This window comes from Arachis ipaensis, chromosome B08, assembly GCF_000816755.2.
Source record: "Arachis ipaensis cultivar K30076 chromosome B08, Araip1.1, whole genome shotgun sequence".
NCBI classification, from domain to species: Eukaryota; Viridiplantae; Streptophyta; class Magnoliopsida; order Fabales; family Fabaceae; genus Arachis; species Arachis ipaensis.
This window is the reverse complement of record NC_029792.2, coordinates 113,493,574-113,565,662: the sequence shown is the minus strand read 5'-3', so window position 1 is coordinate 113,565,662 and position 72,089 is coordinate 113,493,574. Positions and strand designations below refer to the sequence as shown.

Genomic DNA, 72,089 nt, shown 5'->3' with positions numbered 1-72,089 from the left:
TAAGCATGTTATTCAATTAGGCAAGCCATTACAAGTAAATAAAGCATACAAGCAGATAGAAAATGCATATGATGAATGCCTGCCCTACTGGCTGTGATATCACATTGTCGGTTCAACTACCAACCCGACACATCTCCATGGAGACGTCGCCCTTTGGATTTCTCATATGGGAACCCCCGAGATATAGTACCCGGATTACTGTCCAGGTACCGGCGCCTGCTTGCCTATGGTCCGAAAGGATGCGAGCGGGATACTCTTGCCACAGACCTCACATCTCAACGCAAGCGAGACGAACCACCGCCCTTACGCCGCTGCCGCTACCTCGACAAGCGGGATCCAACCCCGTCCCTGTCGGGCGCATAGCGTCTCATATTCTCAGTAAAAACAATATTTCAGTGGTTTTTAAAAAACATTTTCAGTATACATGGATCCATCGTCTTAATCCGAGTCCTCGACTCATCTCAACCACTGTCCATTCAGAACTCAGTTTCCAATGTCCAAAGTTCATCATTCCTTATCTCATATATCAATCATCCTCTCCCAATCGTCAAATCATTCTCAACACGCCAGATACCTAGGCCTCCATTTTCTAAGTTATCATAAAACCATGTATTAGGACTCTTAAGTTTCATCCCATGTTCTAATACTCAAAACTAGGCCTAAAAGTCTTAAAATGGTGTTTTAGAAGCTTACAACCATGTTGGGAAGGTAGAATAGTTTAAAACAAATTAAAATTTTGAGAAACAGGACATGTGCGGCCGCACAAGGGTCTGTGCGTGCGCACACTCCTAAGAGTTTTAAAACGCGTGCGTACGCACAAGGGTGTGCGTACCCACAGATGTCAATTTTTTACAAAGATCTGTGCGCTCGCATGACCTGTGCCAGCGCCCCCAACAGACCAGTCCCCCAACTTGTGCGTCTGCACAAGCCTGTGCGTCCGCACAGGTTGAAATTTTTCCTTGGATATGTGTGCGCACAAGCTGTGCTAGCACTGCGAACAGAACGCACTTTCCTACCTGTGCATGCGCACAGGTGTGTGCGTCCACATAGGTCAAAATATTTGCAAGGTGATGAGCGGATATTTTATACGCTTTTTGGGGTTAATTTCATATAGTTTTGAGTATGTTCTAGTTAGTTTTTAGTCTATTTTCATTAGTTTTTAGGAAAAATTCATATTTCTGGACTTTACTATGAGTTGTGTGTTTTTCTGTAATTTCAGGTAGTTTTCTGGCTGAAATTGAGGGAGCTGAGCAAAACTCTGATTCAGGCTGAAAAAGGACTGCTGATGCTGTTGGATTCTGACCTCCCTGCACTCAAAGTGGATTTTCTGGAGCTACAGAACTCGAAATGGCATGCTTCCAATTGCGTTGGAAAGTAGACATCCAGAGCTTTCCAGCAATATATAATAGTCCATACTTTTCGCAAGGATAGACGACGTAAACTGGCGTTCAACTCCACAAATGGCCTCTGCACGTGACTCACTTAAATCTCAGCCCCAGCACACACCAAGTGGGCCCCAGAAGTGGATCTCTGCATCATCCATCATAGTCCACTCATATTTTGTAACCCTAGGCTACTAGTTTAGTATTTAAACAACTTTTAGAGACTTATTTTGTATCTCATGACATTTCAGATCTAAACTTTGTATTCTCTGACGGCATGAGTCTCTAAACCCCATTGTTGGGGGTGAGGAGCTCTGCTGTGTCTCGATGAATTAATGCAAGTATTTCTGTTTTCCATTCAAACACGCTTGTTCCTATCTAAGATGTTCATTCGCGCTTAACTGTGATGAAGGTGATGATCTGTGACGTTCATTACCTTCCTCAAACCACGAACGTGTGCCTGACAACCACCTCCGTTCTATATCCGATTGAATGAGTATCTCTTAGATTCTTTAATCAGAATCTCCGTGGTATAAGCTAGAACGGATGGCGGCATTGATGAGAATCCGGAGAGTCTAAACCTTGTCTGTGGTATTCCGAGTAGGATTCAAGGATTGAATGACTGTGACGAGCTTCAAACTCCTGAAGGCTGAGCGTTAGTGACAGACGCAAAAGGATAGTAAATCCTATTCCAACCGAATCGAGAACCAACCGGTGATTAGCCGTGCTGTGACAGAGCGCGTGAGCGTAGTTTTCACTGGAAGGATGGAAGGTAGCCAGGGGCAACGGTGATCCACCAACACACAGCTAGCCATAGGAGGACGTGCGTGCGTGAATCAGAAGACAGAGGAAAACAGAGATTCAGAAGACAAAGCATCTCCAAAACTCCAACATACTCTCCATCACTGCATAACAAGTAACCTTTAATCCATGCTCTATTGTTTAATTGCAATTCAACTGATAAACATAATTGACTTCCTGACTAAGATTTACAAGATAACCATAGATTGCTTCAAACCAACAATCTCTGTAGGATTCGACCCTTACTCACGTAAGGTATTACTTGGACGACCCAGTGCACTTGCTGGTTAGTGGTACGCGTTGTGAAAAGTGTGATTCACAATTCGTGCACCAAGTTTTTGGCGCCGTTGCCGGGGATTGTTCGTGTTTGAACAACTGACGGATTATTTTGTTGCTTAGATTAGGAAAAAAATTCTCTTTTTTGGTTTAGAGTCTTTTAGTATTTATCCCTTGTTAAAACACTTTAAATTTATAGCTCAGTTATTTAGAACGTGGTGTTTATGTTCATGGTAATTGGCTATCATATTTTTTTTTAAAAACCTTTTTCAAAAATAATTTTCCTATTAAATCCTGTGCCAAACTTTAAGTTTGGTGTTTTCAAAAATAATCTTTCTTAAAATTTTCGAAAATTCCATAACTCATTTGGCTAGAGCGTTAATCTGTGTTCTTGGTAATTGGGTTAGAATCTTTTATACTCTTTTCAAAACCTTCTTTTTCATAAATAATATTTTCTCTATTAAATTGTGTGCCAAACTTTAAGTTTGGTGTTTTCTTGTTGAATTCCCTTTGGTTTTCGAAAATTTTGGTGGTTTTCTAAAAAATTTTTAAGTTTGGTGTTCTTTCTTCATGTTCTTGTGTTCTTGTGAGTCTTCAAAGTGTTCTTGAGTTTTTCTTGTGTCTTGATCTTATAACAAGTAACCTTTAATCCATGCTCTATTGTTTAATTGCAATTCAACTGATAAACATAATTGAATTCCTGACTAAGATTTACAAGATAACCATAGATTGCTTCAAACCAACAATCTCTGTGGGATTCGACCCTTACTCACGTAAGGTATTACTTGGACGACCCAGTGCACTTGCTGGTTAGTGGTACGCGTTGTGAAAAGTGTGATTCACAATTCGTGCACCACAAGGTGTGCATCCGCACGAGGGTGTGTGCCCGCACATATCGGTAATCATGAAATTCTGCAACTTTGCATAATTTCAGATTTTTAACACCAACTTTGAAGGATCATAACTTCCTCTACAAAATTCCAATTTTTACAAACTTTATATCGATTTAAAGGGTTTTCAAAGATCTTTAATTATAAATAAATTTCAATCAATTTTAAAAATCGAGGCAAAAGTTATGATTGTACAAAGTTCATCAAAAATCTAATTTTACCTAACTTCACAATTTACACCATTTATTACCATACACATTCCAAACCATACCATACCATTCTAAACCCCCTTCTCTCATCAGAATTTACCTTTTGTATCATATCACACCAATCATACCATAATTTCTTTCTCCTTTCATTCTTCTCAACTTCATTTATCACATATATATAAAATATCCACCAATCATCATCATCTCATTACCAATTCTCATCACCCACTCAACTAAGATTCATATTCATAATCAACAATACTCATGCATCTAATCCATCATATTTCAACTTCATCATGTAATCACAACAACACATCAATACATTATACCTCATCAACACAAACAATTATCAACAACATACAATTTCCACACCTACCATATAGGTCACTAGCCTAAGTGTCCATGAATATTATATACTACATAGAGAAAACCGAAACCATACATTGGCCGATTTCCTTTTAAGCACCAAAACTTCAATTTAGCCCAAACAAGCTCCCAACAACAAACCAAGCTTTCACTTCCACTCCAATAAGCACAAATAAGTTCCAAGAGCTCCCAAAGCCACAATAATCAAACTATATACATATAAATCACCTCAAATCAACCTAGGGTTCCAATTAAACATAAGTTCACAAGGGTTAAATGATTCTTACCTTCTCCAACAGATTTACTAGCAAGAATCCAAGGCTAAGCAAGGATTAGAGCAAGCCTAAACACCAAGAATCACAAAAACTCATTTAATCAAGAACCCTATATACCCGAAATTTTCAAGAGAGAAACTGGGAAGATTTCGTGATTATCTTGAGGGTTTCTTGGGTGGGTTTTGTAAAGCTCTTCACAAGGAATGCGTAGCCGCAAACGGTGCGGTGATCGGAGCTCTCTAGCTCAAGATATGAGCTTGGCAAGTTTGAAGTGAATAGTAACAATGGTGGAAAGCTCTCACCTCTCTCCTCACTTCAGCTGCTGTTGTGTTTAAGTTATGAGGGTGAATGTGGCTGAAATGGGTTCACTTAAGTGTATTTATATGTTGGGCTTGGGCCCAACTTAGACCCAGTCCAATCCGTTAGTATTTTTAGCCCGTTTGGCCCAACTTCGGGCCAAACTTTTAAAATTAACACCCGGTTTTCCATTTCTAACATTTTTCTAAGGTTTTTGCCGGTTTTCACTTTTTCTCATGCGGTACCGGGCAGACTTGAACTGGTTCAACTGCCGATTCGCAGTTTTTCACGATTTTTCGTAGAAGGCACATTTTCTGACTCAGAAAAATTCACTGAGTCCAAAAATCACCTTTAAATCCCCCTAATTCTCACTCTAATTATTTGGAACCTAATTTGGGCAAGTAAATTATCTAATTAGGCAGTTAATTAAGCACGATTCTCACACTCTCCCCACCAAATAAGAAATTTTGCCCTCAAAATTTGGATCATCCTATCATCATCCTTAAACGTTCCCTCGACTTAAACCTACCGCTCACCATTCATCGTGTTGTTCCTCCATGTCAGCCCAATTTCCTATTTACATCTTTTATTCTTATGTATAACTCCATATTCTAATTGAATTCAAGCCTGTATCTTACTTGTCCTGCTCACTCTTAGTTCCCTTCGATCAATTTCAATAAACATTAGAACTTCAATTCGATGCTCTCCAAATCTATCCTTCGAATAAATCAGCTTTTATTTCCATCTAAGCCCAAAGTTATCATGAACAATTCCGCAATGCTTGTCTTTCAAACTCGACACTTGCACTCACTTGTCATCTACCTTCATGTTCACAACCTATCCTAATTCCTTCTACCCTTACTACTACAATCAAACTTAGTTCTTAGAAACTTTTACTTACATTAACCGACTAAAATCTTCAAGTGTTCAAGCCTAAGATATGTTTAGTCATCTTCCTACGACCCCTACTCACGACTATCAAGTGCTATTGCATTCCATAAGCTTCCGCTGAACTACTCTGATTTTTAGCCACTAATTAACTAACTGATCCAATTATTCAATCAAATCATACATCATCCATCGGATTACAGAACCTAGGCTTACGTCTAAACTTCCTCAACTTGACCCAAATAGGGTTCATGCTCGTCCTAAGACTAATTTCTAACTTAGGGCCCCCTGGCATCTCTATGCCTAATTCAAAATCTCGTAAATTCTCAATCGTAAGTAATTTTCCATAGCTCCAATTACAATACCCATCAATTTCCAACCATTCAACACCTTCAAAGCCTAGCAACAGTTCTTATACTAATTACAATTTCAATACCATCTGCTCCATCATACTCCTAACTCACTCCATCATCTCAAACACCTAAAATAATCTATTCTTCCTTTCCTCTATTCGTTTGACAAAATTTCAAGATCCATAATACCACCATACCATTTGTCTCGTATCTAATTATTCAATTCATTTACAATTTTGTCCATATGTACAATTCAACCTCCCTTAGTCATACTAAACAATTTGTAAATCTCTATTTATTTTAACCAGCATCAATTGTTAAACTCAGCAAAAATTCAAGCCTAAATCCCTCCTCACTTATTTTTCTCCTTCTCTACTTACCTCTGCACTCAATGGTTCACCATGTGCCAACATCATATTAACTATCTTATGATCTACACGTGAGAACCAAAATCAAACGTGATTATCCCTAAGTAGTAGCTTAACTCCCAATTGTAGTCCTTGAGTAATTTTCCCCATCTTCATGGAGGTAGTTTCCCTTGCTCTACATCTTTAACACAAATATAAATGCAACAGGCTCCAGATCGTGAGTCAGAGATTCCACTTCGTATGGCCTCAACTACCGCGACGCACCAACCATTACCTCCTAATGCTACGTCGATGTGCACTCCAAGACTTTCAACGAGGCGTTATCGTAGATCCTATCTGGTCCCTGAGGTTCACATAACACAAGTACCGGTGATGTAGCTAATCGCTCCTTCAAGTTCTGGAGGAATTACAATTCGGTGTTGGAGCCAATGGAGCATCCTTGTGTATCAATTTATTCATAGGTAACGCCATTCGTAAAAGTAAGGCTTCACAACTCCTCGTAAGATCGCACGCTCACCGGTTTCATCCTTCGTGTTCAAAAGTTGCGTCCTACGGAACTAACTTATCGATGGTTGCGTCTAAGGATGGCATGTGATGCCGAATTAAGCCCAAGTTATTTGAAGGGATACTGATGAGCGAATTCTTTGATGGTATAGAATTTCCTCAAATGAATGAATTCTCATTGCAAGTATAGTTCTACACCAACAAACAATCCTCCCAATCAAAAATTTGGTTGTCACAAGTAACAAACCCCAAATAAGAATTAACCGAAGTATTTGAACTCCGGGTCGTTTCACAAGGAATTGCAATAAAGTGTTCAATTGTTGGCTATGAAAGAACAAAGGGGGTTTGAATTTATATTTTTGCAAGAAAGTAAATGGCAAGAAAAGTAAATGAGCAATTAACTAATAAAATAAAGGAAAGAACTCTTGGCTAGACATAGGTAATTGAGATCACCATCCTTGTCTACAAACTATACATTGATAATTATGAGATGCCAACCTATTAAGTCTACTTCCAAAAGCCTTAAGTACGTAATATCTACTCCTAAGCTTGAAGTACGTCAAATAGGTTTGATCACATCAACCCATAAGTCCCAACCTATCTACTAATTAGATTAGTAGTGGGTTAGTGTCAATGGATATCAAATTGATCACCAAGGATTCTCAAATCACCAATTCAATGAGACCCAATGACTCAAGGTCACCCAATTCCCTTAGCTTAGACCAAGAGTAAAGGAAACTACTCAAAAACTAGAGGAAACATTTTATCAAACACTTAGTATGCAAGAAAAGTAAACATCACAAAATACAAGAATTAAAAAACCCCATAACTAACATAAGCAAGAAATCAATAATAACAATCAAGATCAACATAAAAGAGACATGGAAACATAAAATTGCATTAAAAGGAATCAAGATCCAACAGTTGTTCATCAACATAAGAGAGCAAAATAAGAGATTAACAGGAGAAACTAAGAACATTAAGACAATAGAACACTAAGATATAAAGAGAATTGAAATCAAAACAAGAATTGAAAGAGAAATTTTGAGAGTAATTAACCTAACTCTACCCTAATTTCTATCCTAAATCTAGAGAGAGGAGAGAGCCTCTCTCTCTAGAATTCTACCCCTAAAACATGATGAAAACTAAACTATGGCTACTTGGTTCATCCCCCCCCCTCTCAATCCTTGGGTTTAATAGCATCAGAAATGAGTTGGATTGGGCCCAAAATGCTTCAGAAATCACCCCCAACGAGTTGCCCAAAATGGACCCACGCTGATCTATCAGCGCGTGCACGTCATGTGCGCGTACGCGCCCCTATACGTCAATAAAATATGGCAAAATTTATATCATTTTGAAGCCCCGAATGTTAGATTTCCAACGCAACTGAAACCGCCTCATTTGAACCTTTGTAGCTCAAGTTATGGTCGATTGAGTGCGAAGAGGTCAGGCTTGACAGCTTTGCGGTTCCTTCATTTCTTCATGAGTTCTCCCACTTCACATGCTTTTCTCCTCATTTCTTCCATCCAATACTTGCCTTATGAACCTGAAATCACTCAATAAACATATCAAGGCATCAAATGGAATTAAAGTGAATTAAATTTAGCTATTTTAAAGCCTAAAAAGCATGTTTTCACACTTAAGCACAAATTCAAGGAGAATTGCAAAACCATGCTATTTCATTAGATAAATGTGAGAAAAGGTGATAAAATCCCCAAATTAAGCACAAGATAAATCACAAAATTGGGGTTTATCAGATACCGAGCTCAAAAGAAAGCAAACAACTTTGAATGGTATCCGTAAGAAATTGAAAAGGTACATTATGTTGTGTTTAGACAAGGTTGTAGAGAATAAGAAAATGCACCAGAAAGAGAATTAGAGTGCGCCTTAAGAAAAGAATTCCAAATTATGAATCCTTGGAAGAACCAATAAGGCACAGTGAATCAAAGTATATCTCTACTGAGGGTTTATTTTAATAGAAATCTTCCTCAGACTCGATTGGGTCAAAACAGATTTAGGCTTAGATCAAAGAGTACGAGTTACGTGAAAGGACACATGCAAACAGGGATTTGATTTAGGAAACGTTCAATTTGACTATCAAGAAGGATCGACGAATAAAGTATTTCAATGCGAATTACGAAAGGAAGATAGATCGAGTTACAAGCATTTGTTGGTAATCTTTCTCGTATTAAGTCTCCCATTACTATCCTCCTTCACTCCGGCTCCTCGCAACTGATCCATTAAGTTATCTATCCTCGGCAACAGATACTGGTCCTTCACAGTCACTTTGTTAAATCATCGGTAATCCCCGCAAAGTCACCTTCACCACCAAGCGCGTATATAACCCTTAGCTACAACTGTCCCTCCTTCCACAAAGTGTTCGGCTACTTAATATCGCCAACTTAACTTAAGTCGTGAAGGTACTTCATCTTTCATAATCCTACCATGTCAATGCTTCCTCACGCCTTTCGCAGTATCACTCTAATTGGTTATCACTAATAACCCAAATCGCTTGGTTGTGTCCACCAGACTTATCTTCTCCCCTTCGTTCCTTTCGATGCTAAGTTTGTTCAGCCTTAACGACAACATCCCCTAAAATGAAACTAAGCTAAACTCTGGTCCTAAGCTTGACGTTTAATTTAATCTTCCTACTTCCAAATCTTTGTCTCTATCATAAGCTAATAAGAAGAGTCAAGTTACAGTCCCCCACAACGTGATTAAAACTAGGTTATCAATTTCATTGTTACCTCGAGTTGGGGATCCTTAACCCCGTTACTGGGACCGATCTGCACCTTGGTCCTTTTTGTAAGGACAGCGTCTAGAGATATGCCCTGACAATCCGCAGCTGTAACATCCACTGAACCCAGCCATGCATGACTTTTTCGGATGGTATCTTCCACATCTATGGCACCTTAACTCTTCTTGTTGAGCCCACGCCTGCTTACCTGCTCCTCTTGCCCGGTGATACTGGTCATGGTCAATGCCTCTAATATGTCTTTAAACTTGGGATTGCTGAGGGACATGCCTACCCTTCTTGGAGTTCTGACCTCTTGATGGAACATACTTCCCACGACCTCTGCTACTAGTACCGCCACGAACATCTCTCTCCAAATTCACCTCCTTAGCATAATCTTCTACAATTGTTGCCTTGTCCACCAATTCGGAGAATCTCTTAATCTCCAATGGAGCCACAACACGCATGATATCTTCCCTCAGCCCTACTTCGTATTTGACACATTTTCATCCCTCATAGGACTCAGGAGTACCCTGACTTATTCTCGAGGACCTACAGAGTTCTTCGAACTTGCTAGTGTATTCAGCTATAGTCATGGACCCTTACTTCAACTGTAAGAGCTCCAACTCTCTGGCCTCATTTAATGATTCATGCCAGTACTTTTTGTAGAAAGCTTCTTGGAATAATGTCCATGTAATTTCCACCTTTTGTAGGTGTAGCAGTCGGCGCTCTCCTTGCCACCATTGCTGAGCTTCTCCCACTAGTTGATAAGCCGCATATTCCACGAACTGATTACTCGAGACTTGTTGAGTCTGTAATGCACCCTCCACAGCACGAACTGATTACTCGGGACTTGTTGAGCCTGTAATGCACCCTCCACCGCTTTGAACCAGTTGTCTGCTTCAACAGGATTTATCGTTCCATTGAAAACTGGCAGGTCAGCTTTCAAAAAAGCAGCTAGAGTTCTCGGAACACCAACTAAGTTGTCCTCAACACCCCCTTCATTTTCGCTTCCGGCTAATTGCCTTGTTTGCCGCAAAGAATGAGTAACCATAACAGTGCCCGCTTGAATCGTGTTACCTAAATTAGTCATTGCTGCCATAAGTTCAGCGTGATCATCCGTCGACAGGTTACCCTCATAATCTCTCCGTATACGTGACCGACCTTGTCCGCGAGTAGCCATTAGGGTTCCTGTCTACACCAAACAGTCGATATCAAGGTGATCAGTCTCAATATCAAAACTCTAGTGCTTCAATTATCCCAAAAAGGCACTCACAAACAAGCATGCTATGAAATATCAAGTAGATAACCTAAATAGCATGAAAGAAAAATGACCCAGAGTATGCAATGAAGTACAATTGGTCTATCCCTCAGGCTCACGAGGACAAACCGCTCTGATACCACTAAATGTAACACCCTAATTAGCCTAAGTCTTACCTCGCATCGTAAAGCAAAGGTTAATCAGAGGTTACGACAATTCTAAGCTCATACATAGTATATATATAGAAGGAATATAATAATCTAGAAGTCAGATGAAAGATATAGCTTAAAAACAGGATTTAAAAGCGCAAAACGTACTAACGAAGCGTCTAACTTAAAGCACAAAAAACAGATGTGATATAAACAAAGATAATAGTATATAATAGTGTAATACCATAAGAAACTAGTCTCGACTCGTGGAGTTTGAGCCGGCTAGCCATATACAGACCATATAAGAACCTGAGAGTTTAAAAATAGCTTATACAAGTTTTTCTCTCAAATACAAGTCTCTAGGCTAACCAAAGTACAAAAGTGAGAGACATAAAAACAAAATAAACCAAAAAGACTCCCAAAAGAAACCAAGATCCTCCGCTCCTGTCACCATCCAAACCAACTCACCGAGGGGGGTTGCGACCTGCATCTGAAAAACACAACAAAGATATGGTATGAGAACCGGAGGTTCTCAGTATGGTAACAGTGCCCAGTGATGTAGGATATAAGACCCCGGGACAACAAAGGCAATCCTAAGCTCCATATCCATCACAAGATTCAAGCTTAAAGCATTCTAGAACAAATAAGCATAGTATAAACCTCATTATAAATAAACCGGGTGATCTATCTTAAGGGATGTCTATTCTAACCAAACACCGCTATCCCACAGCATTCACCAACCTATCCTCCATACGATGCCATCGCCACCGCCTTCCGAACCTCCTCAATCCTAGTAGAAAACACAATTAATAAACAATGCAAGTAAAACACAAGTAGAAGCATATGAGACAATTAATTCAGATAGCAAGTAAGCATGTTATTCAATTAGGCAAGCCATTACAAGTAAGCAAAGCATACAAGCAGATAGAAAATGCATATGATGAATGCCTGCCCTACTGGCTGTGATATCACATTGTCGGTTCAACTGCCAACCCGACACATCTCCATGGAGATATCGCCCTTCGGATTTCTCATATGGGAACCCCCGAGATATAGTGCCTGGATCACTGTCTATGGTCCGAAGGGATGCGAGCGGGATACTCTTGCCACAGACCTCACATCTAAATGCAAGCGGGACGAACCACCGCTCTTACGCCGCCGCCACTACCTCGACAAGCGGGATCCAACCCCGTCCCTGCCGGGCGCATAGCGTCTCATATTCTCAGTAAAAATAATATTTCAGTGATTTTCAGAAAACATTTTCAGTATACATGGAGCCATCGTCTTAATCCGAGTCCTCGACTCATCTCAACCACTGTCCATTCATAACTCAGTTTCCAATGTCAAAAGTTCATCATTCCTTATCTCATATATCAATCATCCTCTCCCAATCGTCAAATCATTCTCAACACGCCAGAAACCTAGGCCTCCGTTTTCTAAGTTATCCTAAAACCATGTATTAGGACTCTTAAGTTTCATCCCATGTTCAAATACTCAAAACTAGGCCCAAAAGTCTTAAAATGGTATTTTAGAAGCTTACAACCATGTTGGGAAGGTAGAATAGTTAAAAACAAATTAAAATTTTGAGAAACAGGACGTGTGCGGCCACACAAGGGTCTGTGCGTGCGCACACTCCTAAGAGTTTTAAAACGCGTGCGTACGCACAGATGTCAATTTTTTACGAGGATCTGTGCGCTCGCATGACCTGTGCCAGCGCCCCCAACAGACCAGTCCCCCAACTTGTGCGTCTGCACAAACTTGTGCGTCCGCACAGGTTGAAATTTTTCCTTGGATATGTGTGCGCACAAGCTGTGCTAGCGCTGCGAATAGAACACACTTCCCTACCTGTGCGTGCGCACAGGTGTGTGCATCCGCACAGGTTAAAATATTTGCAAGGTGTGTGTCCACACGAGGGTGTGCGCCCGCACATATCAGTAATCATGAAATTCTGCAACTTTGCAGAATTTCATATTTTTAACACCAACTTTGAAGGATCATAACTTTCTCTACAAAATTCCAATTTTTACAAACTTTATATCGATTTATAGGGTTTTTAAAGATCTTTAATTATAAAGAAATTTCAATCAATTTCGAAAACCGAGGCAAAAGTTATGATCATACAAATTTCATCAAAAATCTAATTTTACCTAACTTCACAATTTACACCATTTATTACCATACACATTCCAAACCATACCATACCATTCCAAACCCCCTTTCTCTCATCAGAATTTACCATTTGTATTATATCACACCAATCATACCATAATTTCTTTCTCCTTTCATTCTTCTCAACTTCATTTATCACATATATATAACATATCCACCAATCATCATCATCTCATTACCAATTCTCATCACCCACTCAACCAAGATTCATATTCATAAACAACAATACATCAATACATTATACCTCATCAACACAAACAATCATCAACAACATATAATTTCCATACCTACCCTATAGGTCACTAGCCTAAGTGTCCATGAATATTATATACTACATAAAGAAAACCGAAATCATACCTTGGCCGATTCTCTTTTATGCACCAAAACTTCAATTTAGCCCAAACAAGCTCCCAACCACAAACCAAGCTTTCACTTCCACTCCAATAAGCACAAATAAGTTCCAAGAGCTCCCAAAGCCACAATAATCAAACTATATACATATAAATCACCTCAAATCAACCTAGGGTTCCAATTAAACATAAGTTCACAAGGGTTAAATGGTTCTTACCTTCTCCAACAGATTTACTAGCAAGAATCCAAGGCTAAGCAAGGATTAGAACAAACCTAAACACCAAGAATCACAAAAACTCATTTAATCAATAACCCTATATACCCGAAATTTTCAAGAGAGAAACTGGGAAGATTTCGTGATTACCTTGAGGGTTTCTTGGATGGGTTTTGTAGAGATCTTCACAAGAAACGCGTAGCCACAAACGGTGCGGCGATCGGAGCTCTCTAGCTCAAGATATGAGCTTGGCAAGTTTGAAGTGAATAGTAACAATGGTGGAAAGCTCTCACCTCTCTCCTCACTTTAGCTGCTGTTGTGTTTAAGTTATTAGGGTGAATGTGGCTGAAATGGGTTCACTTAAGTGTATTTATATGTTGGGCTTGGGCCCAACTTGGACCCGGTCCAACCCGTTAGCATTTTTAGCCCGTTTGGCCCAACTTCGGGCCAAACCTTTAAAATTAACGCCCGGTTTTTCATTTCTAACATTTTTCTAAGGTTTTCGCCGGTTTTCACGTTTTCTCATGCGGTACCGGGTAGACTTGAACCGATTCAACCGTTTCAACTGCCGGTTCGTGGTTTTTCACGGTTTTTCGCAAAAGGCACATTTTCTGACTCAGAAAAACCCACTGAGTCCAAAAATTACCTTTAAATCCCCTAATTCTCACTCTAATTATTCAGAACCTAATTTGGGCAAGTAAATTATCTAATTAGGCGGTTAATTAAGCGCGGTTCTTACATTTTGACCATCAAAGTAAACTACTGATTGGGGATATCAAAGAGACTATACATCAGAGAGAATGTGAGACTTCACGGTATGCTAAACACCTTTGAATTAACTAAAAACCAGAATATCGAACATCTTAGTTCCTGAATTTGATAGCCGAGACAATGGAGGAAGAGTTACGCAAATTTGAGTTAGAATTTTCACTATAAAAGCTGACAAAAGAGTTAGGCGGATCTAAGAAGAAGACTTCTCAGGTTGGAAGGAAGAGGATACCTATTCCTGAATATCACTTCAATGAACTAGAATCGGATGACCAATCAAAAACTAAAAAGCTAAATCCCCGTCACATCGGACCAGTGGCGTATAGGATCGCTTTACCACCACATCGTTCGAACCTACATGACGTGTTTCTCGTATCGCAGCTTCATAAATACAATTTTGATCCTAGTCATGTCCTAGAACCAGAATCAGTCCAAGTGAGAGAAGATCTGACGCTTCCAGTAGCTCCGGTTAGGATCGATGATACAAGCATCAAGCGATTACGGGGAAAAAAGGTTTCTTTAGTGAAAGTAGCTTGGAGTCGGGCTAGTATTTAAGAACATATCTGGGAGCTTGAGTCAGAGATGCGGAAGGACTACCCACACCTCTTTTCATGAAACTCCCTCTGAATTTTGGGGACAAAATTCCTAATTAGGTGGGTAGGATGTAAACCCCGCTAAAATTGGTAAATAATTAGTCAATAATTTGAATTTTAATTAGGAAAGCTAAAAATACAAAACTAATATCAAAATAGGATAGAGCTCATCGAAACGAGAATTTTGATTTCAATTTCAAAATTTTGGCCCAAAATTGGACCAGAAGAGCTGAACCGGTTGAACCGGAGCCCAAACCGGACCCGTGGGTCCAACCGAACCCAAACATTTAAACTAAACAGCAGCTCCTTCTTCCCCATTTGCATGCAATGAAACAAACAGATTTAGGGAAGGGAGGAGAAGCTCTCAAACCCTCACCATCTTTGATCCACCGTATCTTCCTCGTTTGACCTCCGATTGAGGAGCCGTTTACGGCCACGCATTCGTCTCAGAGTCCTCTTCAATTCTATCTGAATAAAGTGGTAAGTTTCTCACCAATTTATTTCCAGTTCTCTGTGCCCCTTTTCTACACGAAAATTGTTGAGGTTTTGAGTGATTTTGATAATTGTGGTGGTTTAGGTGCAAACTAAAATTGGATAATTATTGGGTTGCACTCCAATCATCAATGGGTACGGTAAAAATAACCTAAACCCTAGCCAATTTTTGATTTATTGATGAAAAATCTGAATTTGGATATATATGTGAATTAGGGGTGAATTGAGTTATATATATATATGCATTGGGTTTGAGTTGGGAGTACTTAGAGGCTTATTGGTGATCAAGGCTTGTTTTGGGACTGTTTTAATTGCAATGCAAATGAGTCAAATAATGGAGTTTCTTCAAAGTCTCATATTATATATAATGCCTCTCATGATAATTTTGATTACAGCTTTTTGGAAGGTATTCAGATTCATGTTTTGGGCAATAATGGCATTGCCATTCCACAATTAAATCCTTCTAATGATAATTCACAAAACATCAGTACTCTAAATCATGATGATGCATTATGTGATCTACATAATAATGATGAAATTTTGCCTTATCCTAAAATTCATGATCATTTAGAGTCTCCATCACACATAGTGGGTTCAAGTAGTGATGCAGCTACTATTCCTCCATCTTCTATGTTGCCTGAAAATATTGTGATGATGAGGTCTACGAGACAAACCAGGCTGCCTGCATATTTGCAGGACTATGAATGTCAGGCCATCAACCATGCTCAACCCAAAGCACAGCTTTGCACTCAAAGGTACCCTATCTCTAATGTCTTATCATACACTAGCCTTTCTCCCACGCATCTTGCATTTTCCCTTGCCATTTAAAATTTAAAGTCAAAATGCTATGAGGATGCTGTCACTCAACCCTGTTGGCAAGAAGCTATTAAAGCTGAACTCCTTGCTTTAGAGGAAAACAAAACATGGAGGCTAACCTCTTTACCAGCTGGTAAAAGAGCTATTGGTTGTAAATGGGTGTTTCCCGTAAAGTATCACCCAGATGGAACAGTCGAAAGACATAAAGCACGCCTGGTTGCGAAGGGATTCACACAGATGGCAGGAGTAGATTATAAGGACACTAAGAGTTGTTAAATTGGGTACTCTAAGAGTTGTTCTAGTTGTTGCTGCTGTTAAGGGTTGGCACCTAAACCAAATTGATGTGAATACTACCTTCTTACATGGTGAGCTTGATGAGGAGGTGTACATGAAGGTGTCTCCGGGTTTAGAAGCCGCACCTGGTCAAGTTTGCAAGCTTGAAAAATCCCTATATGGGTTGAAACAGGCGAGCAAACAATGGAATTGCAAGCTCAAATCTGTTCTTCTTGAGCTGAATTTTACTCAATGCAAGTCTGATTACAGTTTGTTTATCAAATCCACAGCACTTGATTTCACGGCTGTCTTGGTGTATGTAGATGACTTAGTGTTGGCAGGAGATAATTTGCATGAGATCGAGTTGGTTAAGAGTGTGCTTCATGACATATTTTGAATCAAGGACATAGGGGATTTAAAGTGTTTTCTTGGATTGGAGGTGGCACAATCTAAGAGTGGTATTGCTCTGTATCAACGAAAGTACATCCTTGACTTGCTTAAAGAAACTGGATTCGAGAATTGCAAACCTGTCACCACACCTATCAACTATGGGGTTAAACTCAGCAAGGATGTTGGGAAATTGCTCACAAACTCTACTCCATACCGAAGGATCATAGGCAAACTTATATATCTTTCCAATACCACTTGATATAAGCTATGCTATTAGGAAGCTGAGTCAATTCTTGGATTGTGCAACTACTGAACACCTAAAAGCTGTGCATAGAGTACTTCGCTATGTCAAAGGTTCTCCTACTGCTGGCTTGTTTTTTTCTGCAAATTCTGATTTGTAACTCACGAGATTCTCTGACTCGGACTGGGCAGGTTGTCCTGATTCCCGTAGATCCGTTTCTGCCTATTGCTTCTACCTTGGTCCTTCTCTGGTTACTTGGAAAAGCAAGAAGCAACTCACAGTTGTGGCTTCCTCTTCTGAAGCTGAGTATCGAGCATTGGCACTAGCTACACAGGAAGCTCAGTGGCTGAGCTATGTTCTTAAGGATCTTGGTGTTCCACTTCAAAAACCCATTAACTTGTATTGTGATAACAATTCTGCTATCTACATCGCTACAAACCCAGTGTTTCATGAACGCACCAAGCACATTGAGGCAGACTACCATATCTGACAAATTACAGGAATACTTGATTCATCTTTTGCCCATCTCTACTGACAACCAAATTGCTGACATTCTTACCAAACCACTTACTCCTGGCCCCTTTGCTATAGCTTACTCTAAGCTTGGACTCTTGAATCTCTTCTCTCCCAACACTCCAACCTTATAGGAGGGTGTTACTTGATTATAATGGTTGCTGATTAATTATTTAATAGAAGTTAGAAGTAGTACTCCCTTAGTATTCTCTTGCTTTAGTTAGGCAGTTTGTTGAGGTCTGTTATCGTTAGCTTTGTTGAGCTATACAAAGTTAGTTAGAATAGTATAGCCATATATATAGTTGTCATTAGTATTATAATTAGTGTGATTCTTCATTAATGCAAGTTTATCACTTATTTTCATTTCAGTTTCTTTGGTTGTGTGTTCTTCTCCACTCACACATCAAATTTTCACAATTAGTATTAATTTTCAATTTTGATGTAACAATATCGCCCTTCCTCCAACTATATTTATATGTTTATTTATTTTGACTCCAAATATTAGTTAACTCTGTTTTCAATTTTATTCACTTTTTTTTCAATCTATATTTAAATATAGATATAATAAAAAGTAAAGTATCGTTTTTATCCCTAATGTTTGGAGTAAGTCCTATTTATGTCCTTAACATTTAAATAATCATATTTGTATTCCTAAGGTTTGTAAAAGTGATTCAATATTATCTTGTCGTCAATTACACATCATGAGCTTTAGTTGGAGTTCTGAAAATCTCTTCTTGAAGTTAGAATACAAATGTCTAGGACAGAATCGATGATCCATTCCGGATAATAGCTCATCAAAAATTAAAACTAATCCCTACAACATTTACATAATTCACTTTTTTAGGGACATAATTGAACCTGAACACAAATAGTGGGTAAAATATTGAAATCGAACACATCCAAATGAGACCTAATTGAGAATGAATACATTCAAGTGAGAATAATTGAAAAATACAATCTGATCTGTTAGTATAGTTGACGATAGGATAACATTAAATCACTTTTATAAATGTTAGGATAGAAATAGGACGATTTAAATGTTAAGGATACAAATAGGACTTACCCCAAATGTTGTGGACAAAAATAATATTTTACTCTATAATAAATTATAAATGTCCCAAAATTATAAAATTATAAAGAATAAAGGGAAGAAAGTATTTATTAATTAAATGAAAAAATTACTAGAAACTTACATAGTTTAGTTTGTGTTTTTATTTTTTATTTTTATTTAATATTTTTCTATTTTTTTAATTTTGTAAAAGAAAATGAAAAGATAGTAAAAACAATAAAATTATATTTTTTATTTTTACCTTTTATTTTTTTCTCTTTTCTTCACAAAAGTATGAAATAAAAAACATTAAAAAAAACGAAAATACAAATCAAATACACCTTTTTACATCGAATCAAACATGAAACGTTGGTATTCTGAAAGCTAGGTTCTTTGCAATGATACTATTATGAATTGGCGGAATTATATGTAAAAATGTAATAAAATAATCTAATAACATTTTAGAAACAATTCAACTCTTGTTAATCTTTTCCTTCCAGCTTCAGTGTAACTACCAAAATAATTGAGTTTGTGAAAGTACATGCCAAAAATATTAACCCCGTAACAAACATATCGTTTTTGACCATAAAAGTTAGTGAAGAAGGGGTAGAGGAAAAGGACAAAATGATAAAGTATAGGTATGGTGTATGGAACTATGGATAATACTTACTGTACTACCAAAGATATATGTGGAGTTTATGAAAATTGGTATGAATTAGTATGCAATCAATGTCATTCATAATTAGACAACATTGGAATATGCTTGAGGTCAACAAAGAAATAACCTAAAACTTTGAATGAATGTATAAATTAAGGTGAATTTTACCATGTAGAAGAAAGATTCCTTCTATATGTATAGAAATGTGTTGTCATGTTTTGAGTAAAACAAGTGTCTAGAGAGAGAGTACAATTATAAGTATAGTGGGAGACAAAAGCTGATATGTGGACCCCACTACAATGAATTAATTTTTTCAATAATTTAATAATGTAAAGTTTGGGTCTTAATTGAATTTTTTTTTTTATGAAAAACCAAAATAATAAACATAATATCTTATGGATTTGGGAGTTATTTGAATTTTTTTTGTTTAGGTCTTAATTAATTTTTTCTGTGTAGATGTAGGTGCTGATTGATTTTTTTTTATGAAAAGTGGACACTTTTTTTTTGTCATAAAAGATGTATTTTTGTGTTCTTGAAAATATTAGTTTAGTATTTTGCACATATTATTTTTATTCTAATACTATTAATAATCTTATTGTTAATAATGTTTTAGACTATAATCATTCATTAGTTGTGATTTTATTATTAGTTATATGGTTAATTTTGTAGTAGGTAAATTAATCATTAGTTATATGGTTAATTTTTGTAGTAAGATACATAATTTACGTTATAAAAAAATTATAATAGTGTACAAGAATAAAATGGTTTAGCATTTAGAATTTTTGGTTCGTTTAGGGTTTATTTTGATGATAATATATTTGGTACGTGATAAAATTTTTGTATTGTAACAATTGTAAATCGATGATAGAATTTAGTGTTTAATTAGAATTCTTTTCGTAAAACCTTCGTAAAAAATTTGAATATATTTAGTTAATATAGTTGTTAGAATTTCAAAATATAATTTATAATTTTTACTAAAAAATGAAATATGTATGTATTTTTCATGAGTATTTTACTAAATGGCATCATGTTATTTAACAAGTTATATTCATGCTTGACAATAAATAATTTATTGATGTAAAAACGATCACAAAAAGAATATGTTAGATGAATGTTAATTTAGAATGATTCATATATATGTGTGTGTGTATGTGTGTGTATGACCCGAAAGATTAAAATGAGGGTAAATCACATAAACAAACTGAATGTGTTCTAAATTTATATGAATGTCCAAAATGCAAAACGGTTATATGAATTTATTACAATTTTTTGTCAAAATCATTAAATCTAAACCCAAGAATTTGATTTACTTTGAGTGTGGTTCGATTATTATAGTTTCGATTCATCTCCATAGAAGCTGCTCCTATTAAATTGAAGCTATTGACTTCGTTTTACCTAAATTAAATCGAATAGATTCGATTTACATGAGATAGTCTTCACTAAAATATTTTTTCATAGTAAATTGATTCCAATGAATTCCATTTACTAATACACCTACTAATTCGAATCACATGTAATTGAACATTCATGTAAATTTGAAACTCGTTCTGTTTATTTATGTAATTTATCCTTAAAATGAATGTTGTCACTTTTATATAGAGATTAAAATTAGATGGTTTAAGTTTTTCATTCTAAAATTGGATTGCTAAGTATTTTAATATTTAATGATAAGGGGTTTAGTGTTTACGATTGACATTTTTGATAAAATTTAAAAAATAGATACAGTGTTGATGATTATATTTTTTATACTTAACAATGTTAATTTAGTTGTTAATTCATTTATGTGTAGGTTAATTTAATGATAACATAAATTATGTGTAGGTTACTAGTTAATGTGAAAAAAATATTTAAGTCATTGTTATTTAAATTTTTATTTGCTAGTAAATTATTTTTAAAATAAAGATACGGTGAATAATTGAATTTGTAAAAAATTATTGTTTTATTGGTTAGAATGGTTATTTGAATTTAGAATTTAATTTCTTATGTGTCACTTAAATTTAAAGCTGTTAATATTTGATAATAAGTATACTTATTGCTGGTCAAAATTTTATTTTTGTGTTGACAGAAGATTGCTCTTGGGACGTGACAAATTATGATAGTAGTAATATGTTGAGTGTTGTTGAGGAAGAGATACTAAAAGTGATTCTCATAAGGTAGGAGGCGCTTAAATTAATAAAAGAAGATATGTTTTAATTATTAATTTATATTAGATACATTCAAGGTTAATTTAATAATATATAAATATTTTGACTTTTACTGTATATAATTATGTAGACATTTGTTGTGGTGTGTAAAATTAACCCAAACTAAGTCATCTAATTCATTAGAGACAATTAATCCAAACCCACAAAATACTGTATTTATTATTTTGGTTTTTCATAAAAAAAATTCAATTAAGACCTAAATCCAGAGAAAAAAAATGGCCTGGCCCAAAAACTTAAATCCATTACAGAAAAAAAAAAAAACAAAAACAGCCCATCATTATCATTCATCATTAATACCTAATCAACTTTACATTATTAAATTATTAAAAAAATTAATTCATTGCAGTGGGGTCCACATATCAGCTTTTGTCTCCCACTATACTTATAATTGTACTCTCTCTCTCTAGACACTTGTTTTACTCAAAACATGACAACACATTTCTACACATATAGAAGAAATCTTTCTTCTACATGGTAGAATTCACCATAAATTAAAGGGCATGATCCTTTATATTACAACCCACAAGTATTAATTGTTTTATCACACGCGCTTACACTATGTTTGGTTTAAGGGAAAATAAGAGGAAAGAAAAGTGGTGGAAGGAAAATGAGTGAAAAATTTTATTTTCTTTTGTTTGGATACCAAAGAAAATAGGAAGGAAAGAAAATTTGGTGGGTCCCACAAAAATTTTTTTCCATCCATTAGAGGCAAGAAAACAAGAAAGAAAATGTTACTTTTGGTGTATTTACAATACTACCCCTAATTCTATTATTATTATTAATTATTAATATAAATTTAGTTTTAATAGTTTTAATACATTATTATAATAAAATTTACATTTAAACATTATATATGTATTAGATAAATAATTTATAAAATTATAATATTTTATAATATTCATAAAATACAATAAAACATAAATAAATAAAAATATTTATACTTTATTTTATTATAAGGGCATTAATGTAATTTTATACCATTATGATTTTCTTTCTTCTCACTTTTCTTCTCATCCAAATAAAAGAAATTTCTCTCTCTATTTTCTTTCCATTCATTTTCTCTTCATCCAAACAACACACATATTAAATTTATAGTTATATTTTTATATTTTTTTAATTAAATTTTTAAATTTTTTTAATTTTTTTAATTAAGTCCCTATTAATAGCAGAAATTAAAAAAAAAACATTTACAAACTCTAAAATTACTATTATACCCAATATTTTCACTTTATGTAACTTAGTACTCACCTAATCTTAATCTCCTTCACTGTTTTTCTCTTTTTTTTTCTACTTCTATAAGAAAGTAAAATACATATTCAATAATATTAATGAGGGGGACATCAATAATATTAGGATAAAATATTATTTTAATTCTTAATATTTAGATTGAATTTTAATTTCATTTTTAATGTTTTAAATATTCTATTTTGGTCTTAAAAACTTTCAAACTTTCTATTTCAATTCCATAAAAAATCCAAACGAATTTAATGTTATCCCACCATTAAATTTGACACAAACAATTCATATCTTCAAGAGTCAATAGTATTCGATTTCACTATATAAGTAAAATTGATCTCCCAACGATTACTAATATAAAGTTTTTTCTTTGATTTTGGAACATTGATAATTGATTGTTAAAATTTGAAGTTTTGTATAAAAAAGAAGTTGAGGAGAAAAAGTATTACAAGAAAGTTTTAGTTATATTTTTTTAAAACATAAAAGAAGATATGACTTAACTAGTAATGTTATCAATGTCCATGGCGCTTATTCCATTAACTATTAATGTCAAATTTAACAGTAAGATAACATTAAACCTGTTTAAAATCTTTTAAAATAAAAACAAGACGTTTGAAATGTTAGGAACTAAATTAAAATTTAACCAAAACTTACCCATAATATTATTACCAAGATACATGAAAATAAGTAAATCAGAAACAGATTTTGGTTTTCAAGGGTGAACTTTAATCTCCAAACTCCAATGTATATGTAGCCACATTGTCAAATTCATTACATTAACTCGTCATTTTGTCCAGTCATTTAGATTGTCTTTGCCATAAATGACTTTACCTTCTCAAGAGTTAGTAGCAGTAGTGGCGCCATCTTGATGCGGACCACCTGGATGAAGAAAGTGGAAAAGCGCCTAAAATCTTCGCTGGATACTCCGATTGCCCTTGGCTCTCAATAAGAAAAGCCAAGTCAACTATCAAGCTCGACAGTATTTCAACATCTATTTTATATTAGTAACTAATTTTAGTGACTAATTTTAATGTATATTATAACACTCTAATTAACCTAAATCTTACCTCATGTCACAAAACAAAGGTTAATTAGAGGGCACGACAATCCTAAGGCTTATACATAAAATATATATATAGAAGGAATAATAATTCTAGAAGTCCGATGAAAAAATAACCTCAAAATAGAGTTACAAAAGCGCGCGAAATATTTTAACGAAGCTACAAACTTAAGGCACAATATAAGGGTATAAAATAACAAAATATAAGTATATAAGAGAATATAATAGTAATAAGGAACTAGTCTCAACCCGCGGAGTTTAGGCCGACTAGTGTTATACAGACATACTGAATTTGTTATAGTTTTAAAGTTAAAACAACATATACGGAATATCTCTCATAAAGTAAGCCTCTAAGGCAAATAAAATACAAAAGTGAGAGAATTAATAAAAATAATCAAAAGACTCCAAAACAAGATAAAGGTCCTCCGCTCTGTCACCATCAAGCAACTCACCAAGGTGGGTTGCGACCTGCATCTGAAAAACAACAACAGAGTATGGAATGAGAACCGGAGGTTCTTAGTATGGTAACAATGCCCAATGATGTAAGATATAAGACTCCTGGACGCCAGAGGCAATCCTAGAGCTTCATACCCATCATGAGATTCAAGCTTAAACCATAAGTAAACTTTAAAACATACTTTAAAACCATAAAGAAAAAGGGGTAATCTAACCTAAGGGATTTCTAGCTATCAGTTCACCGCTGTCCCACAACCTTCACCAACCTAATCGCCATGCGATCCCATCGCCACCGCCTTCCGAACCTCCTCAATCCCAGTAGAAAACACAAGTAATAACAATGCAAGTAAAGCACAAGTATAGCATTTATATCAAGAAATTCAGGAAGCAATTACTCATGTTATACAATTAAGCAAGCAATTCAAGTCGGCAAAGCAAGCAAACAGATAGAAGATGCACATGATGAATGCCTGTCCTATTTGGCTGTGATATCACATCGTCAATTCAACTGCCAACCCAACACATCTCCATGGAGATGTTGCCCTTCGGTCTCATTATTGGAACCCCGAGATATCGTGCCCGGATCACGGTCCAGGATGTCAGTGCCTGCACACAACAGTGATTCCGAAGGGATGCGAGCGAGATACTCTTGCCATGAACTTCACATCTCAACGTAAGCGGGACTAACCACCGCCCTTACGCCGCCGCCGCCGCTGCGACCTCGACAGGCGGGATCCAACCGCCGTCCCTGCTAGGCGCATAGCGTTCAACAAATCTCAGTTTTAAAAAAAAATGTTACAGCAGTGGTTTCAAAAATTATTTTATTCAGTACTCAGTAGTTCACCACTTCCACAATTCATTATCAGTAATCACCAATACAATACTCCGCCTTCTCACTCAACCAAATCCGTCCTCAGTACTCAGAAACCTAAGCCTCCATTTTCTAAACATTTTTGCCATAAAATACCTAATTAATTTCACCTAGAGCCTTCTCTACGTTTTAACGCCTAAAAACAAGCTAAAGAGTCTTATATAATTGTCACGGAAGTTTACAAGTTTGCCGGGAATGTAAAACAGTTAAAAACAATATGTTTATCGAAAAACAGGGCAGTGTGTGTACGCATAGGTTTGTGCGTACGCATGCCCAGAAGGATTTTCAAGAAGTGTGCGTACGCATAGAGGTGTACGTACGCACAGTAAGTAAAAGTTTCCATTCTGCGTACACACACAGATGCGTGCGAACGCCCTCAACAGAATGTACCTTCCAGCGTGTGCGTGCGCACGAGGTTGTGCATACGCACAACTTGCAAAATCTGTAGGGTGTGCGTGCGCACCAGAGTGTGCTAGCACTCCCATCAGTAGGCATCTCCCTGTGTGTGCTTACGCACGGTTTCAAAAATTCACAAGGTGTGCATGCACACAAGGCTGTGCATACGCACAAGTCAAAAATAGCCACTGATCAAAGCACGCGCACAAAGTTCACCAAAAATCAATTTTTACCAAAGTTCACTAAGTTCTCAAAACTTCAAAATTCACAACCAAACCAATTCCAAGCCATAAAACACAACTAAATGCTATACTTTACCTTGCCATCCCAAGTCAACTAACTCAACACCTATATCAATCAATTCCACCACTGAAACCCCACAATTTCATAATTTGCACCTCAACATTCAATATTAAACACTAGCACCAAAATCTCACTACTCATAAGCTTCATCTATCACACCTCATCATAATTTTCATCTCAACACATCAAAACCATCATAAGCATTAACATCACCACACATTATCAATTTTAACAACATCATCAAGCATTATCCAATCCCACAATCAATTCAATCTAACCTATCCTATGGGTCACTAGCCTAAGTGTCCAAAAATATTATATATTACATAGAAAAAACCGAAATCATACCTTGGCCGATTCCCAATATGTGCTATACACCAAGATTTGATTCCAACAAGCTTTCAACCACAACCAAGCCTCCAACTCAAATCCCAAGGCTCCCAATTTCACAATAATCAAGTTATATACACACAATTTATAACTAATCAACATAGGGTTCATCGTAATCACAATTTCACAAAGATAAAGAGTTTTCTTACCTTTTTCGATGGTGTTTGGGGTACAAACCACTAATATTTCAACCTTAGATACCACCTAAACAATCAAAACACAAAAATTCACTCAAAACCAAAATCCGCATTTTCGAATTTCTTAGGACTGTGGGAAGGAAGGAAAATTTCAAAATCTTATCTATGAAAGTTAGATGAAAGTAACGGGCTCGGCAAGAGCTTCGCGTAGCTGCTAATTGCACGCGAATCGGAGCACCGTAGCTTGAGTTATGTCCACCGGAAGTGAGGAGTGAATAGTGTTTTCAAACCCTTGCTCTCTCCTCTCTCAATCAACGTTGCTGCTGCTTGTTGTGTTTGAAGGTGGCTGAAATGTCCACTTAATGCACTTATATATTGTTGGGCTTGCGTCGAATTTGGGTCCGGTCCAATCTGTTAGCACTTTTGGTCCGTTTGGCCCAATTTTGGACCAAATCTTTTAAATTAGTACCCGGTTTTCAACTTTAATTATTTTTCTAAGTTTTCCTATAGTTTTTATTATTCTCGCACAGTACCGGACAGATTTAAGCCGGTACTGCCGGTTAATTTATCGGTATGCGTTTTTACACAATTTTCCGAAGAAAATTACATTTTCCAACTCAGAAAAATCTACTAAGTCCAAATATCATATTTATATTTTCTAATTAATATTCTAAAATTTTTGAACCTATTTTGAGTAATTAAATTATTATTTTACGTTAATTAATCGGTTAATTAATTTGCGATTCTTACATATACAAATACGGTTGAAATTCAAACATAATATATTAAAAAATATTATTCATACATCAAACATTTTTGACATTGGTATAAAAATATGATTGTTACTAATTAATTTTGTATCTAAATTATTTTTATTATAAAAGGTGTATTCAAATTTTGAGTAACGTTGATTCTAGTTCTTGTAGGACACTTTATCAGATGAAAAAAAGAAAGAAAATGACAATTAAAGACACCATATTAGACTAGAGACAAACAGTGCTACGATGATGTCCTTTCATGCTGAAGCAACGTGGAGTACATGGTTATTGGACGTGTGTAAAGTTATTTCCCAAGAAACAATAAGTCTGACGAAGCAAAGACAGTAGGCTTTAACATGTAAAACTGATTAATAAGATAAGTACTACATTATGTTAATTAATGTGGTTAAATGTTTGGGCCATTTTTATTTTAAGCCCAATAAAATTTTTTAAAATTGGGTTATTCATTCAACAAGAATAGATTGTGATGCTGTATCCCTCTCTAGGCTTAGTCCCAATAATAATAATAATAATAATAATATGTGAAAGAAATGTTGGAGCCTTGGAGGAACTAGGGTAACCCAGACACCGTAAAGAAGTGTGTCTTGTGTTGTGTGTTACATTTTGGTTAATCAAATGCATATCCTAAGGGATTTTTTTTATTTATAAAATAAAAAAAAAAGTATTATTTTTTCCAACATGATTTCTAAACTTTAATTCTCCAAATACGATTTTTTTTTTTTGGCATTTAAGCAAGTTCACCGAATCCCTGGAAAACTCTATAAAAATTGGCAAGTTCGCCTAATCCCGCGGTGAATTCCGTTTTAAGTTTTTTCAATTCCACTTTTTAATCCATTATCACCATCTCCAGATAATATATACATCTACAAACAGTATATAAGAATACACAAAAATACACGGACAACAAGCATGACTTCTTCAAGGATTTTTTAATTATAAATTAAAAAAAATAACTCATACTTAACAATGGCAACTATTGTTATCATCTCTAAAAATACGTAGATACTTTTTCATCATTCCTAGTTGGTTTAATAAACATCTACTTACATTTTAATTGAAACAATTCTTTCTTTAAATCAAAGTTATCATTTTCTAATTTTTTAAATTCTTAAATCTTATCAATTTTCAAATTATCAAAATTACACTGACTCTGAACAACATTCTAAATTCTATTTATAATTTCCCTGACTAAGTTTTTTTTGTTACATATTTTTTTTTCTTTTTTTTTTTGGAATTGGGTTATATGTTTTCCTTCCTAAGTTACCAATTACTAGCGACTATCATTGTATTTTTGTTTTCTACTTTTATAATTATCAATCTTTTTCACCAAAATTTTTCTTCTCTATCCAACTTACGAAAATTTTAACTCATAATTTTAACGACCGAAAAACCGAACCAAAAAGCCCATCCCACATCATAACAAAACCCATATGCTGGGCCTACACCAAAAATCCCAACATCATAATCATTATCATTAGGGATGAATAACTCTAACCAAATAAATCCCCTTCTCTAACACGGACTGCATATCCTCTGATTCTACATAGCCTATGTCTCTATTTCAGGAACAACGTTACACGTTTCACAAATATAGCTCCTCCACGTCGTTTCAGCAGCTGAAGAAGAATAACCTCTTCATCATGGTAGCATTGGCCTTCTTTTTTAGCCATAGCAATAGCATGAGGCCAATGCTACCATGATGAAGAGGTTACTCTTCTTCAGCTGCTGAAACGACGTGAGGGAGCTATATTTGCGAAACGTGTAACGTTGTTCCTGAAATGGAGACATAGGCTGTGTAAAGTTAGAGGATATGCAGTCCGTGTTAGAGAAGGGGATTTATTTGGTTAGAGTTATTCATCTCTAATAATGATGATTATGATGTTGGAGTTTTTGGTGTAGGCCCAGCATATGAGTTTTGTTATGATGTGGGATGGGCTTTTTGGTTCGATTTTTCGGTCGTTAAAATTATGAGTTAAAGTTTTTGTGAGTTGAATAGAGAAAAAAACTTTTGGTGAAAAAGATTGATAATTATAAAAGTAGAAAAAAAATACAATGGTAGTCGCTAGTAATTGGTAACTTAGGAAGGAAAATATATAACCCAATTCCAAAAAAATGAAAAAAAATATGTAACAAAAAAACTTGGTCAGAAAAATTATAAATAGAATTTAGAATGTTGTTCAGAGTCAGTGTAATTTTGATAATTTGAAAATTGATAAGATTTAAGAATTTAAAAAATTAGAAAATGATAACTTTGATTTAAAGAAAGAATTGTTTCAATTAAAATGTAAGTAGATGTTTATTAAACCAACTAGGAATGATGAAAAAGTATCTACGTATTTTTAGAGACGATAACAATAGTTGTCATTGTTAAATATGAGTTATTTTTTTAATTTATAATTAAAAAAATCTTTGAAGAAGTCATGCTTGTTGTCCGTGTATTTTTGTGTATTCTTATATACTATTTGTAGATGTATATATTATCTGGAGATGGTGATAATGGATTAAAAAGCGGAATTGAAAAAACTTAAAACAGAATTTGCCGCGGGATTAGGCGAACTATATAAAATTTATAGAGTTTGCCGCAGATTAGGCGAACTTGCCAATTTTTATAGAGTTTGTCGGGGGTTCGGCGAACTTGCTTAAATGCCAAAAAAAAAATCGTATTTGGAAAATTAAAGTATGTTGGAAAAAATAATACTTTTTTTTATTTTATAAATAAAAAAAATCCCTTAAGATATGTATTTGATTAACCAAAATATAACGCACAACATAAGACACACTTCTTTACAGCGTTGTACACGTGACTCATTAAAATTCTTAAATAATTTAGGTGTAATGGTGACTAGCGTGTGAATTTTTAAGTGTATTTTTGTCTATTCTTCTTATAAAATAAATTATTAAACTCAAATTAAAAAAATATTTTAATTATCCTTTTCAATTTTTTATTTAAAAAATTATCCTTTTCAAATAAAATAGAATATAACTAACCTTAACTAAAAAAATTAATTCTAGTTTAAATAGAATTAGATTCCTTCGAATTTTGAATGTCAACTTTATAAAGTCTCTTATAGATTTAAGTAATAAAAAATATATATTTATTTTTTATTTCATCCAAATATAATTTATGGAAGAAGATTTTTTTTTTATGATTTAGGACCATTTATTATAAACCATAATAAAATCATATTAGGAAATAAGAAAAATAGAATCTAACCTAACCACTATCCCAGCTGGTTTTGTTTTTCTGCCCCTGAATTATTAAAACAGTGTGCTAAAAGGGTTATAAAACTCACCATCTTCGTCCCTAAAATTTTATCACTGTTAGATCAAAAAATAAACTCAAATCACGTTTGCAATCAAAATATACCTTAGTTATTTCTTACGATTTACATCATTGTGCGAATTTTCACAAGGTACTTTAATCGTATTGAATTTCTTTCATGGCGTAGATTCATGAGTTTTTTTTCCAGGATTTTTAAACGATATTTTTTATCCTTGTTAATTGATTTATATAAAAAATATATTAGGTGATTCACTCCATATAAATTTTTATTGAATTTAACCTAATCATTATTCCTGTTTTTGTTTTTCTGTCGCTAAATTATTAAATCAGTGTGCCAAAAAGGTTTTAAAATCCACCATTTTTGCCTATAAAATTTCATCACGGTTAGGTAAAAAAATTCAAACTGAAATCACGTTTACAGTCAAAATATATCTTAAGCATTTCTTACAATTTGTATCATTGTGCGAATTTTTACAAGATACTTTAATTTTATTGAATTTTTTTCATGGTTTAGATTCATGAGTTTGATTTTTTTTTTTTCTAGATTTTTAAAGAATATTTCTTATCCTTATTAATTGATTCATATAAAAAATATACATTAATTGATTCACTCCATATAAATTTTCATTGAATCTAACCTAATCACTATCTCTTTTTTGTTTTTCACCACTGAATTCTGCCAAAAGGGTTTTAAAACCTACCATTTTTGCCTTTAAAATTTCATCACTGTTGGGTCAAAAGAATCAAACTCAAATCATATTTACAGTCAAAATATATCCTAGCTATTTCTTACGATTTGCATCGTCGTGTGAATTTTCACAAGGTACTTTAATCTTATTGAATTTCTTTCATGGTTTAGATTCTTGAGTTTAATTTTTTTTTCTTTCTGATTTTTTAAAGGATATTTCTCATCTTTATTAATTGATTGATGAAAAAAATATTAACTAATTCACTCCATATATATTTTCATTAAATCTAATCTAAGCAATATCTCTGTTTTTGGTTTTTCGCTACTATCGCGTGCTAAAAGGATTTTAAAACCCACCATTTTCGCCTCTAAAATTTTATCACTGCTGGGTCAAAAAAATCAAACTCAAATCATGTTTACAGTCAAAATATATCTTAGTTATTTCTTACGATTTACATCGTTGTGTGAATTTTCACAAGGTACCTTAATCTTATTGAATTTCTTTCATGGTCTTCATTCATGAGTTCGATTTTTTTTTCTTTCTGATTTTTTAAAGGATATTTCTTATCCTTATTAATTGATTCATATAAAAAAATATATTAATTGATTTACTCCATATAAATTTTCATTAAATCTAACCTAATCACTATCCCTGTTTTGTTTTTCCGCCGTTGAATTATCAAATCAGCGTGCCAAAAGGGTTTTAAAACCCACCGTTTTCGCCTCTATAATTTCATCATTGCAGGGTCAAAAAAATCAAACTCAAATCACGTTTACGGTTAGCCATTTCTTACGATTTGCATCATTGTGTGAATTTTCATAAGTTACCTTAATCTTATTGAATTTCTTTCATAGCTTTTATTTATGAGTCGATTTATTTTCTTTTTGGGTTTTAAAAGGATATTTCTTATCCTTATTAATTGATTCATATAAAAAATATATTAATTAATTGATTCACTCCATATAAATTTTCATCAAATCTAACCTAATCACTATTCCTGGTTTTGTTTTTTCGACGCTGAATTTTTTTTTTTTTTTTTTTTTTTTTTTTTTTTTTTTTTTTTTTTTTTTTTTTTATAGTAAAAATACTGAGTAATCACCTTTCTAAAAGACTCAATTTGTTTTCACTACAAATTGTCTCCTTCTGATGAGTAGAATTTCGGTATTCTCTATCGGCCATCTTTGTTGGTTGATCATGATTTGTTGAAAAAAAAAATCCTTAAGCAATATAAATTGCCTAGTTCACAAATTTATGTTAGTTTTATGTCTATTTTGATGACGATACCCTTTGTGGTGTTTGAATTTCATTAAGAGTTTTATCAAAGACCAAAAAATTTTGAGCCTGCAGTTGTAAAAAGCTAAGACACCTCTTGAATAGGAATTTATAGATATGCTTGCTACTTATATTTTAGCTAGAGTAATCCGTAGTTGTATATAATTTTTTTTCGTGATCTTGTTAATATGTTGATTTGATAGGAAGAAGTTTTGATGAAAGAAGTGGACCAATTGAACGATTGAAATTGTCTAAAATGCTGACACAAATGTGACCACAACATTTGCTTGAAAGACACTTGTTCCAAGTTATTCACATTTATTAATTTATTTACTAGAGGATTTATTTTATGCACCAATATACTGCAAATAGTTTTAAAATTTTGAGTAATATTGATGCTAGTTCTTGTAGGAAACCTTGCCAAATGAAAAAAGGGAAGAAAATAACAAAGAAAGACACCACATCAACTGAGAAACAACAAGAAAAGTTACGTCCTGAAATCTCCAAGAGGGAGAAGAAAATGAAGACAAATAATAAAAGCGCTCTTGCAAAGAAAAAACCTCATTGGTCTTCAAAGTTTCCATCTCTCTGCCACTTCAATGAAAGTAATAACAATGTTGAAGGTGAAACCAGCAATTTGCCTCCAAACACCGAGTCAAAAGATATATTGGATTCAAAGTGTGAAGGAGACGGAAAATTACAAAAAGACTGATAACTAGGAGAGGGATGACAAGGAAATATAACTTATCAATCTTTTCTCTCTTCGTATTTTTTCTTGTAGTTTGAAATCTTTACATAATTATTCTATCCATATTTCCAACTAATGGTGAGATGATGTTCAAACAAAATTTGTGGCGAATAATTATAATTTCTATGCTACAATTGTAGGAAGAAAGGTCACTTTAAATTTGACTGTCCTAAAATATCAGACTCCACAAATCTATAGCATAGCAAGACTGTGCAAATAACATCTTTGCACATTTATCCTAATAGTGAACTACCTCTCAAATTACATAAGAGTTGAACTTAAATATTTTAAGTTGAACCAGTATTTATCGTCTACGCACTTCCTTTCTGAACTCTTATCTCAGATTCTATTTTAAACGAACTTAAAAACAGGCTCATAACCTGAACAAACTGACATATATTTCCACTGCATATAAGTCAAAGACTTGAGATGGTTTCTAAGTTCATTTTCAAATAGAAAGATTTAAAGCACGATTAAATTCTCCATCTCGTACAATTTTTGCAGCTTCATCCCTCAAGTTGAGTTTTTCTAGTCATCTTTGTCTTCTTCATACAATTTCTCATCAAGCTAGTGTTCTGTGCCTCTATGTTTCTCACTCTCTCAGCCTCTGATTTACTTTTCTTTTGTGGTCCAATTCTCATTAGACTCACTCCAACTCTCCTTCAAACAAAACTTAGTGGCCCAGAGAAGCTTTGTTCATCATCCTCATCAGATTCAACTTGCAAAGTCTTCACATTTGAATTGGGTTGTCTGGGTTACATAATAGATAATACACCCTGCTTCATCACTTATATATCGTATGGGATTTATGTTGGGTATTCAACATACAGGAGTTCCACCATTTCTATTCTTTGATATAGAGGAAGCACACTGAACCATACCTTGTGAATCCCACTTATTTAACCGTCACCATAAAAATCCTCCCTCCAATCTTCAACCATACATCCCCTTGTATTTTTCTTATCAAACACATATCTATAAGAACATTTTCCTGAGCTAAAAGAGTAATAATCTTCCTATGTTATACATTCTAGCCAGACTCTTATACAAGCATAAACATAAACACTAATTGTTCTTTCTTCTTCCTAGACAGATCAATATCATTTATTCTCCCTGTCAAACAGAACAGATTGAACATCTCCTTCTTGGAGATATTCCGCACCAAAATCCCAACATGATGAAAGATTAATGTTCTACCCTTTTAAAACTGATCTACAAATTCTTTGAATTAGAAAGGCAATGGCAAATTGATAGCTACAAGGGTGAACCAGCATTACATATTTGCGATATAAGTAACACTTACCTGTGTATCATGGACAAGGATACCATCAATTCTTCCTTATTTTGAAACAAAATATGCAAATGTCAGAGAATAAGCATTGCCTAATTATACTTCATTTTCAAGTTGCTATTCTTTTAACAAAGTTAAATCTCACCTTCAAATTTAAAACACAAATACTGGAGAGTGAGCATTGCCTAATGAATTCAAAAAGGATGCATAAAAAAGAAAACCATCCAATTTAACAGTGTGATTTTATAAATCAACAGAGAGTGTTATTTTACCCAACCCACGGACAAAACCCATTCGTGCTTCAAAAAATTTCAGATTTATGAAACCAGATCGTTTTTCTTTTAATTCTCAAAATATCCAAATTCATAAATCTCAAACAAAAGTTTATTTTTTTATTTTATATTTATTATATTTCTTTATTTATTTATTTTACAACACACGTTATCAACACGGGATTCTGATAAAAATTTAAAAAGACTTAAGATAATAAATTTTCATTATATTGAAACTCTCTCATCTTAAATTTAATGTTCTTAATATATCTGAAAACAACTATTTATCATGGATACTAGATGCCAAAATACATATTGATTTAATTGTAGTAGTTCCAATTGCTTAGCCTGTCTCACGGAGTTCGAGAAGTATTTCTTGTAAAATTCCTCTCTGAACCTCTCCCAGGTGATAACCTCATCTCCATTCCGTTGTTGCAGCATACGGTGAGCTCTTTGCCACCAATGTTGTGCTTCCCCATTAAACTGATATGCAGCAAATTTACTAACTAATTTTCTGGTATATGTTGTGCTTGCATTACCCTTTCTATCGCCTCGAACCAGTTATCGGCTTCCATAGGATTAGTTGAACCCTTGAAAATTGGGGGGATTGACCTTAGAAAGGTTGCCAGTGTCATCGGACCTCCTTCAGCTGAGTTTTCTCCAGCTCCGCTACCATTGCCATTCATTCACTCCATGGCCTGGTTAGTAGCCGCAATATCCGCGTGCATAGCGTTCACAAGAGTGGTCATAGCAGCCAAGAGCGTGGCTTGGTTATCCATCGTTGCATCTCCCTCATTCTCTCCCTGCATACGGGTTCGACCACGTCTACAAGTCGTCATTCGAATCCTATCCACATCAAACAAGTGATATCAAGGTGATCAGTCTTAATATCTCAAGTTAAGTGTTTCAAATTCCCAAAAGTATACTCATGAACTTCATGCTAAACATATCAATTAGATATTCTAAATAGTACAGACACAATTCAAAGTATGCATTGAAGCATAAGCAATCCATTCCTCAAACTCACGAGGACGAACTGTTCTGATACCATAATATCATATCTAAATTTTTAAATTATGATTCTAAATTTTTTTACCCCCGACGGATCATGTTTGATTAATTATGTATTTAATTTTTGTTAAATCGGGGTTTACAAGTGTTTTAGATGAATCCTAGGCTTGAATATAAGATTTGGTATGTGAGATTGTTGGAAATATTTTGTGCAGAAATCTGCATAATTGGCAGCAGAACGAATGACTTTTTCGGAGCAGTCCAGACCTAATTTTTACATGAAATTATTTTTCTGTAAAACTTTAGTGTGTCTTGAATATTCCATAAAAAGTTCAGGGAATTTGGCCAAGTGGTTTGGAAGATATGATTTTTGAAGTTTAGTGGTTGCTGCAGATTTTTCTGGTTTTCTGGTTCTGCAGTACCAACTTCCAGATGCTATAACTTTTAATTTAAACAGAATTTTGAGTTGATTTCAAAAGGATTTTAAAGATCTATTAGTCTATTTTAAGTGAGTACAAGTTTCATGTTCATATCTATTTTTTAGACTTAGATAAGTCACTTGGAAGGTCGGTTGTTTGCTGGAAACTCTGAACTGGTTTATGAAAATAGAGCTCCACTTCCAATTGATAATTAATTAATCAAATGAAGTGATATGAACCTAAAACTTGTGGATTCTGAAACTTAGGTATGTTTACTGTAATCTCACCAAAATTTAGAAGTAATGGATTAGAATTGAATTTATTATAGATTTATCAAAACTAGGGCTGCTTGCTGTATTTTTTCTGAATTCTCTTTAGTGCAACAGCAAATTTTATTAAGTTGGCTATCTAATTCAATTCTAATCTAAACGTGGTAAAACTTGGCTTAGACCCAAAGGATATGTCCAAATTTGGTAGAATGTATGAACTTAGTTAATCAAAGGTGTGTAAGTTATCCCTAGGATACATTTAAAGTTAAATGGTGATGCGGAGGTATGCCTAGTTTCATGGTGATGTGGAGGTACACTTAGTTACTTGGTGATGCGGAGGTGTGCTTAGTTGTAAGGCGATGCGGAGGCATAATGGAAAGGAAAGAAAGTGAGAAATAAAGGATGGAAAAGATACTTAAAGGGAAAGAAAAAGAATGAGGAACTAGGAAAGAAAGTGTAATTGATATTGTATGTTCGAATGGGCCTTTGTGCCGAGTGCTAATGCGGAAGTGCCCGCCTAACTGATAGCCTAAGATTGCTAATGCGGGGATGTCCGCCTAACTGATAGCATATTGTATGGTTAAATGGGCCTTTATGCCAAACTGCTAATGCAAAAGTGTCCGCCTAACGGATAGCCTAAGGTTGCTAATGCGGGAATGTTCGCCTAACTGATAGTACTGTTTCTTACTGTGATGCACATTATGATGAGGCCTAACTGATACAGTAAAGGAACCATATTCGGGGTTCACTCCGAGTAACGTCGGGTTGCGGGTAGACAACCGACGCATGAGCTCATGGCCTGCGCTAGGAACAGGCATGCATCATTTTGTTTGCGCATTTACATTTGATTGTGTTTGCTTTATTTTGTTTATTTGTGATTGTGTTGTTGTTTTGGTGATGTTCCTGTGTGCTTGATGGATATTTTACTTGAGTTGTGGTCTTAATAATGTAGTTAGAAATGTTGTTTATGGATAAGAAATTGTTGATGTGAATGAGATTTTGTTTAGGTAACGTGATTTAAAGAAAGGAATTTAGAACTGTTTTAAGTGAAATTGTTTTTGTGATATGAATTAGCTATTTGTATTTACTCTATTTATTGCGGCGTTCACATTCCATACTGAGAACGCGTGGCTTTGTTCTCACCCCAAAATCTTCCACCCTTTCAGTGACACAGGTTCGGGAACTTAGTATGAACCGGCGGGCGATTATGAGTTTTATTTAAGTCTAGTTTATGTATTGAGTTATTTTCATAGAATTCCCTCGCTTTTGTTATTTAAGATTTTATTTTATACAGAGGGATATGAATTGTATCTAAGTTTCTTTTGAATTCTTTTGTATAATATTTATCATTATTAATAATTAAATGATTATTATTACCTGTGTGCTGTTTTTTATGAATGATTTTGATTGAAACAATATTTTCCGGCATCCGATAAAATTGAAACGCGGTATTGAACTAAAGGCTCAATATTAAATAGTAAATAAGGAAAACAGGTCAGTAACTAATTGTTTTTGGTACGATCATGACGTGCTAAAAGTTAGAGTGTTACATTATGGTATCAGAGCAATTTGTTCCTGTTAGAGCCTTGGGAATAAACAGAACGCGATGGGAGAGGGAGGGGGACCATTCCCGCCGTTGTAGCGCGCTCTGTCGCCACTGCTGGAGGCTGCGCCGCCGTCGTTCATGGTGAGTTAATCGTGCCTAGCTACCATAATCACCACCTCTGAACCTTATTTGCTCTATAACAACCCTCTGTGCGCTTTTGATGTTCCGGGCTTCACTGTATTTGTTGGAATTGTCACAACTGAAGCTTTAGGCTTGAATATAGGATTTGGTATGTGAGGTTGTTGGAAATACTTTGTGCAGAATTTCTGCAGAAATCTGCATAATTGGCAGCAGAATGAATGACTTTTTGGGAGCAGTCCAGACCTAATTTTTAGATGAAATTATTTTTCTGTAAAACTTTAGTGTGTCTGGAGTATTCCATAAAAATTTCAGAGAATTTGGCCAAGTGGTTTGGAAGATATGATTTTTTGAAGTTTAGTGGTTGCTGCAGATTTTTCTGGTTTTCTGGTTCTGCAGTACTAACTTCCAGATGCTATAACTTTTAATTTAAACAGAATTTTGAGTTGATTTCAATAGGATTTTAAAGATCTATTAGTCTATTTTAAGTGAGTACAAGTTTCATGTTCATATCTATTAGTCTATTCTAAATAGTACAGACACAATTCAAAGTATGCATTGAAGCATAAGCAATCCATCCCTCAAGCTCACGAGGACGAACTGCTCTGATACCATAATATCATATCTAAATTTTCAAATTATGATTCTAAATTTTTTTCCCACGACGGCTCATGTTTAATTAATTATTTATTTAATTTTCTTTAAATTGGAGTTTTACAAAATTAGATTCCTTCGAATTTTGAATGTCAACTCAATGAAGTTTTTTATAGATTTAAGTAACAAAAAAAATATATATATATTTTTTATTTCATCCAAATATAACTTATGAAAAAATATTTTTTTCTTTTTTATAAGATTCATGACCATTTATTATAAACCATAATAAAATTGTATTAGGAAATAAAAAAAAAGTGGTCCATTTGAATTATACCTCTTTTGATTTGATTCGATTATTTTTTTAAATAGATTTGATATTCATATAAAAAAAATATATTAATTGATTCATTCCATATAAATTTTCACTGAATCTAACTTAATCATTATTCTTAGTTTTGTTTTTTCGCCGCTAAATTATCAAAACAGTATGCCAAAAAGGTTATAAAATCTACCATTTTCGCCCCTAAAATTTTATCATTGTTGGGTCAAAAAATTAGACTCAAATCATGGTTGTAATCAAAATATATCTTAGCCATTTTTTAGTATTTACATCATTGTGCGAATTTTCACAAGGTACTTTAATTTTATTGAATTTTTTTCATGGCGTAGATTCATGAATTTATTTTTTTTTTTTATAATTTTTAAAGGATATTTTTTATCCTTATTAATTGATTCACATAAAAAATATATTAAGTGATTCACTCCATATATATTCTTATTGAATCTAACCTAATCACTATTCCTGTTTTTGTTTTTTCGTCGCTAAATCATCAAATCAGTGTGCTAAAAGGATCTTAAAACCCACCATTTTCGCCTATAAAATTTCATCACTGTTAGGTCAAAAATTCAAACTCAAATCATGTTTATCGTCAAAATATATCTTAGGCATTTTTTACGATTTGTATCATTGTGCGAACTTTTATAAGGTACTTTAATCTTATTGAATTTCTTTCGTGACTTAGTTTTATGAGTTCGATTTTTCTTTTCTTTCTGGTTTTTTAAATGATATTTCTTATCCTTATTAATTGATTCATTCCATATAAATTTTCATTGAATCTAGCCTAACTACTAACTCTTTTTTGTTTTTTACCACTGAATTATCAAATCAGTGTGCCAAAAAGATTTTAAAACCTACCATTTTCGCCTCTAAAAGTTCATCACTAGTCGGTCAAAAGATTCAAACTCAAGTTACGTTTACAATCAAAATATATCCTAGCTATTTCTTACAAATTGCATCGTCGTGCGAATTTTCACAAGGTACTTTAATTTTATTGAATTTTTTTTCCTGGTTTAGATTCTTGACTTTGATTTTTTTTTCTGATTTTTTAAAGGATATTTCTGATCCTTTTTAATTGATTCATAAAAATATAAATTAACTGATTCACTCCATTTAAATTTTTATTGAATATAATCTAATTACTATCCCTGTTTTTATTTTTTCGAGGGTGGTCACTGATTTGAAATTTGGCCACGTTTTTTTTTGCCACGTTTGAAAAGCGTGGTCATGGAGAAAAACCGGCACACTTGAAAAGCATGGCTAGTTTGTCTTCCAATAGTCACCTTTTTAAAGCGTGTCTATATCATGTGTTTATTTTGGTACCCTACAAAAGCGTGCTGATAAAGTTCCCTCCCCCAAAATTTAGTGTCCCATCCATTTGTGTCCACACTTTACTTTTTTTTTTTCAAAGTTTTCAGTTTTAATGCTAAAAGTGATAACAATAGCATACTTTACTTTGTTTTCAGTTTTAACACCTTACCTTAATTTACTTTGTTTTCAAATTCACCCTAAAAGTGAAGCCGCGCCATCATGTTCATCTTCATCACACCCAGCCCTCAATGACCGTCGCACAGCCTTCATCGTAATCTTCCTCATTGAGCGTCACACGACCCTCAATCACCGTCGCACAACCCCTCATCTAACCTTCGCACCCGGCCCTCTCTCCATTTCTCAACCCTCGGACGAAACCCTCGCACTATTAACGCAACCCTAGTTGGATTCGGAACCCTCAATCGTTCGCCCTCTCTCTGTCGCACCATCAACGCATCGACGTGCCCTCCTACTCCCTCAGCGGTCTCTCTCTCGCAAACCCTCATTGGGTTCGAAGCTCCCAGTCATTGCTGTCTCTCCCTCAATCGGCACCGTAAACACTGGTATATCTTTCCTCCCTAACTTCGTAATTGGAATAGCAATTGCGATTGCATGATTTATTGAATCTGAAAATTTTTTTATTTCATATATAATTTATAGTAGAAGATTTTGTATTGTATGTTTCAGGATCATTTATTATAAACCATAATAAAATCGTATTCGGAATAAAAAGAAGTGGTCAATTTGAATTATACCTCTTTCGATTTGACTAGATCATTGTTTTTAAAAAAGATTTGATATTCGTATAATAAAATATATTAATTTATCCACTCCATATAAATTTTCATTGAATCTAACCTAATCATTATTCCTGGTTTTGTTTTTTTGCCGTTGAATTATCAAAACAGTGTGCCAAAAAAGATATAAAATTCACCATTTTCACCCCTAAAATTTTATCATTACTGGGTTAAAAAAATCAAACTCAAATCACGTTTGCAATCAAAATATACCTTAGCCATTTTTTACAATTTGCATCATTGTGTGAATTTTCACAAAGTACTATAATCTTATTAAATTTCTTTCATGACGTAGATTCATGAGTTTGATTTTTTTTTCAGGATTTTTATAGCATATTTTTTATCCTTCTTAATTGATTCATATAAACAATATATTAAATGATTCACTCCATACAAATTTTATTGAATCTAACCTAATCACTATTCCTATTTTTATTTTTTCGTTGCTAAATTATGAAATCCGTGTGCCAAAAGGGTTTTAAAATCCACCGTTTTTGTCTATAAAATTTCATGACTGTTAGATAAAAAAAACTCAAACTCAAATCACGTTTACAGTAAAAATATATTTTAGGTATTTCTTACGATTTGTATTATTGTGCGAATTTTTACAAGGTACTTTAATCTTATTGAATTTCTTTCATGGCTTAGTTTCATGAGTTCGATTTTTTTTCTTTCTGGATTTTTAAAAGATATTTCTTGTCCTTATTAATTGATTCACTCCATATAAATTTTTATTGAATCTAGCCTAACTAGTATCTCTTTTTTGTTTTTCAACACTGAATTATCAAATCAGTGTGTCAAAAGGATTTTAAAACTTACCATTTTCGCCTCTAAAAGTTCATCACTAGTCGGTCAAAAGATTCAAACTCAAGTTACGTTTACAATAAAAATATATCCTAGCTATTTCTTACGATTTGTATCGTCGTGGGAATTTTCACAAGGTACTTTAATTTTATTGAATTTTTTTCCAGGTTTAGATTCTTGATTTTGATTTTTTTTACTGATTTTTTAAAGGATATTTCTGATCCTTTTTAATTGATTCATAAAAATATATATTAACTGATTCACTCCATTTAAATTTTTATTGAATCTAATCTAATTACTATCCCTGTTTTTATTTTTTCGAGGGTGGTCACTGATTTGAAATTTGGCCAAGGTTTTTTTTTTGCCACGTTTGAAAAGCGTGGCCATAGAGAAAAACCGGCACACTTGAAAAGCATGGCTAGTTTGTCTTCCAATAGTCACCTTTTTAAAGCGTGTCTATACCCTATGTTTATTTTGGTACCCTACAAAAGCGTGCTGATAAAGTTCCCTCCCTCAAAATTTAGTTTCCCACCCATTTGTGTCCATACTTTACTTTTTTTTTTTCAAGGTTTTCAGTTTTAACGCTAAAAGTGATAACAATAGCATACTTTACTTTGTTTTCAGTTTTAACACCTTACCTTAATTTACTTTGTTTTCAAATTCACTTTTAACCCTAAAAGTGAAGCCGCGTCATCATGTTCATCTTCATCGCACCCAGCCCTCAATGACCGTCGCACAGCCTTCATCGTCATCTTCCTTATTGAACGTCGCACGACCCTCAATCACCGTCGCACAACCTCTCATCTAACCTTCGCACCCGGCCCTCTCTCTATTTCTCAATCCTCGGGCCAAACCCTCGGGCCAAACCCTCGCACTATCAACGCAACCCTAGTTGGATTCGGAACCCTCAATCGTTCTCCCTTTCTCTGTCGCACCATCAACTTATCGACGTGCCCTCCTACTCCCTCAGCGGTCTCTCTCTCGCAAACCCTCGTTGGGTTCAGAGCTCTCAATCATTGCTGTCTCTCCCTCAATCGGCACCGTAAACACTGGTATGTCTTTCTTCCCTAACTTCAGAATTGGAATAGCTATTGCGATTGCATGATTTATTGAATCTGAAAATTTTTTTATTTCATATATAATTTATAGAAGAAGATTTTTTATGTATGTTTCAGGACAATTTATTATAAACCATAATAAAATCGTATTAGGAAATAAAAAGAAGTGGTCAATTTGAATTATACCTCTTTCGATTTGACTAGATCATTTTTTTTAAAAAAGATTTGATATTCGTATAATAAAATATATTAATTTATTCACTCCCTATAAATTTTCATTGAATCTAACCTAATCATTCTTCCTGGTTTTGTTTTTTTGCCGTTGAATTATCAAAACAGTGTGCTTGGTCCATTTCAGATCCTGGAGAGGATTGGGCCGGTGGCGTATCGGGTGGCTCTACCACCTCATCTTTCGAACCTGCACGATGTGTTTCACGTGTCACAGCTTCAGAAGTACACTCCTGATGCTAGCCATGTGTTAGAAACTGAATCAGTTCAGTTAAGAGAAGATTTGACGCTTCCAGTGGCTCCAGTTAGAATTGACGATACTAGTATCAAACGATTGCGTGGAAAAGAGGTTTTTTTGCTCGTTGTGTTAGTGATTGGAGTGTTGCGCTTTCGAGTTGCGGTTTTTGTTTATCCTTTTTTCTACAAGGCTTCTAGTTATAATCAATCATTCATACTACTATACGTACTAAATTTTTGTTTTAGAGGTCGTAATACCTTGCCATCTCTGAATTATGACTTAAGCATAAGTCTCTGTATGGTAGGGTGTTACACTATCTCTTTTTTGTTTTTCACCACTGAATTAGCAAATCAGTGTGTCAAAAGGATTTTAAATCTTACCATTTTCCCCTCTAAAAGTTCATCACTAGTCGGTCAAAAGATTCAAACTCAAGTTACGTTTACAATCAAAATATATCCTAGCTATTTCTAAAGATTTGCGTCGTCGTGCGAATTTCACAAGGTACTTTAATTTTATTGAATTTTTTTCCTGGTTTAGATTCTTGACTTTGATTTTTTTTTTTAATTTTTTAAAGGATATTTCTGATCCTTTTTAATTGATTCATAAAAATATATATTAACTGATTCACTCCATTTAAATTTTTATTGAATCTAATCTAATTACTATCCCTGTTTTTATTTTTTCGAGGGTGGTCACTGATTTGAAATTTGGCCACGTTTTTTTTGCCTCATTTTTTTGCCATGTTTGAAAAGCGTGGCCATGGAGAAAAACCGGCACGCTTGAAAAGCATGGCTAGTTTGTCTTCCAATAGTCACCTTTTTAAAGCGTGTCTATATCCTGTGTTTATTTTGGTACCCTACAAAAGCGTGCTGATAAAGTTCCCTCGCCCAAAATTTAGTTTCCCACCCATTTGTGTCCACACTTTACTTTTTTTTTCAAAGTTTTCAGTTTTAACGCTAAAAGTGATAACAATAGCATACTTTACTTTGTTTTCAGTTTTAACACCTTACCTTAATTTACTTTGTTTTCAAATTCACTTTTAACCCTAAAAGTGAAGCCGCGCCATCATGTTCATCTTCATCGCACCCAGCCCTCGATGACCGTCACACAGCCTTCATCGTCATCTTCCTCATTGAGCGTCGCACGACCCAAAATCACCGTCGCACAACCCCTCATCTATCCTTCGCACCCGGCCCTCTCTATTTCTCAACCCTCGGACCAAACCCTCGCACCATCACCGCAACCCTAGTTGGATTCGGAACCCTCAATTGTTCGCCCTCTCTTTGTCGCACCATCAAAGCATCGACGTGCCCTCCTACTCCCTCAGCGGTCTCTCTCTCTCGCAAACCCTCGTTGGGTTCGGAGCTCTCAGTCATTGCTGTCTCTCCCTCAATCGGCACCGCAAACACTGGTATGTCTTTCTTCCCTAACTTCGGAATTGGAATAGCGATTGCAATTGCATGATTTATTGAATCTGAAAAATTTTTTATTTCATATATAATTTATAGGAGAAGATTTTTTTTGTATGTTTCAGGACCATTTATTATAAATCGTATTAGGAAATAAAAAGAAGTGGTCAATTTGAATTATACCTCTTTCGATTTGAGTAGATCATTTTTTTTAAAAAGATTTGATATTCGTATATTAAAATATATTAATTTATTCACTCCATATAAATTTTCATTGTATCTAACCTAATCATTATTCCTGGTTGTGTTTTTTTGCCGTTGAATTATCAAAACAGTGTGCCAAAAAAGATATAAAATCCACCATTTTTACCCCTAAAATTTTATCATTACTGGGTTAAAAAAATCAAACTCAAATCACGTTTGCAATCAAAATATACCTTGGCCATTTTTTACAATTTGCATCATTGTGCGAATTTTCACAAAGTACTATAATCTTATTAAATTTCTTTCATGACGTAGATTCATGAGTTTGATTTTTTTTTTTCAGGAGTTTTATAGCATATTTTTTATCCTTATTAATTGATTCATATAAACAATATATTAGGTGATTGACTCCATACAAATTTCATTGAATCTAACCTAATCACTATTCCTGTTTTTATTTTTTCGTTGCTAAATTATGAAATCCGTGTGCCAAAAGGGTTTTAAAATCCACCGTTTTTGTCTATAAAATTTCATCACTGTTAGATAAAAAAAACTCAAACTCAAATCACGTTTACAGTAAAAATATATTTTAGGCATTTCTTACGATTTGTATTATTGTGCGAATTTTTACTAGGTACTTTAATCTTATTGAATTTCTTTCATGGCTTAGTTTCATGAGTTCGATTTTTTTTTCTTTCTGGATTTTTAAAAGATATTTCTTATCCTTATTAATTGATTCACTCCATATAAATTTTTATTGAATCTAGCCTAACTACTATATCTTTTTTGTTTTTCACCACTGAATTAGCAAATTAGTGTGTCAAAAGAATTTTAAAACTTACCATTTTCGCCTCTAAAATTTCATCACTAGTCGGTCAAAAGATTCAAACTCAAGTTACGTTTACAATCAAAATATATCCTAGATATTTCTTACGATTTGCATCATCGTGCGAATTTCACAAGGTACTTTAATTTTATTGAATTTTTTTCCTGGTTTAGATTCTTGATTTTGATTTTTTTTTCTGATTTTTTAAAGGATATTTCTGATCCTTTTTAATTGATTCATAAAAATATATATTAACTGATTCACTCCATTTAAATTTTTATTGAATCTAATCTAATTACTATCCCTGTTTTTATTTTTTCGAGGGTGGTCACTGATTTGAAATTTGGCCACGTTTTTTTTTGCCACGTTTGAAAAGCGTGGCCAAGGAGAAAAACAGGCACGCTTGAAAAGCATGTTTAGTTTGTCTTCCAATAGTCACCTTTTTAAAGCGTGTCTATATCCTGTGTTTATTTTGGTACCCTACAAAAGCGTGCTGATAAAGTTCCCTCGCCCAAAATTTAGTTTCCCACCCATTTGTGTCCACACTTTGCTCTTTTTTTTTTTTCAAAGTTTTCAGTTTTAACGCTAAAAGTGATAACAATAGCATACTTTACTTTGTTTTCAGTTTTAACACCTTACCTTAATTTACTTTGTTTTCAAATTCACTTTTAACCCTAAAAGTGAAGCCGCGCCATCATGTTCATCTTCATCGCACCCAGCCCTCAATGACCGTCGCATAGCCTTCATCGTCATCTTCCTCATTGAGCGTCGCACGACCCTCAATCACCGTCGCACAACCCCTCATCTATCCTTCGCACCCGGCCCTCTCTCTATTTCTCAACCCTCGGACCAAACCCTCGCACTATCAACGCAACCCTAGTTGGATTCGGAACCCTCAATTGTTCGCCCTCTCTCTGTCGCACCATCAACGCATCGACGTGCCCTCCTACTCCCTCAGCGGTCTCTCTCTCTCGCAAACCCTCGTTGGGTTCGGAGCTCTCAGTCATTGAAGTCTCTCCCTCAATCGGCACCGTAAACACTGGTATGTCTTTCTTCCCTAACTTCGGAATTGGAATAGCGATTGCGATTGCATGATTTATTGAATCTGAAAATTATTTTATTTCATATATAATTTATAGGAGAAGATTTTTTTTGTATGTTTCAGGACCATTTATTATAAACCACAATAAAATCGTATTAGGAAATAAAAAGAAGTGGTCAATTTGAACTATACCTCTTTCGATTTGACTAGATCATTTTTTTTTAAAAGATTTGATATTCGTATAATTAAATTTATTAATTTATTCACTCCATATAAATTTTCATTGAATCTAACCTAATCATGATTCCTGGTTTTGTTTTTTTGCCGTTGAATTATCAAAACAGTGTGCCAAAAAAGATATAAAATCCACCATTTTCACCCCTAAAATTTTATCATTACTGGGTTAAAAAAATCAAACTCAAATCACGTTTGCAATCAAAATATACCTTAGCCATTTTTTACAATTTGCATCATTGTGCGAATTTTCACAAAGTACTATAATCTTATTAAATTTCTTTCATGACGTAGATTCATGAGTTTGATTTTTTTTTCAGGAGTTTTATAGCATATTTTTTATCCTTATTAATTGATTCATATAAACAATATAATAAGTGATTCACTCCATACAAATTTTATTGAATCTAACTTAATAACTATTCCTGTTTTTATTTTTTCGTCGCTAAATTATGAAATCCGTGTGCCAAAAGGGTTTTAAAATCTACCGTTTTTGTCTATAAAATTTCATCACTGTTAGATAAAAAAAATCAAACTCAAATCACGTTTACAGTAAAAATATATTTTAGGCATTTCTTACGATTTGTATTATTGTGCGAATTTTTACAAGGTACTTTAATCTTATTGAATTTCTTTCATGGCTTAGTTTCATGAGTTCGATTTTTTTTTCTTTCTGAATTTTTAAAAGATATTTCTTATCCTTATTAATTGATTCACTCCATATAAATTTTTATTGAATCTAGCCTAACTAATATCTCTTTTTTGTTTTTCACCACTGAATTATCAAATCAGTGTGTCAAAAGGATTTTAAAACTTACCATTTTCGCCTCTAAAAGTTCATCACTAGTCGGTCAAAAGATTCAAACTCAAGTTACGTTTACTATCAAAATATATCCTAGCTATTTCTTACGATTTGCATCGTCGTGTGAATTTTCAAAAGGTACTTTAATTTTATTGAATTTTTTTTCTGGTTTAGATTCTTGACTTTGATTTTTTTTTCTGATTTTTTAAAGGATATTTCTGATCCTTTTTAATTGATTCATAAAAATATATATTAACTGATTCACTCCATTTAAATTTTTATTGAATCTAATCTAATTACTATCCCTGTTTTTATTTTTTCGAGGGTGGTCACTGATTTGAAATTTGGCCAAGGTTTTTTTTTTGCCACGTTTGAAAAGTGTGGCCATGGAGAAAAACCGGCACACTTGAAAAGCATGGCTAGTTTGTCTTCCAATAGTCACATTTTTAAAGCGTGTCTATACCCTGTGTTTATTTTTGTACCCTACAAAAGCGTGCTGATAAAGTTCTCTCCCTCAAAATTTAGTTTCCCACCCATTTGTGTCCACACTTTACTTTTTTTTTTCAAGGTTTTCAGTTTTAACGCTAAAAGTGATAACAATAGCATACTTTACTTTGTTTTCAGTTTTAACACCTTACCTTAATTTACTTTGTTTTCAAATTCACTTTTAACCCTAAAAGTGAAGCCGTGTCATCATGTTCATCTTCATCGCACCCAGCCCTCAATGACCGTCGCACAGCCTTCATCGTCATCTTCCTCATTGAACGTCGCACGACCCTCAATCACCGTCGCACAACCCCTCATCTAACCTTCGCACCCGGCCCTCTCTCTATTTCTCAACCCTCAGACCAAACCCTCGATCTATCAACGCAACCCTAGTTGGATTCGGAACCCTCAATCGTTCGCCCTCTCTCTGTCGCACCATCAACTTATCGACGTGCCCTCCTACTCCCTCAGCGGTCTCTCTCTCGCAAACCCTCGTTGGGTTCGGAGCTCTCAATCATTGCTGTCTCTCCCTCAATCGGCACCGTAAACACTGGTATGTCTTTCTTCCCTAACTTCGGAATTGGAATAGCTATTGCGATTGCATGATTTATTGAATCTGAAAATTTTTTTATTTCATATATAATTTATAGAAGAAGATTTTTTATGTATGTTTCAGGACCATTTATTATAAACCATAATAAAATTGTATTAGGAAATAAAAAGAAGTGGTCAATTTGAATTATACCTCTTTCGATTTGACTAGATCATTTTTTTAAAAAAGATTTGATATTCGTATAATAAAATATATTAATTTATTCACTCCATATAAATTTTCATTGAATCTAACCTAATCATTCTTTCTGGTTTTGTTTTTTTGCCGTTGAATTATCAAAACAGTGTGCTAAAAAAGATATAAAATCCACCATTTTCACCCCTAAAATTTTATCATTGCTGGGTTAAAAAAATTAAACTCAAATCACGTTTGCAATCAAAATATACCTTAGCCATTTTTTACAATTTGCATCATTGTGCGAATTTTCACAAAGTACTATAATCTTATTAAATTTCTTTCATGACGTAGATTCATGACTTTGATTTGTTTTTTCAGGAGTTTTATAGCATATTTTTTATCCTTATTAATTGATTCATATAAACAATATAATAAGTGATTCACTCCATACAAATTTTATTGAATCTAACCTAATAACTATTCCTGTTTTTATTTTTTCGTCGCTAAATTATAAAATCCGTGTGCCAAAAGGGTTTTAAAATCTACCGTTTTTGTCTATAAAATTTCATCACTGTTAGATAAAAAAACTCAAACTCAAATCACGTTTACAGTAAAAATATATTTTAGGCATTTCTTACGATTTATATTATTGTGCGAATTTTTACAAGGTACTTTAATCTTATTGAATTTCTTTCATGGCTTAGTTTCATGAGTTCGATTTTTTTTTCTTTCTGGATTTTTAAAAGATATTTCTTATCCTTAATAATTGATTCACTCCATATAAATTTTTATTGAATCTAGCCTAAGTTATATCTCTTTTTTGTTTTTCACCACTGAATTATCAAATCAGTGTGTAAAAAGGATTATAAAACTTACCATTTTCGCCTCTAAAAGTTCATCACTAGTCGGTCAAAAGATTCAAACTCAAGTTACGTTTACAATCAAAATATATCCTAGCTATTTCTTACGATTTGCATCGTCGTGTGAATTTTCAAAAGGTACTTTAATTTTATTGAATTTTTTTTCTGGTTTAGATTCTTGACTTTGATTTTTTGTTTCTGATTTTTTAAAGGATATTTCTGATCCTTTTTAATTGATTCATAAAAATATATATTAACTGATTCACTCCATTTAAATTTTTATTGAATCTAATCTAATTACTATCCCTATTTTTATTTTTTCGAGGATGGTCACTGATTTGAAATTTGGCCAAGGTTTTTTTTTGCCACGTTTGAAAAGCGTGGCCATGGAGAAAAACCGGCACACTTGAAAAGCATGGCTAGTTTGTCTTCCAATAGTCACCTTTTTAAAGCGTGTCTATACCCTGTGTTTATTTTGGTACCCTACAAAAGCGTGCTAATAAAGTTCCCTCCCTCAAAATTTAGTTTCCCACCCATTTGTGTCCACACTTTACCTTTTTTTTTTTTTCAAAGTTTTCAGTTTTAACGCTAAAAGTGATAACAATAGCATACTTTACTTTGTTTTCAGTTTTAACACCTTACCTTAATTTACTTTGTTTTCAAATTCAATTTTAACCCTAAAAGTGAAGCCGCGTCATCATGTTCATCTTCATCGCACCCAGCCCTCAATGACCGTCGCACAGCCTTCATCGTCATCTTCCTCATTGAACGTCGCACGACCCTCAATCACCGTCGCACAACCCCTCATCTAACCTTCGTACCCGGCCCTCTCTCTATTTCTCAACCCTCGGACCAAACCCTCGCGCTATCAACGCAACCCTAGTTGGATTCGGAACCCTCAATCATTTGCCCTCTCTCTGTCGAACCATCAACTTATCGATGTGCCCTCCTACTCCCTCAGCGGTCTCTCTCTCGCAAACCCTCTTTGGGTTCGAAGCTCTCAATCATTGCTGTCTCTCCCTCAATCGGCACCGTAAACACTGGTATGTCTTTCTTCCCTAACTTCGGAATTGGAATAGCTATTGCGATTGCATGATTTATTGAATCTGAAAATTTTTTTATTTCATATATAATTTATAGAAGAAGATTTTTTATGTATGTTTCAGGACCATTTATTATAAACCATAATAAAATCGTATTAGGAAATAAAAAGAAGTGGTCAATTTGAATTATACCAATTTCGATTTGACTAGATCATTTTTTTAAAAAAGATTTGATATTCGTATAATAAAATATATTAATTTATTCACTCCATATAAATTTTCATTGAATCTAACCTAATCATTCTTCCTGGTTTTGTTTTTTTGCCGTTGAATTATCAAAACAGTGTGCCAAAAAAGATATAAAATCCACCATTTTCACCCCTAAAATTCTATCATTGCTGGGTTAAAAAAATTAAACTCAAATCATGTTTGCAATCAAAATATACCTTAGCCATTTTTTACAATTTGCATCATTGTGCGAATTTTCACAAAGTACTATAATCTTATTAAATTTCTTTCATGACGTAGATTCATGAGTTTGATTTTTTTTTTTCAGGAGTTTTATAGCATATTTTTTATCCTTATTAATTGATTCATATAAACAATATAATAAGTGATTCACTCCATACAAATTTTATTGAATCTAACCTAATCACTATTCCTGTTTTTATTTTTTCGTCGCTAAATTATGAAATCCGTGTGCCAAAAGGGTTTTAAAATCTACCGTTTTTGTCTATAAAATTTTATCACTGTTAGATAAAAAAACTCAAACTCAAATCACGTTTACAGTAAAAATATATTTTAGGCATTTCTTACGATTTGTATTATTGTGCGAATTTTTACAAGGTACTTTAATCTTATTGAATTTCTTTCATGGCTTAGTTTCATGAGTTCGATTTTTTTTTCTTTCTGGATTTTTAAAAGATATTTCTTATCCTTATTAATTGATTCACTCCATATAAATTTTTATTGAATCTAGCCTAAGTAATATCTCTTTTTTGTTTTTCACCACTGAATTATCAAATCAGTGTGTAAAAAGGATTATAAAACTTATCATTTTCGCCTCTAAAAGTTCATCACTAGTCGGTCAAAAGATTCAAACTCAAGTTACGTTTACAATCAAAATATATCCTAGCTATTTCTTACGATTTGCAACGTCGTGTGAATTTTCAAAAGGTACTTTAATTTTATTGAATTTTTTTTCTGGTTTAGATTCTTGACTTTGATTTTTTTTCTGATTTTTTAAAGGATATTTCTGATCCTTTTTAATTGATTCATAAAAATATATATTAACTGATTCACTCCATTTAAATTTTTATTGAATCTAATCTAATTACTATCCCTGTTTTTACTTTTTCGAGGGTGGTCACTGATTTGAAATTTGGCCAAGGTTTTTTTTTGCCACGTTTGAAAAGCGTGGCCATGGAGAAAAACCGACACACTTGAAAAGCATGGCTAGTTTGTCTTCCAATAGTCACCTTTTTAAAGCGTGTCTATACCCTGTGTTTATTTTGGTACCCTACAAAAGCGTGCTGATAAAGTTCCCTCCCTCAAAATTTAGTTTCCCACCCATTTGTGTCCACACTTTACTTTTTTTTTTTCAAAGTTTTCAGTTTTAACGCTAAAAGTGATAACAATAGCATACTTTACTTTGTTTTCAGTTTTAACACCTTACCTTAATTTACTTTGTTTTCAAATTCACTTTTAACCTAAAAGTGAAGCCGCGTCATCATGTTCATCTTCATCGCACCCAGCCCTCAATGACCGTCGCACAGCCTTCATCGTCATCTTCCTCATTGAAAGTCGCACGACCCTCAATCACCGTCGCACAACCCCTCATCTAACCTTCGCACCCGGCCCTCTCTCTATTTCTCAACCCTCGGACCAAACCCTCGCACTATCAACGCAACCCTAGTTGGATTCGGAACCCTCAATCGTTCGCCCTCTCTCTGTCGCACCATCAACTTATCGACGTGCCCACCTACTCCCTCAGCGGTCTCTCTTTCGCAAACCCTCGTTGGGTTCGGAGCTCTCAATCATTGCTGTCTCTCCCTCAATCGGCACCGTAAACACTGGTATGTCTTTCTTCCCTAACTTCGGAATTGGAATAGCGATTGCGATTGCATGATTTATTGAATCTGAAAATTTTTTTCTTTCATATATAATTTATAGGAGAAGATTTTTTTTGTATGTTTCAGGACCATTTATTACAAATCGTATTAGGAAATAAAAAGAAGTTGTCCATTTGAATTATACCTCTTTCGATTTGACTAGATCATTTTTTTAAAAAAGATTTGATATTCGTATAATAAAATATATTAATTTATTCACTCCATATAAATTTTCGTTGTATCTAACCTAATCATTATTCCTGGTTTTGTTTTTTGGCCGTTGAATTATCAAAACAGTGTGCCAAAAAAAGATATAAAATCCACCATTTTCACCCCTAAAATTTTATCATTGCTGGGTTAAAAAAATTAAACTCAAATCACGTTTGCAATCAAAATATACCTTAGCCATTTTTTACAATTTGCATCATTGTGCGAATTTTCACAAAGTACTATAATCTTATTAAATTTCTTTCATGACGTAGATTCATGAGTTTGATTTTTTTTTTCAGGATTTTTATAGCATATTTTTTATCCTTATTAATTGATTCATATAAACAATATATTAAGTGATTCACTCCATACAAATTTTATTGAATCTAACCTAATCACTATTCCTGTTTTTATTTTTTTGTCGCTAAATTATGAAATCCGTGTGCCAAAAGGGTTTTAAAATCCACCGTTTTTGTCTATAAAATTTCATCACTGTTAGATAAAAAAACTCAAACTCAAATCACGTTTACAGTAAAAATATATTTTAGGCATTTCTTACGATTTGTATTATTGTGCGAATTTTTACAAGGTACATTAATCTTATTGAATTTCTTTCATGGCTTAGTTTCATGAGTTCGATTTTTTTTCTTTCTGAATTTTTAAAAGATATTTCTTATCCTTATTAATTGATTCACTCCATATAAATTTTTATTGAATCTAGCCTAACTACTATCTCTTTTTTGTTTTTCACCACTAAATTAGCAAATCAGTGTGTCAAAAGGATTTTAAAACTTACCATTTTCGCCTCTAAAAGTTCATCACTAGTCGGTCAAATGATTCAAACTCAAGTTACGTTTACAATCAAAATATATCCTAGCTATTTCTTACGATTTGCATCGTCGTGCGAATTTCACAAGGTACTTTAATTTTATTGAATTTTTTCCTGGTTTAGATTCTTGACTTTGATTTTTTTTTTCTGATTTTTTAAACGATATTTCTGATCCTTTTTAATTGATTCGTAAAAATATATATTAACTGATTCACTCCATTTAAATTTTTATTGAATCTAATCTAATTACTATCCCTGTTTTTATTTTTTCGAGGGTGGTCACTGATTTGAAATTTGGTCACGTTTTTTTTGCCACGTTTATTTGAAATTTGGCCACGTTTTTTTTGCCACGTTTGAAAAGCGTGGCCATGGAGAAAAACCGGCACGCTTGAAAAGCATAGCTAGTTTGTCTTCCAATAGTCACCTTTTTAAAGCGTGTCTATATCCTGTGTTTATTTTGGTACCCTACAAAAGCGTGCTGATAAAGTTCCCTCGCCCAAAATTTAGTTTCCCACCCATTTGTGTCCACACTTTACTTTTTTTTTTTCAAAGTTTTCAGTTTTAACGCTAAAAGTGATAACAATAGCATACTTTACTTTGTTTTCAGTTTTAACACCTTACCTTAATTTACTTTGTTTTCAAATTCACTTTTAACCCTAAAAGTGAAGTCGCGCCATCATGTTCATCTTCATCGCACCCAGCCCTCAGTGACCGTCGCACAGCCTTCATCGTCATCTTCCTCATTGAGCGTCGCACGACCCTCAATCACCGTCGCACGACCCCTCATCTAACCTTCGCACCCGGCCCTCACTCTATTTCTCAACCCTCGGACCAAACCCTCGCACTATCAACGCAACCCTAGTTGGATTCGGAACCCTCAAACGTTCGCCCTCTCTCTGTCGCACCATCAACGCATCGACGTGCCCTCCTACTCCCTCAGCGGTCTCTCTCTCGCAAACCCTCGTTGGGTTCAGAGCTCTCAGTCATTGCTGTCTCTCTCTCAATCGGCACCGTAAACACTGGTATGTCTTACTTCCCTAACTTCGGAATTGGAATAGCGATTGCGATAGCATGATTTATTGAATCTGAAAATTTTTTTATTTCATATATAATTTATAGGAGAAGATTTTTTTTGTATGTTTCAGTACCATTTATTATAAATCGTATTAGGAAATAAAAAGAAGTTGTCAATTTGAATTATACCTCTTTCGATTTGACTAGATCATTTTTTTAAAAAGATTTGATATTCGTATAATAAAATATATTAATTTATTCACTCCATATAAATTTTCATTGTATCTAACCTAATCATTATTCCTGGTTTTGTTTTTTGGCCGTTGAATTATCAAAACAGTGTGCCAAAAAAGATATAAAATCCACCATTTTCACCCCTAAAATTTTATCATTACTAGGTTAAAAAAATCAAACTCAAATCACGTTTGCAATCAAAATATACCTTAGCCATTTTTTACAATTTGCATCATTGTGCGAATTTTCACAAAGTACTATAATCTTATTAAATTTCTTTCATGACGTAGATTCATGAGTTTGATTTTTTTTTTTTTCAGGAGTTTTATAGCATATTTTTTATCCTTATTAATTGATTCATATAAACAATATATTAAGTGATTCACTCCATACAAATTTTATTGAATCTAACCTAATCACTATTCCTGTTTTTATTTTTTCGTCGCTAAATTATGAAATCCGTGTGCCAAAAGGGTTTTAAAATCCACCGTTTGTGTCTATAAAATTTCATCACTGTTAGATAAAAAAACTCAAACTCAAATCACGTTTACAGTAAAAATATATTTTAGGCATTTCTTACGATTTGTATTGTTGTGCGAATTTTTACTAGGTACTTTAATCTTATTGAATTTCTTTCATGGCTTAGTTTCATGAGTTCGATTTTTTTTTCTTTCTGGATTTTTAAAAGATATTTCTTATCCTTATTAATTGATTCACTCCATATAAATTTTTATTGAATCTAGCCTAACCAATATCTCTTTTTTGTTTTTCACCATTGAATTATCAAATCAGTGTGTCAAAAGGATTATAAAACTTACCATTTTCGCCTCTAAAAGTTCATCACTAGTCGGTCAAAAGATTCAAACTCAAGTTACGTTTACAATCAAAATATATCCTAGCTATTTCTTACGATTTGCATCGTCGTGTGAATTTTCAAAAGGTACTTTAATTTTATTGAATTTTTTTCCTGGTTTAGATTCTTGACTTTGATTTTTTTTTCTGATTTTTTAAAGGATATTTCTGATCCTTTTTAATTGATTCATAAAAATATATATTAACTGATTCACTCCATTTAAATTTTTATTGAATCTAATCTAATTACTATCCTTGTTTTTATTTTTTCGAGGGTAGTCACTGATTTGAAATTTGGCCACGTTTTTTTTGCCACGTTTGAAAAGCGTGGCCATGGAGAAAAATCGGCACGCTTGAAAAGCATGGCTAGTTTGTCTTCCAATAGTCACATTTTTAAAGCGTATCTATATCATGTGTTTATTTTGGTACCCTACAAAAGCGTGCTGATAAAGTTCCCTCGCCCAAAATTTAGTTTCCCACCCATTTGTGTCCACACTTTACATTTTTTTTTCAAAGTTTTCAGTTTTAACGCTAAAAGTGATAACAATAGCATACTTTACTTTGTTTTCAGTTTTAACACCTTACCTTAATTTACTTTGTTTTCAAATTCACTTTTAACCCTAAAAGTGATGCCGCGCCATCATGTCCATCTTCATCGCACCCAGCCCTCAATGAGCGTCGCACAGCCTTCATCGTCATATTCCTCATTGAGCGTCGCACGACCCTCAATCACCGTCACACAACCCCTCATCTAACCTTCGCACCCGGCCCTCTCTCTATTTCTCAACCCTCGGACCAAACCCTCGCACTATCAACGCAACCCAAGTTGGATTCGGAACCCTCAATCGTTTGCCCTCTCTCTGTCGCACCATCAACGCATCAACGTGCCCTCCTACTCCCTCAGCGGTCTCTCTCTCGCAAACCCTCGTTGGGTTCGGAGCTCTCAGTCATTGCTGTCTCTCCCTCAATCAGCACCGTAAACACTGGTATGTCTTTCTTCCCTAACTTCGGAATTGGAATAGCGATTGCGATTGCATGATTTATTGAATCTGAAAATTTTTTTATTTCATATATAATTTATAGGGGAATATTTTTTTTGTATGTTTCAGGACCATTTATTATAAACCATAATAAAATTGTATTAGGAAATAAAAAGAAGTGGTCAATTTGAATTATACCTCTTTCGATTTGACTAGATCATTTTTTTAAAAGATTTGATATTCGTATAATAAAATATATTAATTTATTCACTCCATATAAATTTTCATTGAATCTAACCTAATCATGATTCCTGGTTTTGTTTTTTTGCCGTTGAATTATCAAAACAGTGTGCCAAAAAAGATATAAAATCCACCATTCTCACCCCTAAAATTTTATCATTACTGGGTTAAAAAAATCAAACTCAAATCACGTTTGCAAACAAAATAAACCTTAGCCATTTTTTACAATTTGCATTATTGTGCGAATTTTCACAAAGTACTATAATCTTATTAAATTTCTTTCATGTCGTAGATTCATGAGTTTGATTTTTTTTTTCAGGAGTTTTATAGCATATTTTTTATCCTTATTAATTCATTCATATAAACAATATAATAAGTGATTCACTCCATACAAATTTTATTGAATCTAACCTAATAACTATTCCTATTTTTATTTTTTCGTCGCTAAATTATGAAATCCGTGTGCCAAAAGGGTTTTAAAATCCACCGTTTTTGTCTATAAAATTTCATTACTGTTAGATAAAAAAACTCAAACTCAAATCACGTTTACTGTAAAAATATATTTTAGGCATTTCTTACGATTTGTATTATTGTGCGAATTTTTACAAGGTACTTTAATCTTATTGAATTTCTTTTATGGCTTAGTTTCATGAGTTCGATTTTTTTCTTTCTGGATTTTTAAAAGATATTTCTTATCCTTATTAATTGATTCACTCCATATAAATTTTTATTGAATCTAGCCTAACTAATATCTCTTTTTTGTTTTTCACCAGTGAATTATCAAATCAGTGTGTCAAAAGGATTATAAAACTTACCATTTTCGCCTCTAAAAGTTCATCACTCGTCGGTCAAAAGATTCAAACTCAAGTTACGTTTACAATCAAAATATATCCTAGCTATTTCTTACGATTTGCATCGTCGTGTGAATTTTCAAAAGGTACTTTAATTTTATTGAATTTTTTTTCTGGTTCAGATTCTTGACTTTGATTTTTTTTCTGCTTTTTTAAAGGATATTTCTGATCCTTTTTAATTGATTCATAAAAATATATATTAACTGATTCACTCTATTTAAATTTTTATTGAATCTAATCTAATTACTATCCCTATTTTTATTTTTTTGAGGGTGGTCACTGATTTGAAATTTGGCCACGTTTTTTTTTTTGCCACGTTTGAAAAGCGTGGCCATGGAGAAAAACCGGCACGCTTGAAAAGCATTGCTAGTTTGTCTTCCAATAGTCACCTTTTTAAAGCGTGTCTATATCCTGTGTTTATTTTGGTACCCTACAAAAGCGTGCTGATAAAGTTCCCTCGCCCAAAATTTAGTTTCCCACCCATTTGTGTCCACACTCTACTTTCTTTTTTTTTCAAAGTTTTCAGGTCTAACGCTAAAAGTGATAACAAGAGCATAATTTACTTTGTTTTCAGTTTTAACACCTTACCTTAATTTACTTTGTTTTCAAATTCACTTTTAACCCTAAAAGTGAAGTCGCGCCATCATGTTCATCTTCATCGCACCAAGCCCTCAATGACCGTCGCACAGCCTTCATCTTCATCTTCCTCATTGAGCGTCGCACGACCCTCAATCACCGTCACAAAACCCATCATCTAACCTTCGCACCCGGCCCTCTCTCTATTTCTCAACCCTCGAACCAAACCCTCGCACTATCAACGCAACCCTAGTTGGATTCGGAACCCTCAATCGTTCGCCCTCTCTCTGTCGCACCATCAACGCATCGACGTGCCCTCCTACTCCCTCAGCGGTCTCTCTCTCGCAAACCCTCATTGGGTTCGAAGCTCTCAGTCATTGCTGTCTCTCTCTCAATCGGCACCGTAAACACTGGTATGTCTTTCTTCCCTAACTTCGGAATTGGAATAGCGATTGCGATTGCATGATTTATTGAATCTGAAAATTTTTTTATTTCATATATAATTTATAGGAGAAGATTTTTTTTGTATGTTTCAGGACCATTTATTATAAACCATAATAAAATCGTATTAGGAAATAAAAAGAAGTGGTCAATTTGAATTATACCTCTTTCGATTTGACTAGATCATTTTTTTTAAAAAGATTTGATATTCGTATAATAAAATATATTAATTTATTCACTCCATATAAATTTTCATTGAATCTAAACTAATCATTATTCCTGATTTTGTTTTTTTGCCGTTGAATTATCAAAACAGTGTGCCAAAAAGATATAAAATCCACCATTTTCACCCCTAAAATTTTATCATTACTAGGTTAAAAAAATCAAACTCAAATCATGTTTGCAATCAAAATATACCTTAGCCATTTTTTACAATTTGCATCATTGTGCGAATTTTCACAAAGTATTATAATCTTATTAAATTTCTTTCATGACGTAGATTCATGAGTTTGATTTTTTTTTTTCAGGATTCTTATAGCATATTTTTTATCCTTATTAATTGATTCATATAAACAATATATTAAGTGATTCACTCCATACAAATTTTATTGAATCTAACCTAATCGCTATTCCTGTTTTTATTTTTTCGTCGCTAAATTATGAAATCCGTGTGCCAAAAGGGTTTTAAAATCCACCGTTTTTGTCTATAAAATTTCATCACTGTTAGATAAAAAAAACTCAAACTCAAATCACGTTTACAATAAAAATATATTTTAGGCATTTCTTACGATTTGTATTATTGTGCGAATTTTTACAAGGTACTTTAATCTTATTGAATTTCTTTCATGGCTTAGTTTCATGAGTTCTATTTTTTTTTCTTTTTGGATTTTTAAAAGATATTTCTTATCCTTATTAATTGATTCACTCCATATAAATTTTTATTGAATCTAGCCTAACTACTATCTCTTTTTTGTTTTTCACCACTGAATTATCAAATCAGTGTGTCAAAAGTGTCAGAGAATAAGCATTGCCTAATTATACTTCATTTTCAAGTTGCTATTCTTTTAACAAAGTTAAATCTCACCTTCAAATTTAAAACACAAATACTGGAGAGTGAGCATTGCCTAATGAATTCAAAAAGAATGCATAAAAAAGAAAACCATCCAATTTAACAGTGTGATTTTATAAATCAACAGAGAGTGTTATTTTACCCAACCCGCGGACAAAACCCATTCGTGCTTCAAAAAATTTCAGATTTATGAAACCAGATCGTTTTTCTTTTAATTATTTATTATATTTCTTTATTTATTTATTTTACAACACGTTATTAACACGGGATTCTGATCAAAATTTAAAAAGACTTAAGATAATAAATTTTCATTATATTGAAACTCTCTCATCTTAAATTTAATGCTCTTAATATATCTGGAAACAACTATTTATCATGGATACTAGATGTCGAAATACATATTGATTCAATTGTAGTAGTTCCAATTGCTTAGCCTGTCTCACGGAGTTCGAGAAGTATTTCTTGTAAAATTCCTCTCTGAACCTCTCCCAGGTGATAACCTCATCTCCATTCCGTTGTTGCAGCATACGGTGAGCTCTTTGCCGCCAATGTTGTGCTTCCCCATTCAACTGATATGCAGCAAATTCTACTAACTAATTTTCTGGTATATGTTGTGCTTGCATTACCCTTTCTATCGCCTCGAACCAGTTATCGGCTTCCATAGAATTAGTTGAACCCTTTAAAATTGGGGGGATTGACCTTAGAAAGGTTGCCAGTGTCATCGGACCTCCTTCAGCTGAGTTTTCTCCAGCTCCGCTACCATTGCCATTCATTCACTCCATGGCCTGGTTAGTAGCCGCAATATCCGTGTGCATAGCGTTCACAAGAGTGGTCATAGCAGCCAAGAGCGTGGCTTGGTTATCCATCGTTGCATCTCCCTTATTCTCTCCCTGCATACGGGTTCGACCACGTCTACAAGTCGTCATTCGAATCCTATCCACATCAAACAAGTGATATCAAGGTGATCAGTCTTAATATCTCAAGTTAAGTGTTTCAAATTCCCAAAAGTATACTCATGAACTTCATGCTAAACATATCAATTAGATATTCTAAATAGTACAGACACAATTCAAAGTATGCGTTGAAGCATAAGCAATCCATCCCTCAAGCTCACGAGGACGAACTGCTCTGATACCATAATATCATATCTAAATTTTCAAATTATGATTCTAAATTTTTTTTTTCATGACGTGTAAGACCCCAGATTTTGAAAATTAAATAATAAATTATTTATGATTTATTTTATTTATTCGAAAGCATATTTTCAGAAACTTTTGTATTGATTGAGTACTTTTAAAAACTTTTGTATTGATTGAATACTTTTAATTATTGATTTAAAGTTTTAGTGATTTAAAAACAATGAGAATTTTATATGCGCTAATTTGAATAATTAGATTTTGAACTTTATTTTATAATTAAAAAAAATTAATTTGATTATCTCTAATTAATGAATTAGAGTCTTTATTTAAAAAATAAATTATAAATTGATAATTAAATAGTAGCGCGCTCTGTCGCCACTGCTGGAGGCTGCGCCGTCGTCGTTCATGGTGAGTTAATCGTGCCTAGCTACCATAACCACCACCTTTGAATTTTATTTGCTCTATAACAACCCTCTGTGTGCTTCTGATGTTCCTGGCTTCACTGTATTTGTTGGAATTGTCACAGCTGAAGCTTGTCATTCGAGAAGGCAAGCTGTTGCGTCCTTGTGTTTATTCTGACACCGAATTCCCCTATCGTTGTATTCTGATGGAACTGTCGAAGTTATGGTTGCTGTGAGCGGGATTAGAATTGGTGCTACTACCGCCATCTCGGTTTACCGCTGGTGCTATGAATTTAAAGTAAGCGGATTTAACGTGGTTAATTCTTGCGGGTACAGCTAATCTAGGAAGGGGATTTGTTTTGAAAAATAAATGTTTTAAGTTATGAATGCCAATAAAATTAAATGAGTAACTGCAAATGGTTTATGGTTGATTTGTGTGAATAATTGTTGGGATTGAGTTGAATAATGGTTGTAGTTGGTGATTGGTTTAATGATTTAATGTAGTAATTATTGACGATGTTGTGTATTTTGAAGTTATACTTGCTGCTAGTACTTGTTGTTGATTTTGTGTATGGAATGTTGCTATGGCTGCTGGAAATTGATTTGATGAATCAGAACTTGAGATATAAAATTGTGATATATTGAATTAAGAGTTCTTGGGTAACTTTGGTTAGTCAGAAGAAAGTTAGAAATGTGGTTTTAGATGAATCCTAGGCTTGAATATAGGATTTGGTATGTGAGGTTGTTGGAAATACTTTATGCAGAATTTCTGCAGAAATCTGCATAATTGGCAGCAGAACGAATGACTTTTTCGGAGCAGTCCAGACCTAATTTTTACATGAAATTATTTTTCTGTAAAACTTTAGTGTGTCTTGAATATTCCATAAAAAGTTCAGAAAATTTGGCCAAGTGGTTTGGAAGATATGATTTTTTGAAGTTTAGTGGTTGCTGCAGATTTTTTTAGTTTTCTGGTTCTGCAGTACCAACTTCCAGATGCTATAACTTTTAATTTAAACAGAATTTTGAGTTGATTGGTGTGTGGGCTTCGCGCAGGGAAAAGAAACAGAACGCGATGGGAGAGGGAGGGGGACCATTCCCGCCGTTGTAGCGCGCTCTGTCGCCACTGCTGGAGGCTGCGCCGCCATCGTTCATGGTGAGTTAATCGTGCCTAGCTACCATAATCACCACCTCTGAACCTTATTTGCTCTATAACAACCCTCTGTGCGCTTTTGATGTTCCTGGCTTCACTGTATTTGTTGGAATTGTCACAGCTGAAGCTTGTCATTCGAGAAGGCAAGCTGTTGTGTCCTTCTCTTTATTCTGACACCGAATTCCCCTATCGTTGTATTCTGATGGAACAATCGAAGTTATGGTTGCTGTGAGCGGGATTAGAATTGGTGCTACTACCGCCATCTCGGTTTGCCGCTGGTGCTGTGAATTTAAAGTAAGCGGATTTAACGTGGTTCTAATGCGGGAATGTTCGCCTAACTGATAGTACTATTTCTTACTGTGATGCACATTATGATGAGGCCTAACTGACACAGTAAAGGAACCATATTCGGGGTTCACTCTGAGTAACGTCGGGTTGCGGGTAGACAACCGACGCATGAGCTCATGGCCTGCGCTAGGAACAGGCATGCATCATTTTGTTTGCGCATTTACATTTGATTGTGTTTGCTTTATTTTGTTTATTTGTGATTGTGTTGTTGTTTTGGTGATGTTCCTGTGTGCTTGATGGATATTTTACATAAGTTGTGGTCTTAATAATGTAGTTAGAAATGTTGTTTATGGATAAGAAATTGTTAATGTGAATGAGATTTTGTTTAGGTAACGTGATTTAAAGAAAGGAATTTAGAACTGTTTTAAGTGGAATTGTTTTTGTGATATGAATTAGCTATTTGTATTTACTCTATTTATTGCGGCGTTCACATTCCATACTGAGAACGCGTGGCTTTGTTCTCACCCCAAAATCTTCCACCCTTTCAGTGACACAGGTTCGGGAACTTAGTATGAACCTACGGGCGATTATGAGTTTTATTTAAGTCTAGTTTATGTATTGAGTTATTTTCATAGAATTCCCTCGCCTTTGTTATTTAAGATTTTATTTTATACAGAGGGATAGGAATTGTATCTGAGTTTCTTTTGAATTCTTTTGTATAATATTTATCATTATTAATAATTAAATGATTATTATTACCTGTGTGCTTTTTTTTGATGAATGATTTTGATTGAAACAATATTTTCCAGCATCCGATAAAATTGACACGCGGTATTGAACTAAAGGCTCAATATTAAATAGTAAATAAGGAAAACAGGTCAGTAACTAATTATTTTGGGTACGATCATGACGTGCTAAAAGTTAGGGTGTTACATTATGGTATCAGAGCAATTCGTTCCTGTTAGAGCCTTGGGAATGCATCATCGTGGTGTGTGGGCTTCGCGCAAGGAAAAGAAACAGAACGCGATGGGAGAGGGAGGGGGACCATTCCCGCCGTTGTAGCGCGCTCTGTCGCCACTGCTAGAGGCTGCGCCGCCGTCGTTCATGGTGAGTTAATCGTGCCTAGCTACCATAATCACCACCTCTGAACATTATTTGCTCTATAACAACCCTCTGTGCGCTTTTGATGTTCCTGGCTTCACTATATTTGTTGGAATTGTCACAACTGAAGCTTGTCATTTGAGAAGGCAAGCTGTTGTGTCCTTCTCTTTATTCTGACACCGAATTCCCCTATCGTTGTATTCTGATGGAACTATCAAAGTTATGGTTGCTGTGAGCGGGATTAGAATTGGTGCTACTACCGACATCTCGGTTTGCCGCTGGTGCTGTGAATTTAAAGTAAGCGGATTTAACGTGGTTAATTCTTGCGGGTTTAGCTAATCGAGGTAGGGGATTTGTTTTGAAAAATAAATGTTTTAACTTATGAATACCAATAAAATTAAATGAGTAACTGCAAATGGTTTATGGTTGATTTGTGTGAATAATTGTTGGGATTGAGTTGAATCATGGTTGTAGTTGGTGATTGGTTTAATGATTTAATGTAGTAATTATTGACGATGTTGTGTATTTTGAAGTTATACTTGCTGCTAGTACTTGTTGTTGATTTTGTGTATGGAATGTTGCTATGGCTGCTGGAAATTGATTTGATGAATCAGAACTTGAGATATAAAATTGTGATATATTGAATTAAGAGTTCTTGGGTAACTTTGGTTAGTCAGAAGAAAGTTAGAAATGTGGTTTTAGATGAATCCTAGGCTTGAATATAGGATTTGGTATGTGAGGTTGTTGGAAATACTTTGTGCAGAATTTCTGCAGAAATCTGCATAATTGGCAGCAGAACGAATGACTTTTTCGGAGCATTCCAGACCTAATTTTTATATGAAATTATTTTTCTGTAAAACTTTAGTGTGTCTTGAATATTCCATAGAAAGTTCAGAAAATTTGGCCAAGTGGTTTGGAAGATATGATTTTTTGAAGTTTAGTGGTTGCTGCAGATTTTTTTGGTTTTCTGGTTCTGCAGTACCAAATTAGGTAACGTGATTTAAAGAAAGGAATTTAGAACTGTTTTAAGTGGAATTGTTTTTGTGATATGAATTAGCTATTTGTATTTACTCTATTTATTGCGGCGTTCACATTCCATACTGAGAACGCGTGGCTTTGTTCTCACCCCAAAATCTTCCACCCTTTCAGTGACACAGGTTCGGGAACTTAGTATAAACCTGCGGGCGATTATGAGTTTTATTTAAGTCTAGTTTATGTATTGAGTTATTTTCATAGAATTCCCTCGCCTTTTTTATTTAAGATTTTATTTTATACAGAGGGATAGGAATTGTATCTGAGTTTCTTTTGAATTCTTTTGTATAATATTTATCATTATTAATAATTAAATGATTATTATTACCTGTGTGCTTTTTTTTTATGAATGATTTTGATTGAAACAATATTTTCCGGCATCCGATAAAATTGAAACGCGGTATTGAACTAAAGGCTCAATATTAAATAGTAAATAAGGAAAACAGGTCAGTAACTAATTGTTTTTGGACGATCATGACGTGCTAAAAGTTAGGGTGTTACATTATGGTATCAGAGCAATTCGTTCCTGTTAGAGCCTTGGGAATAGACTGACTATGCTTCATTGCATACTCTGAGTGTCTATCATGCTCAGTGACTTGTTCTGATAACAAGAATTTAGATTTGATATGCATGACTGTCTGATAATTAACGCTATTAGTCTACCATTGCATACCTCATGGTATTAGGGAATATAGGATTTGGTATGTGAGGTTGTTGGAAATACTTTATGCAGAATTTCTGCAGAAATCTGCATAATTGGCAGCAGAATGAATGACTTTTTGGGAGCAGTCCAGACCTAATTTTTAGATGAAATTATTTTTCGGAAAAACTTTAGTGTGTCAGGAGTATTCCATAAAAATTTCAGAGAATTTGGCCAAGTGGTTTGGAAGATATGATTTTTTGAAGTTTAGTGGTTGCTGCAGATTTTTTTGGTTTTCTGGTTCTGCAGTACCAACTTCCAGATGCTATAACTTTTAATTTAAACAGAATTTTGAGTTGATTTCAATAGGATTTTAAAGATCTATTAGTCTATTTTAAGTGAGTACAAGTTTCATGTTCATATCTATTAGTCTATTCTAAATAGTACAGACACAATTCAAAGTATGTCTTAGTTTTATGAGTTCGATTTTTCTTTTCTTTCTGGTTTTTTAAATGATATTTCTTATCCTTATTAATTGATTCATTCCATAAAAATTTTCATTGAATCTAGCCTAACTACTAACTCTTTTTTGTTTTTTACAACTGAATTATCAAATCAGTGTGCCAAAAAGATTTTAAAACCTACCATTTTCGCCTCTAAAAGTTCATCACTAGTCGGTCAAAAGATTCAAACTCAAGTTACGTTTACAATCAAAATATATCCTAGCTATTTCTTACGAATTGAATCGTCGTGCGAATTTTCACAAGGTATTTTAATTTTATTGAATTTTTTTCCTGGTTTAGATTCTTGACTTTGATTTTTTTTCTGATTTTTTAAAGGATATTTCTGATCCTTTTTAATTGATTCATAAAAATATAAATTAACTGATTCACTCCATTTAAATTTTTATTGAATATAATCTAATTACTATCCCTGTTTTTATTTTTTCGAGGGTGGTCACTGATTTGAAATTTGGCCACGCTTTTTTTTCAAACGTTTGAAAAGCGTGGCCATGGAGAAAAACCGGCACGCTTGAAAAGCATGGCTAGTTTGTCTTCCAATAGTCACCTTTTTAAAGCGTGTCTATATCCTGTGTTTATTTTGGTACCCTACAAAAGCGTGCTGATAAAGTTCCCTCCCCCAAAATTTAGTTTCCCACCCATTTGTGTCCACACTTTACTTTTTTTTTTTTTAAAGTTTTCAGTTTTAACGCTAAAAGTGATAACAATAGCATACTTTACTTTGTTTTCAGTTTTAACACCTTACCTTAATTTACTTTGTTTTCAAAATGAAGCCGCGCCATCATGTTCATCTTCATCACACCCAGCCCTCAATGACCGTCGCACAGCCTTCATCGTCATCTTCCTCATTGAGCGTCGCACGACCCTCAATCACCGTCGCACAACCCCTCATCTAACCTTCGCACCCGGCCCTCTCTCTATTTCTCAACCCTCGGACCAAACCCTCGCACTATCAACGCAACGCTAGTTGGATTCAGAACCCTCAATCGTTCGCCCTCTCTCTGTCGCACCATCAACGCATCGACGTGCCATCCTACTCCCTCAGCGGTCTCTCTCGCAAACCCTCGTTGGGTTCGGAGCTTTCAGTCATTGCTGTCTCTCCCTCAATCGGCACCGTAAACACTGGTATGTCTTTCTTCCCTAACTTCGGAATTGGAATAGCGATTGCGATTGCATGATTTATTGAATCTGAAAATTTTTTTATTTCATATATAATTTATAGGAGAAGATTTTTTTTGTATGTTTCAGGACCATTTATTATAAACCATAATAAAACCGTATATAGAAAATAAAAAGAAGTGGTCAATTTGAATTATACCTCTTTCGATTTGACTAGATCATTTTTTTAAAAAAGATTTGATATTCGTATAGTAAAATATATTAATTTATTCACTCCATATAAATTTTCATTGAATCTAATCTAATCATTATTCCTGATTTTGGTTTTTTGCCGTTGAATTATCAAAACAGTGTGCCAAAAAAGATATAAAATCCACCATTTTCACCCCTAAAATTTTATCATTATTGGGTTAAAAAAATCAAACTCAAATCACGTTTGCAATCAAAATATACCTTGGCCATTTTTTACAATTTGCATCATTGTGCGAATTTTCACAAAGTACTATAATCTTATTAAATTTCTTTCATGACGTAGATTCATGAGTTTGATTTTTTTTTTTTCAGGAGTTTTATAGCATATTTTTTATCCTTATTAATTGATTCATATAAACAATATATTAGGTGATTCACTCCATACAAATTTTATTGAATCTAACCTAATCACTATTCCTGATTTTATTTTTTCGTCGCTAAATTATGAAATCCTTGTGCCAAAAGGGTTTTAAAATCCACCGTTTTTGTCTATAAAATTTTATCACTGTTAGATAAAAAAACTCAAACTCAAATCACGTTTACAGTAAAAATATATTTTAGGCATTTCTTACAATTTGTATTATTGTGCGAATTTTTACAAGGTACTTTAATCTTATTGAATTTCTTTCATGGCTTAGGTTCATGAGTTCGATTTTTTTTTTCTTTCTGGATTTTTAAAAGATATTTCTTATCCTTATTAATTGATTCACTCCATATAAATTTTTATTGAATCTAGACTAACTACTATCTCTTTTTTGTTTTTTACCACTGAATTATCAAATCAGTGTGTCAAAAGGATTTTAAAACTTACCATTTTCGCCTCTAAAAGTTCATCACTAGTCGGTCAAAAGATGCAAACTCAAGTTATGTTTATAATCAAAATATATCCTAGCTATTTCTTACGAATTGCATCGTCGTGCGAATTTTCACAAGGTACTTTAATTTTATTGAATTTTTTTCCTGGTTTAGATTCTTGACTTTGATTTTTTTTTTCTGATTTTTTAAAGGATATTTCTGATCCTTTTTAATTGATTCATAAAAATATATATTAACTGATTCACTCCATTTAAATTTTTATTGAATCTAATCTAATTACTATCCCTGTTTTTATTTTTTCGAGGGTGGTCACTGATTTGAAATTTGGCCACGCTTTTTTTTCAAACGTTTGAAAAGCGTGGCCATGGAGAAAAACCGGCACGCTTGAAAAGCATGGCTAGTTTGTCTTCCAATAGTCACCTTTTTAAAGCGTGTCTATATCCTGTGTTTATTTTGGTACCCTACAAAAGCGTGCTGATAAAGTTCCCTCGCCCAAAATTTAGTTTCCCACCCATTTGTGTCCACACTTTACTTTTTTTTTTTTTCAAAGTTTTCAGTTTTAACGCTAAAAGTGATAACAATAGCATACTTTACTTTGTTTTCAGTTTTAACACCTTACCTTAATTTACTTTGTTTTCAAATTTCACTTTTAACCCTAAAAGTGAAGCCGCGCCATCATGTTCATCTTCATCGCACCCAGCCCTCAATGACCGTCGCACAGCCTTCATCGTCATCTTCCTCATTGAGCGTCGCACGACCCTCAATCACCGTCGCACAACCCCTCATCTAACCTTCGCACCCGGCCCTCTCTCCATTTCTCAACCCTCGGACCAAACCCTCGCACTATTAACGCAACCCTAGTTGGATTGGAACCCTCAATCGTTTGCCCTCTCTCTGTCGCACCATCAACGCATCGACGTGCCCTCCTACTCCTTCAGCGGTCTCTCTCGTAAACCCTCGTTGGGTTCGAAGCTCCCAGTCATTGATGTCTCTCCCTCGATCGGCACCGTAAATACTGGTATATCTTTCCTCCCTAACTTCGTAATTGGAATAGCAATTGCGATTGCATGATTTATTGAATCTGAAAATTTTTTTATTTCATATATAATTTATAGTAGAAGATTTTGTTTTGTATGTTTCAGGATCATTTATTATAAACCATAATAAAATCGTATTCGGAATAAAAAGAAGTGGTCAATTTGAATTATACCTCTTTCGATTTGACTAGATCATTGTTTTTAAAAAAGATTTGATATTCGTATAATAAAATATATTAATTTATCCACTCCATATAAATTTTCATTGAATCTAACCTAATCATTATTCCTGGTTTTGTTTTTTTGCCGTTGAATTATCAAAACAGTGTGCCAAAAAAGATATAAAATTCACCATTTTCACCCCTAAAATTTTATCATTATTGGGTTAAAAAAATCAAACTCAAATCACGTTTGCAATCAAAATATACCTTAGCCATTTTTTACAATTTGCATCATTGTGTGAATTTTCACAAAGTACCATAATCTTATTAAATTTCTTTCATGACGTAGATTCATGAGTTTGATTTTTTTTTTTCAGGATTTTTATAGCATATTTTTTATCCTTCTTAATTGATTCATATAAACAATATATTAAATGATTTACTCCATACAAATTTTATTAAATCTAACCTAATCACTATTCCTATTTTTATTTTTTCGTTGCTAAATTATGAAATCCGTGTGCCAAAAGGGTTTTAAAATCCACCGTTTTTGTCTATAAAATTTCATCACTGTTAGATAAAAAAAAACTCAAACTCAAATCACGTTTACAGTAAATATATATTTCAGGCATTTCTTACGATTTGTATTATTGTGCGAATTTTTACAAGGTACTTTAATCTTATTGAATTTCTTTCATGGCTTAGTTTCATGAGTTCAATTTTTTTTCTTTCTGGATTTTTAAAAGATATTTCTTATCCTTATTAATTGATTCACTCCATATAAATTTTTATTGAATCTAGCCTAACTAGTATCTCTTTTTTGTTTTTCAACACTGAATTATCAAATCAGTGTGTCAAAAGGATTTTAAAACTTACCATTTTCGCCTCTAAAAGTTCATCACTAGTCGGTCAAAAGATTCAAACTCAAGTTACGTTTACAATCAAAATATATCCTAGCTATTTCTTACGATTTGCATCGTCGTGCGAATTTTCACAAAGTACTTTAATTTTATTGAATTTTTTTCTTGGTTTAGATTCTTGATTTTGATTTTTTTACTGATTTTTTAAAGGATATTTCTGATCCTTTTTAATTGATTCATAAAAATATATATTAACTGATTCACTCCATTTAAATTTTTATTGAATCTAATCTAATTACTATCCCTGTTTTTATTTTTTCGAGGGTGGTCACTGATTTGAAATTTGGCCAAGGTTTTTTTTTTTGCCACGTTTGAAAAGCGTGGCCATAGAGAAAAACCGGCACACTTGAAAAGCATGGCTAGTTTGTCTTCCAATAGTCACCTTTTTAAAGCATGTCTATACCCTGTGTTTATTTTGGTACCCTACAAAAGCGTGCTGATAAAGTTTCCTCCCTCAAAATTTAGTTTCCCACCCATTTGTGTCCACACTTTACTTTTTTTTTTTTTTCAAAGTTTTCAGTTTTAACGCTAAAAGTGATAACAATAGCATACTTTACTTTGTTTTCAGTTTTAACACATTACCTTAATTTACTTTGTTTTCAAATTCACTTTTAACCCTAAAAGTGAAGCCGCGTCATCATGTTCATCTTCATCGCACCCAGCCCTCAATGACCGTCGCACAGCCTTCATCGTCATCTTCCTCATTGAACGTCGCATGACCCTCAATCACCGTCGCACAACCTCTCATCTAACCTTCGCACCCGGCCCTCTCTCTATTTCTCAACCCTCGGACCAAACCCTCGCACTATCAACGCAACCCTAGTTGGATTCGGAACCCTCAATCGTTCGCCCTCTCTCTGTCGCACCATCAACTTATCGACGTGCCCTCCTACTCCCTCAGCGGTCTCTCTCTCGCAAACCCTCGTTGGGTTCGGAGCTCTCAATCATTGCTGTCTCTCCCTCAATCGGCACCGTAAACACTGGTATGTCTTTCTTCCCTAACTTCGGAATTGGAATAGCTATTGCGATTGCATGATTTATTGAATCTGA

The 72,089-nt window shown here is 34.0% G+C and overlaps 2 long non-coding RNA genes across 2 annotated transcripts; one reads left to right on the top strand and one right to left on the bottom strand.

Moving 5' to 3' along the window:
• Positions 30,426-34,448, top strand: LOC110266029. Its single transcript, XR_002352881.1, has 2 exons — positions 30,426-30,524; positions 32,767-34,448. It is a non-coding gene; the product is annotated as an uncharacterized LOC110266029 (long non-coding RNA).
• On the bottom strand, positions 39,083-64,002 carry LOC110266030. The gene is made up of 4 exons (XR_002352882.1): positions 63,932-64,002; positions 63,330-63,338; positions 56,861-56,864; positions 39,083-39,094 (listed from the first exon to the last, which is right to left on the bottom strand). It is a non-coding gene; the product is annotated as an uncharacterized LOC110266030 (long non-coding RNA).